Source organism: Chiloscyllium punctatum, chromosome 16 (genome assembly GCF_047496795.1).
Source record: "Chiloscyllium punctatum isolate Juve2018m chromosome 16, sChiPun1.3, whole genome shotgun sequence".
Taxonomy (NCBI): Eukaryota; Metazoa; Chordata; class Chondrichthyes; order Orectolobiformes; family Hemiscylliidae; genus Chiloscyllium; species Chiloscyllium punctatum.
Window position 1 is genome coordinate 8,420,952 of NC_092754.1, and position 60,948 is coordinate 8,481,899.

A 60,948-nucleotide genomic window follows, 5' to 3' on the forward strand; every position below is an offset into this window, starting at 1 on the left:
TCTTTATAGACAACTGAACAGGAGCTAAAGAAACCAAATTTAACCAGTTAGCTAATTAATGCTCAGCTCTGTCAGCAGATTGGCAACTGAGGAGTTGGAAAAGGATGACACAAAGCCATTCATGAAGAAAGGATCTTGGCTCAAAAATGTCATGAGGTAAAATGGATTTTGATGAAGGTAGGGAACAGCAAGTCAGAAAATGCCATAAGGGATTCTGGTACATTATTCTTTGGAATTCGCGTCACAGCTACATAGGCTGTTGGAATGGTGGGTTTGAGTTATCAATATAAGCTGACACATTGTCACTGGAGAATAGAAAATTGAGGGGTGACTTTATAGAGGTTTATAAAATCATGAGGAGCATAGACAAGGTGAATAACAAAGGTCTTTTCCCTAAGGTGGGGGAGATCAAAACTGGGGGGCATATTTTTAACCTGAGCAGCAAAGGATCTTAAAAAAAAGGTTTTGAGGGACAACTTGTTTATACAGAGATTGGTTACTGTGTGGAATGAACTACCACAGGAAGTGGTGGATACAAGTACAGTTCTAAAGTTTATAAGACATTTAGATAAGTGCATGAATAGGAAAGGTTTGGAAGGATATGGGCCAAGCGCAGGCAGGTGGGACTAGTTTAGTTTGGGAACATGGTCAGTATGGGCTGGTTGGACTGAAAGGTCTGTTTCCGTGCTGTAATACTCTATGACTGTATTAAGCAAATCATTGAAACATGTAATATAGGCATTGTAACAATTGTGAGTATTTTAATCTTCACATAAACTCAACCAATCAAATAGTAAGATGCTCCAGAACACGAGTCTATAAAATGTTTTTTCAATAGTTTCCTGGAGCAATACATTGTGGAACTAACTAAGGATAAAAGGAATTTAGATCTGCCTCTGATAGCGATACAGGATTAAATAATAAGCTCACAGTAAATGATCCATTGGGAACTAAAGGTCATAATACAATTGATTTTGTGTTACATTTGAAACTGACACTAACAGAAGTCATAACTTTTAACAAAACTAGTTGCATAGTTATGATGGGAAACTTGCTCTGATTGATGGATAAATAGACTGAAAGCTGAGGCAATAAATAAACAATGGAAAACTTTTATATAAACAAACAAAATGCTCAATAAAAGCACATTTAATTCCAAAACAAAAACTCAGTGATCCATTCCTTGCTTCAGAAGTTAATAGTATCAGATTAAAAGAGGGGCCTATAACATTGCAAACAATAGCAGCATGTTGAAGGATCGTTTCAGTGCTTTGAAACCAGAGAGGCATATGAAAATATTGATTTTTTTTAAAAAAGTTAAAAATATATTGAGAGTAAATAAACCAGAAATATTTTTTAAAAAACTCATTATAACAGTAAATAAGATAAAAAGGAACAGTCATTAAAATAAGCATTGGTCTCTTAGAAGCAAAATACATTATTATGTGTAATGAAGAAATGGTGGAGGCAAAATTTTTTGTTTAGTCTTCAAGTTATGTCAAAATAGGGGACAATTTATGTAATAACAAGAGTGATGATATTAATAGTTGGGTGAGTGCAGCTCCAGCTCGGGAATCTTGACACCATCCAGGACAAAGCAGCCACTTAATTGGCACCATGTTCACTGATATTCAGTAGCAGCTGTGTTTACTATCGACAAAATGCACTGTAGAAACCCACCAAAGTTTCTTCTGCAGTATTTTCTAAATGCACAATCGGAAAAACTGATCAGCCAGCACACTCCTGGTCCCACTGGTACCAGTTAACAAAAGGTTTGCTGTATATGGCCGTTCCTTCAGTGTCGCTGAGCCAAAGTCCTGGAATTCCCTCCCTAACAGCATTGTGGGCCTACCTACTGCACATGGACTGCAGTGTTTCATGAACGCAGCTCCCATCACCACCTCAAGGGCAACTAGGGACGGGCAATAAACACTGGTCCAGCCAATGACTCCCATGGATGATTAAAGGAAAGGCTTGCTGGGGAATCAAGAGCATACAGACACGGCCTATTGGCATAGCCTGAGGATAATATATTGATCATTTAGAGCTGAAGGGGCAGAGACTTTTAATTACAAGGGTTGTGAATCTCCAAACCTCTCTCCCCCAGAGGGCTGTGCATGGTCAGTTGTTGACTATATTTAAAGTTGGAATGGGCAAAGTTTTGATCTCTCAGGATCAGGCATATAGGGAGTGAGAAGGAAAGTTGCATTGGAACCTGGAATCAGCCATAATCGTGTTAAATGGTGAAGCAAACTTGAGGGGCAGTTACTCTGTTTCTGCTCCTACCTCTCGCCATCAGAATGCACTGCAAATTGGGAGCAGAACATGGGACTGTAGTTGCAGGTAAGTCATAGTCACCACCTCAAGTTTCAGAAATTAACCATTACTTTGAACATGGTGGAGTTTTCACTGAAGGATGTAGTAACGTTAATACCATGAAACAAACACACACAGACAAAACCTTGACTAGATCTTCCACAGCTTTGGCTGAGGTTTCTACAGAATGAGCATAATGCTCACTGGTTTCAGGAAAGCTCATCGACTCATACAGCATGGAAACAGGCCCTTCGGTCCAACTCATCCAGGCTGACCAAGTTTCCCAAACTGAGCTAGTCTCACTTGCCAGCATTTGGCCCATATCCCTCTAAGCCTTTCCTATTCATGTATTTGTCAAAATGTCTTTTAAATGTTGTGACTGTACCTGCATCTACCACCCTCTGTGTGAAAACATTGCCCCTCAGGCCCTTTTAAAATCTTTCTCCTCTCACTTTAAACCTATGCCCTCCAGTTTTGAACTTTCCTCACCCTAGAGAAAATACCTTTGCTATTCATCTTATCTATACCCACCCCCATGCTTTTATAAACCTCTGTAAGGTCACCCCTCAACCTCCTACAGTCCAGTGAACAAAGGTCCCAGCCTATCCAGCCCCTCATTATAACTCAAACCTTCCAGTCCCAGCCAAATCCTGATAAGTCTTTTCTGAACCCTCTCCAATTTAAGAATATCCTTCTTGTAGCAAGATGACCAGAACTATATACCGTCCTCCAGAAGAGACCTCACTAATGTCCTGTACAACCACAACATGACATTCCAACTCCTATACTCATGGTCTGAGCAATGAAGGCAAGTGTGCTAAACACCTTCACCACCCTGTCTGCCTGTGATGTAAATTTCAAAGAACTGTGTAAGTGAACTCCCCGGTCTCTCCATTTGACAACACTATCCAAGGTCCTACGATTAACTCTATAAGTCCTGCTCTTGTTTGTTTTACCAAAATGCAATAACTAGCATTGATCTAAATTAAACTCCCTCTGCCACTCCTCAGCCCATTGGCCCAATTGATCAAGATCCCTTTGTAATCTTAGAGATCTTTCTTCACCGTCCACTCTGGCATAAAGTCTGGTGTCATCTGAAAACGTACTAACCACGCCTCCTAAATTCCCATTCAGCTCTTTGGGTTTAATTGGGATCTTTCACGGTGAAGAACAATGTCCCAAATCCCCCTGGAAACAAAACCTTCCCCTATAATAAAGAATCTTTTGAGCTCACTGCTTATTTTCGACAATCCAATCAAAGACATTTCCCCTTTTCCAGCTGATGTTCCAGGATTTCCTGAGAAAGGGCAGTGTTTTGTTATTCTGGAGTCACATGAGGACCAGTACTTGGAAGTTTGTCCAACAGGAGTACAGGAAATTGCATAGGAACATCTAAGCTGAATGGAAACAACAAAGTGAAACATAGCCTTCCGAAAAGCTGGAGCTGTTTCTTCTTTGTTGTTCACCCCTCCCCCTGAAATATTTTCAGCATAACATATACAGATCAAACCAGCGACGATAAATGGAATCTCTAATAATGAAATGAGATCTAGGGGCTGGTGGAGCAAAGGTGGAGATTAATGCAAAACTGGTTATGTTCTGGGGATCAGCATTTCACAGTGCCTCTCAGGAGTTGGCAGGGGGAGCATTGAGATTATCTAAATTTTTATCAATAGTTCGTTCCTATGGTTACATCTTGGCTTCAGGTGATTGTGTAGCAGGTGGCCCCTTGCTTATCATTGGCTTGTGAGTCTGTTTGTCAGAGTCATTGCCAGGATTCTCACATTATTCCTGAGCAGTTTGGTTTTAGTGCCAGCTGATCGCTGTGGCCATGGTTTTATTCTGAACGTTTTCAATTGTGCAGCATTGCATACTGGGTGTACACTGTTGAAGAATGTGGTGCTGGAAAAGCACAGCCACTCAGGCAGCATCTGAGGAGCTGGAGAATCAATGTTTTGAGCAGAAGAGCTTATGCCCGAAATGTCGATTCTCCTGCTCCTCGGATGCTGCCTGACCTGCTGTGCTTTTCCAGCACCACACTCTCCAACTCTGATCTCTAGCATCTGCAGTCCTCACTTTCTCCTGGGTGTATATTGGTTGAGTCACATATCGGTAAAATCGCCAAAATCCCAGAGGACCACAGGGCTACTCTCTCATTAGAAAGAGACAACTTGTGGTGGTTTTACCTGACGGCAACCGTAGCTGAAGAAAAGAGTGAAGTTATGAAGGTGGGACATTTGTAGTAACCTCAGCAGATGTGGGAATTGAATCCACAGTGTTAGCCTCACAAACCAGCCAACTGCATTGGATAGATTGATGTAATATATTAACTTTCTCATCCCTTTTTCCATTCTGTTATCCATAATCTCACTGATTTAACATACCACAAATGAACCAAAGAAGGAGGAATCTAACTGCCCTACAGCCATTCAATTGTTCAGGCAACATTAATCTGGGCTGAGGTGCACTATTTTTCAGGTCTGACATTGAACAGAGTCTCCAAAGTGATGGGTGGATGTAACCGATTGCGGGGCGATATTTAAAGAAGACCAGTATCTCCAGTATCACTAGAATGGATTTTCTGGGTCATTTGCCTCATTGTGATTCTGGGATCTTGCTGTGTGCCAATTAACTGCTGCACTTCACCACCATACAGCAATGCCTACACTTCCAGAGCAGTGCTTCTCTGGCACTCTATTATACCTCGATTATCCTGAGGACATGAAAACTGAGATATAAACTCAACTCTTTCCTTCAGAAACTAATGTTATTTCAGATGAGGATATGTTCCCAGCCATGAAACTTGTAGGACCACCTTACTTCAGCATTAAAGTGATTATTTTAAGGCTTAAATTGGAGGCCAAAAACAAGTGACCTACTTTTGGTTATTTTGGGTATATGCACTTTACATTTATTGTTCTTGTTCATTACACTAAATAGTTTTTTTGTTACAATTACCGTACACTTATTTATCAGGAATTAACCCTGTCTTTACAAACTTTCTATTATGCTGCAGATTTTGCTAAGCTTAAACAATGTCCCCATCAGGATTTAAAGCAGAATTGACTGACCTAATAGAGCCCCCTCACTAATCGCACCCCCTCCCACCTGACACTTCCTTCTGAACAGGATGATCCTCCCTGGCCTGTCAGCTTTAGCTTTAAGGATTGTGCAAACCTTGCATTCGTAAAGGATCTGGTTAAAGTCTGCATCTGTTGGAGGAGCTATGCTGCATGAAACTGCGCTGTGGGCCTTGATTATAGCTGTGTTCTTTTTTTAAAAAAACCCATCAATTTTTCCATCAAGTCTTTAAGAGCTTATGTAAAATAGCAAATTGTGCCCTGTGAGTATCATTATTTATGACAGTCTTGAAAGTGGTAATATTTCCTTTCAACCCTGGTATTTACCTGCCAACTGACAGTTTCCTCCATATGATACATTTTTCAATGTGACTTTAGTTATCAGGATGTTTCTTCCAAATATGAACAATTCTTTTGTTACCATTCAGTTCTTTTCTTTTATTTATAATTGTCAGGTTGAGATATTTTTGGAAATAAATGATGTTTGATTTGACACAGTCCTTTAACTATCAAAATTTCCGCACAAATCTTACTTTTGAAGTACATTGACTGAGATAAGTATCTTGTAGTGTTTATATATTTTTATTTACCAAATGTTTTCAAGGGGATGGGTTGAGTTCAATTCTGGTCTCCCTGTTATACGAAAGATGTTGTTAAACTTGAAGGGTTCAAGAAGGATTTACAAGGATGTTGTCAGGGCTTGAGGGTGTGAGCTGCAGGGAGAGACTGAACAGGCTGGAACTGTTTTCCCTGGAGCGTCGGAGGCTGAGGGGTGACCTTATAGAGGTTTGTAAAATCATGAGGGGCATGTATAGGATAAATAGACAAGGTCTTTTTCCTGGGGTGGGGGAGTCCAGAACTAGAGGGCATAGGTCTAAGGTGAGAGGGGAAAGATATAAAAGGGACGTAAGGGGCAACTTCTTCACACTGAGGGCAGTGCGTGTGTGGAATGATCTGCCAGAAGTGATAGGTATATGAATAGGAAGGGTTTAGAGGGATATGGGTCGGGATATCTGGGCAGCACGGACGAGTTAGACTGAAGCGCCTGTTTCCATGCTGTACATCTCTATGACTCGAAGTTGTATATGAAATCAGGTCAAGATCAGCCACAATCTCACTGAATGACGGAATAAGCTCAAGGGATTTCATGGGCTTACTCTCATCCCTACCTCTCTGCAGTGAAGTCATTGCCCTGTCAATGAGGCACTGAGGACTGGTTAAGCAATTCATCCATAATGCATGAAACTGATGCTGCTGGACTGGGAAGATGTCATTCCCAAGAATGCAATGCGGCTTTAGAGGGAAGTTCCAACTGGATCCAGGGATCTTTTCGGAAAGCACTGATGTGGAAATATGATGGGACTGCTTTTCATCGACCTTGAGGATCATTGTTCATTGGTTTGGGATCTTACAACCATTTTTTTCTCACAGAATGCATTTTTAGAATCTTAACTGTCTTTTAAGGTTTTGCATGTCTCTGGATGTACAAAATAGGGGATCCGAGATGGTAAGTGGTTAAATGCTAATCAGTTAACTTTGATGTTTGTTTCCTTACAAAAGGGAAAGGTAGTAATTTATTAGCTTGTCTAGGCGATCAAAGGAAATGTCCCAAAGTCGTTGTATGCTACTGGGAAACCCTTTGATCTTGGTAACTGAAGAGAGATGAAAAGGAAGAGTCTAGCTTTTGGAGCAGAGGGTGCTGTGCTGACAGATGGACTATAAAAGTTCGGAGAAGAAACAACTACAAAGTTTAGCATTAGAAAATTAGCTTTGAGTCGAATGACATGGCCCCTTGAAATGGAGTAGGATAGCGGATTCATCATTTTAATGGAATCACTTGACAAAAAGTTGTATGAATTATCCTAAGTGACTCCAATCTCAGCTGTTATTCTGTGTGTTCACCTGATAGGCAATGAAACAGATTCATATCAACATTTCCCTCCATAACTCTTCCATCTTGCAAGGCATTGAAGAAAATTGCAAAACGCAGGAGTAGCTGGTCCAGGTGGACATCTTGTGATGCAGTGGGTAGTGTACCAGCCTCTACACCAGAAGCTCCAGGTTTGTGTCTCTCCCCAGGATGTGAGGATTAGGGAAGGTGCAATCATAACTCAGTCAGATAAGTAGTAAGAATACGAGAGCTGTCTGGAAGGTGGAGTCTCTGCCATCATTATCTATAACCCCAGATTGCAATGTTCACATAAAAGTGCACAACAGCATGTGCCCCTGATAAACTATTCACACTACCATCTGGTTCAGGTCACAAGGGAGTGCTATTGTTATGTCCCAAGGTTATGAAATCATAGAATTAGTTACTGGAGGTCTTGTAGTAGTGTCCCTAGTCTTAGTATCTTAGAGTCCCTACAGTATGGAAGCAGGCCCTTTGGCCCATCAAATCCACACCCACCCTTTGAGGAGCATCCCACCAAACCACATTATCCCTTCCTATCTCCATAACCCTGCATTTTCCACAACTAATCCACCTGGCCTGCACACTACAGGCAATTTGCCATGGCCAGGCCACCTAACCTGCACATCTTTGAACTGTGGGAGGAAACAAGAGCACCTGGAGGAAACTCATGCAGACCCGGGGTGAATGTGCAAACTCCACACAGCTAGTTGCCTGAGGCTGGAATCGAACCCAGGTCCCTGGCACCATGAGACAGCTGTGCTAGCCACTGTGCCACCCTTGGGCCAGATGTTTGGTTTCAAGTCCCACCTGCCCTGGAGGTGTATCAGAGCACGTCCAGTGTTATCAAATTAATTCAAAGTAATTCGAATATGATACAGGACAATGAAAATTAATATCCATCAGGCAGAATGGACAGTTGAGGGACTGACAGACACTACTCATCATAAAGATCTACTTTCCAAAACCACATTTGATTTTGGTGAGAACAAAACATGATAAACATTGAGTTTGACACACCCTGGATGAAATGACCAAATCCTGCTCCTACATTTATAACGATAATTCATGGGACTGGGATGTTGTTGCTTGGTTCATCATTATTGCCCATCCCTAACTGCTCTTGAGAATCTGGCAGTGAACTGGAGTTTAATAGCCCTTGCAGGTATCTTACATGATTTCCCAGAAACAGTAGTACTGGAACAGGACAAGACTAGTGTGCTATGGGATTTGAGGTCATTAGATTAAACTGCTCCTGACACCAGTAACACCAGTTGTTATGGCAGTAATATTGGTTCAGGATCCAGGACTCATGTTGGGGCCAGCAACATAATCAATGTACTGTTCTGGTAAACTGGGGAATTAGATGTACTTATTTTGAAATCTTTGACTTTTGTAAGGACCAGAGAGCTATTTGAACTTGACTTGCAGTGCACTACTCCAGCATGTTGAGACAGTAGATCCTGCAATGGAGTTTTGTTTTGCTGTTCACTATCTGTGTTGGAGTGTAGTAGACAGTGTAGGTAACCCTTCTATTTAATGTGTGAATTCTGTGTCATGAGGTAACTGGCTCAGGAAATCGTCGTCTGTAAATCCAGTGCTGTCCTTGCCTGATGTTTACGTGTGCACTCACAGGTTCCTTATCATGGCTGAAAGATTGGGGCTGTTTTACTGTCATGCCTTGAAAAGCACATTCATATATGTTTGTTCTCTCCTGGTAGAATGTCTCAACAAACCATGGAAAATAAGAGACTTTTATTTTGGAGAAAAGAAATAGTTTTTATAACAAAAACAGAAATTTGTGGAAGAGCTCCGCAGGTCTGTCAGCACCTGTGGAGAGAAATCGGAGTTAACGTTTCGGGTCCAGTGACCCTTCCTTATAACTCAGACCCTTCCCAAATCACAGTTCTGGGGAAAGGAGGTGCTGCCAGACCTGCTGAGTTTTTCCAGCAATTTCTGCTTTTGTGTCAGATTTCCAGCAGTTTTTGGGGTTTTTTTTGGAATAGGATGTTTTCTTTTACAGGTTTTGATGGTCATTTGCATGTGAGCTGTGCAATGTTCAAAGCAAACATTTTAATGCAGTCAGTTATTCTGCAGATTCACTATTAGGGAAAATCACAGAATTATTACAATGCAGAAGGAGGCCTTTTCGTCTATCGTGCCTGTACTGACTCTATTGTCTAATGCCAATTCCTGCCTTTTTCCCTGGACACTGTCATTATCCAGGAAAACCATTCAATTGAATGGTTGTACCTGCTTCCACCGCATTTCCAGGCAGTCCATTCCATACCCTAACAACTCACTATGTGAAAATGTTTTTTCTCACATCTCCCTTGTTTTGTTTGCACATCATTTAAATCTATGTTCTCTCCTTTTTATGAGCAGGAACACCTTCACCCAGAGTCAAAAAGTGTAGCGATGGAAAAGCACAGCAGGTCAGGCAGCATCCAAGGAGGAGGAGAGTCAGTGTTTCGGACATAAGCCCTTCATCAGGAATGTCATCTTCACCCCCTCTACTCCGTCCAGCCCACTCACTACTTTGAAAACCACACTCCTTTCAGCCGCCTTCCCTCCAGGGAGAATAGTTCAAAACCGAATTTAAAATCAACTTGCCACAGGGTGGAAGTTAATTCATGCAGCAGAGAACTGGGTTAGAATGTTCCTTTTGAATTAACTGAGCACAGGTGGAAAAATATAAGAAATAGGAACATCAAATCAGCTGCACCATTCAATAACATCCGTGCTCAAGCGCACCTTCCTGTCCATTGAGCCAGTACATCACATGATAAAGGTTCCTGGGATCACTGACGTCTCTTTCAATGTAAGCTGTCACACTCAGAACAATAATATTCCTTGGTTCACTCAGTCATCTTGCTCTCTAAGACCCTCTAGTGGGGAAAGGCAATTGAACATTGGAAACCATGATACAATGTCCCCTTGTATGACAATTCACTCAATCAATCCAGGTTGCTATGAAAACATGCATTGCAGTCCAGGATAGTGACAGGAACATCAGTAGGCCATTCAGCCCCTTAAGCCTGTTCTGCCATTCAATTAGATCATGACTGATCTGTGGCTTAACTCCACTTACCTGCCTTTGGCCCACATCTTTTGCTTAGCAAAAATTTATTTGTCTCAGATTTAAAATTAATGACTGGTCCAGCATCCACTGCTGTTTGTGGAAGACGGTTCCAAACATTTCGCACACTTGTGATGGTCGAAGTTCCAATGACCTTTCCATCAGATGGCTGTCTAGGAATCTCCCCCACTCCCAAAGCCAGGTTTTGGTGTGTGCTGGAAAGATTTACCAGGTTATCCTTTTGGGCTGGATTGTGGATGGACCCACCCTGTCTGTCACGCCTCAGAGTACACCTTGAACCTAGAGGTTCTGATTGAGGAGCGGAACCCTCCTCCACAAACGGCAGTGGATGCTGGATCAGTTGTTAATTTTAAATCTGAGACAGATAACTTTTTGCTAAGAAACATAGAAGCAGGAGGCGGCCATTCGGCCCTTCAAGCCTGCCCCGTCATTCGTCACCATCATGGCTGGTCATCCAACTCAATAGCCTAATCCTGCTTTCTCCCCATAACCTTTGATCCCATTCACCCCAAGTGCTATATCTGGCCACCTCTTGAATACATTCAATGTTTTGGCATTAACTCCTTCTTGTGGTAATGAATTCCACAGGCTCATCGCTCTTTGGGTGAAGAAATATCTCCTCATCTCCATCCTAAATGGTTGACCCCGAATCCTCAGACTGTGACCCCCTGGTTCTAGACACACCCACCATAATCCTCCCTGCATCTACCCTGTCTAGTCCTGTTACAATTGTATAAGTCTCTATGAGATCACCCCTCACTTGTATGAACTCCAGCGAAAACAATCCTAACCTAGTCAATCTCTCCTCATCCGTCAGTTCCCCCCATCCCTGTAATCAGCCTGGGTAACCTTCACTGCACTCCCTCGAGAGCAAGAGCATCTTTCCTCAGAAACGGAGACCAAAACTGGACACAATATTCTAGATGTGGCCTCACCAAGGTCCTGTATAATTGCAGTAACACATGTCTGCTCCTGTACTCAAAACCTCTCACAATGAAGGCCAATACACCTACATGCTTACCTTCAGCAACTGGTGCACAGGATACCCAGGTCGCACTGCGCACTTCCCTCTCCCAATTTATAGCCATTCAGGTAGTAACCACAAGACCTCCTGAACTGGGCAGGTACTGCCAGATATTAATCTGAAGAGATCGCACTTAATAGTGTATTAACTAATTGTCAGCATGGATTAGTGGGGATTCTGAAGTTCCACTTACATCTGACAAAATCCAACTTGAAAAATAATGTAACTACATAACTAAGCTACAGACTATTAAATTTATAGAAACATAGACAATAGGAGCAAAGTAGGCCATTTGAGCCTACCCTGCCATTTAATATCATCATACCTGATCACCCAACTCAGCCCCCGTCCCCACTTTCTCCCCATACTCTTTGATCTGTTTAGACCTAAGACTTTTATTTAACTCCTTCTTGAAAACATTCAATATTTTGACCTCAATTGCTTTCTGTGGCAGAGAATTCCATTGGTTCCGCCACTCTCTGGGTGAAGAAATGTCTCCTCATCTCAGTCCAGAATGGCCTACCCTGTATCCTTCGGCTGTGGGTACCCGGTTCTGGACTCTGCGGTCACCAGGAACATCCTTCTCACCTATACCCTGTCTAGTCCTGTTGGAAGAATAGATTCCAGAATACAAAAGGTTTAGGTTAGAACTTGGATAAAGTTAGGGAACACGGCATACAGGTAAGATATCAGACTGGACCAAATTGTTGAGGGCAGTATCCGACCCACTGGCCAGTACTACACAGTCGAGATGATGCGAAGAGTATGCTGGAGGTCTGTATTAGAGCTAGTGTTGATACAATACCCCATAGGTCCGGGATATACGATTGAAAAGTGATCAGGAGTATTCTTGAGGTTACTTGGATGTCCCATAGCTATGTTAATATTCTGAATGCAGAATCCAGTTTTAGTGTTCTAACACTGTAATCGGATAATATTTGCTGGATAATCCTGAGTCGTTGAACAATTGAGCTGACAACCAATTTAGGCTTGTCAGTTGGATTTAGAATGTGGTACATTTCCATGTATTGGAAGTTATGCTAGTTTTAAATATGGGGTGTTATTCTTTACAGACAGAAAGAATGTTTACATAACTGCCTGTTTCAACTTAACAGAATAAATGGCAGACATTCACTGGTTCATTTCTTAGGGCAATGCTCGGACCAATTATAGTCATCTGCCTATTTTAAAATTTAAATAAGCCTGGTAGTTAACTGTCAATCAGCATCAATAAGTACATTCCTCATAGCAGCACCACTTCTCGCTTTACGTTAATTTTTCTTGCAAATTGTCTTGATGAGTGCAAGATGATAAGCTTCAACAAAATATGTTATATTTCAATGATTCTCAAGTTTGACAAATTACAAGAGAGTGAGTGTGTTGAGTTAGTTAGATTTTAAGTTAGATTTTAAAGTAAGGGGAGCTGGAGATTGCTGAGTAGAGAAATGCCACTGACGAATACAAAAATCTTGCATTGCAGCTTAATAAGAAATGGGAACAGGAATAGGGCATTTGACCATTAAGTAGGATCATGGATAATCCGACACTCCTCAATTCCACCTTCCTGCCCTTCCCCCATAATCTCTGATTCCCATACTGATCGAGAATCTATCTATCACAGTTTTAAATAGCTGTAACTCAAACCCAGTCTATAAACTGTGAAACCAGGTTGGGTTAGGAGTCAAGACTTTGGAGTCACAAGGTCTGAAACCACAATGGCTGTTTGTCTTGTTCATTCACAAAATGTGGGAGTCACCTGCTGGACCTGCATTTATTGCCCAGAAGTCAGTTAACAGTTAACCCCATTGACGTGTTCTGTAATCACGGGTAGGCCAAGACCAGGTAAGGACAGCAGCTACAGTCTTAAAGAATGTCAGACTATTAATTAGAACTGATCTCTGACTGTCATTAAGCCCCAGTGAATATCTACACTTTTTACAGTTGGTGGGCAACGGACTTTTTTTCATACGTTTGCTTGTTGGAAGTGGGAGAAAGTGAGGACTGCAGATGCTGGAGATCAGAATCAGAAAGTGTGGTGCTGGAGAAGCACAGCAGGTCTGGCAGCATCCGAGAAGCAGGAGAGTCCTGGATGCTGCCTTGTTGCAAGTGGCCAATCTGACCAGCATTTATTGCCCATCCCTAACTGCTCTTGAACCGAATGATTTGCTGGGTCATTTTAGAGGACAGTTGAGCATCACGTGTAGGTGAGGATGGCAGGTATTCTCCCTTGAAGGACTTTAGTAGGCCAGATGCGTTTTTTCCAACAATCAGTAGATTTTTAATTCCAAATTTCTTTTTAAATCTATTTCAAGTTCCACCATCTGCCATGGTGGGGGTCAAACCCGGGTTCCCTGATCATTAGCTGAAGTTCTGGATTAATAGTCTAGTAATAGTATCCTTACGCCATCGCCTCCCTTTGTCTATTTTGCGTATGTCTAATTTCTGCTGCAAAAAAAATTCAACTCTAAAAGGGCGGATTTTTTTTAGAAATGCTGCCTTTTCATTAACTACTGCAACACTGAGCTGCCTGCTACCCCACCCTATCCTGATCAAAAAATAAATCCTGCCACTGCTATCCACCACGTTCAGCAACAGAATCCCACACCCCCACCCCACCTCACTCCCAATTGCTCTCATAACACCAAATATTCAGTCTGGACTCAGGCCTTAAAATCGACTCATACCAGGAGAAAGGTTTGGGAAGTTTGACTCATCGAAAGAATGATGAACAATGATTTTGATAAGGAGTAAAGGAACTAGAATTAACATGAGGACTGCTGCCTCACAATGCCGGGATACGGGTTCAATTCTAGCCTTGGGCAACTGTCTGTTTGGAGTTGCCATGTTCTCCCTGTGTCAGAGTGGGTTTCCTCTGGGTGGTCCAGTTTACTCCCACAGTCCAAAGATGTTCAGGCTAGGTGTACTGGCCATGCTAAATTGCAATAGTGTGCAGGCTAGGTGGATTAACCATGGGGAAATGCAGGGTGAGGGGGTGGGTCTGGATGGGATGCTCTTCGGATGATTGGTGTGGACTCAAGTAGCCTGTTTCCACACTGCAGGGATTCTATGATATTACATTGAGAAGTTTGGAGTGACAACTTGTCACTTACAACGCTGGTCATGCACCAACAAGTTATAAAAAAGGCAAGTCAAAGTTTGGAATGCGTAGTTCATGCATTATGCTGAGGTTTCATCACTGGATATAGTGTCACCCCCACTGAGAAACAGCACAGACACACTGAGGATGGCATTCTTAAAACAATGAGTTTCATTTAATTTACTTACCATAATTAAAAAAGTAAATGATTGAGAGAAAATGAAGCTAAAATATTAATATTAATAAAGCATAAATTCAAACCACATAGAATTACATAGAAAAAAGTGGTACAGAAACGGACCATTCACCTTCTCCTTTCCATGTTAACGTTTCAGTCCGACTTGAGTCTCCTCTCTTTATTTCTCATCTAAATGCATCATCATCACCCTCTATTCTGTCCTTTCCTCCATCACTTGTCCAGCTTCCCCCTAAATATATCAATACTAGTCACTTCAACCACTCTCTGTGGAAGTGGGTTAAACATTCTCACTATTCTTTGGGTGAAGACATTTTTTTTACTGAATTCCCCATTGGATTTCTCAGTGACCATCTGACGGCATACACTGAGGTTCTTATCCATTCTCTCTAGCCACTTTATCAAAATCGTTCAAAGTTTCAAAGATCTATATTACCACCTTTGAATTGATTTATTATTGTCATGTATACTTAGGTACAGTGAAAGGTTTTGGTTTTGCATGCAGTACAGGCAGGTTATACCATACGAAGTTCTTGGGGTAATTGAACAGAGCAAGGAATACAATGTTACAGCAGCAGAGAAGGTGCACAAAAAGCAAGATCAACATTAGATTTGAAATTTGAGGGGTCCATCCAGCAGTCTAATAACAACAGGGAAGAAGTCGTTCTTGAACCTGTTGGTACACGTGTTTATGCTTTCATATCTTCTGCCTGACTGAAGAGGTTGGAAGAGATTATAACTGCGGTAGGAGGGGTCTTTGATGATGTTGGCTGCCTGTCTGAGGCAGTGAGAAGTGTAGATGGAGTCAATGGATGGAAGGTTGGTTTGTGTGATGGATTGGGCTACAGTTACAACTCTCTGTAGTTTCTTACAGTCTTGGGCAGAGCAGTTGCCATACCAAGCTGTGATGCATCTGGATAGAGTACTTGCTGTGGTGTATCTGTAAAAATTGATTTGGAGATGCCGGTGTTGGACTGGGGTGTACAAAGTTAAAAATCACACAACACCAGGTTATAGTCCAACAGGTTCCAATTCAACCTGTTGGACTATAACCTGGTGTTGTGTGATTTTTAACTCTGTAAAAATTGGTAAGAGTCTTTATGGACAAGGCAAATTTCCTTAGCCTCCCGAGGAAGTAGAGGAGTTGTTGTGCCTTCTCACTCAGCTTTCCTCTGGTCAGAGAGATGTGACACAGCCTGCCATCCTTTCCCTGAGGTGTATCCCCACACATTCCTGGTATCATGCTGACGGCACTTTAAATGTGGCCTAAGCAAGTTTCAACATAATGTTGTGACCATGGTGAGAAGGAGTGAGGTGATTGGCTCTCTTCCCCAACTTTGAATTGAAAACATTAGTTATGATTAAACAAGATGTATTTGCCAATTCAGTGTATTTAGGATGATAAAGAACTAGCCAGACAGGTTTTCTTAGGTGTGACAAACACAGAGATTGCTGGAGAAGCTGAGTTCTAAAGACAAGTCATACCAAACAGTGATGCAGTGCTCTGAAAGCTCGTGCTTCCAAATAAACCTGTTGGACTATAACCCGGTATTGTGTGATTTTTAACTTTCTTCTGTGATTGAGTACAATAAATATTTACATTGCTGTAAGGTAGGAAGAAAGCTATTTACGCATACCCAGGAATTAATTGTTGAGTGGTTATGGAACCTGCATCTCAGTCCTAATTTAGTGGGACATGAACTACATAGGAAAGCAATTCCAAAGGCTCCATGTCTGGTTCCAGCCAATGAATTGAAAATTAAGGAACAAAAAGAGAAATTGCTGAGGAAACTCAGCAACTCCAGCAGTATCTGAGGAGAGAAAGCGGAGTCTAGTGACCCTTCCTCTGAATTAGTAGTGGCTAGGAAATTTATGCTGAAGGCAGGCGTCTGGGGCAAAGGAGTAAGTGAAAATTAGGATTTGACATGAGCATGTCTCCCCAATAACAGGTTCAGCAAAGCTTCTCTACTTTGCAATTCTGTTCCTCTTAACAATAAAGCCTTGTACTTGGATAACAATGTTTGCTCAATGTTTTTGAGATACAGTGGTGCAATGATATATATATATATATATATATATATACATGAATTTGAGGTGTGGTTGGTGACTGAGCAGGGTAAATGGAATTTGGACTCCTTATTGGGATGTTGGACTGTCCAAGTCAGCTGTTGGGCTGGGTGAATCTGATATTAGACTGGGTAAATAGGACTTTGGTCTGGGTGAACCAACTGAATCAGTGTAACTGCTGGAAATGCCAACTAATGTAGCAACTTACATAAAACGCATTTTATAACATAAGACTGTAATCCAGAAAAACAGCAGGCAGCTCTGAAACTATAGATGACTTAGTGAAAACATAATCCAGGCCTCAAGGTTAAGTGTTGTTTTCTTATGGATGGAAATCTGAAGGGAGCTGGTTTAAAATGACCCAAAATGCATCTAATTGTAGACCTTGAAAACCACCAGAGAGTGCGAAGATCTCAATTCCATCTGTGTGAGCTGGATTTAAACCAGGCTGAGAATTAACTATCTCAACTTGCCTCATTTCCCCCTCAGAGGATTGTGGTTGATATATGCCTTCCAGAGTGGATCTTGTCCATGTCCTGTCTGCTGTATGTCAGCCCAGAAGTGCTCACTGAGTATTTCAAATCCACAACACAACTGTTCCGGGAAGAGAGGGATTTTGAGTTACCTCGCCAGCTTTACATGAATTGTAATAACGTGTATCACTCTCCTCTTTTATCACCAGCTGCAACAAATTTATTCAGGAATGTGGGAAATGAGGAGCGAGTCAAAAATTCCCATCAGTACTGCTGTTCATTTCGAATTAAGTTGTCATGCACTCCTCCTTAAGAGCAACTCAAAAAAATGTGCAAAACAGGAGAGATTACTGGCAGATCCTATCTGTAAAGGGAGTGTACTACCTGGGACGTTAAAAAAGAAATATGCTTGCTAACTAGAAGAAGCCACTTGATCTGCATTCACCATAAACAGCTGCATCCAGTTGCCAGTTACTGAACATTGACTTACACAATGCAACCTTTCAGATCAAACTAAACTGTATTCCATTATCTCATATCCGAACAGCAGCACTCAGCCAGACAAGACTGTTTTGTGAGAATGGTTTTTCTCTCCAGAGTTAAATTTTGCACACGGTTTTATTTTACTATATAAAATGTAAGGTTTCACTAGGCAAGGTGCCACAGTCATTAAAATGTATTGGCCCAGATCATTGCCAATGGCTCTGCTTTTAATGAATCTTACTCATGGTGGAATATACTTTGGTATGGTGCCTGAAACATGCTGAACCATACATTGTCATGGGACAGAAGGAGGGAGAGAACGCATCCTATATTCATCTCTGTTGTACAATGTCCACACAGGGCGATTTAAGAGTTACATTCAAAGCTTTATTTCATTTTGGCTTGTAGGCTGAATCTGTCTCTATTTTTGAGTTGTGATTTTAAAAAAAACTCCCTTCCTTTTTTTCCTGCATCATTTTCCTTCCAGCTGTCTTCAGCCCACACACTGCTGCTGCTCAGAGGGGCTGGCTGTCTTGTTCTCTCTCTTTGTGCCAATGCTGTTGTGAAGGAGCCAACCAGAGGCTCAGAGTTGTCTCTGAGGTCCCTGCGAGGAAGTGTTTGGCTCCTGCTGAAAGCCTCATCACAAAGAGCGAACGTGCATCTCATTGCTCTGTGTGTCGGGCCCATTGCAAACTGCTTCAATTGGAAACAAATCTAGTTCTCACCATTTTCCCCAAAGTTACTTTCAAAATTCATTGCTGATATTTATTGCACAATACTGGTTGCTTGAAGGGGACAGATAAGAGTCAACCATATTGATGTCAGACTGGAGTTACACACAAGCCAGATGAGGTAAGGTTAGGATGGTAGGTGACTTTCTTTTGCTAAATGACATCAGGTATTAACAACCTTCTAATTTCCAAACCTTTTTTTTTGCAAATGAATTAAAGTTCTCAAACTGGCTTGCTGGGATTTGAATGCATGTTGTTTGGATTTCTGTTCTAGGCCCTTTTCCTTATTGGATTATAGGTTTGACAGATGCTCCCCAACCTTGGCACCCTGTTGATATCGGCAGTCCTTTATGCTGGTGATCATCCTTGAACAACATCTGGCCCTGAAGCAGTGCAATAAGGAAAGTTTGTAAATTATCAATAATATGTCAGCACATCTATAATTTTAAAAAATGTTTAAAAAGGAAATTTGAGGGTCCACACAATTGTGAAGAGCTCAGTTCTAACTTCCTTGGATGATGGTGTGGACTGGTTGGACTGAAAGGTCTGTTTCCATGCTGTATAATTCTATAGAGAAGGTGGTGGATACAAGTACAGTTACAGCATTTAAAACATGTTAGGATAAGTTTATGATTAGGAAAGGTTTGGAGGGATATGCACTAAGTACAGTTAGTGGGATTAATTTACTTTTGGAACATGTTGGATCAAAAGTTTTGTTTCCATGCTGTAGGACTCTATGATTCTACAGATAAGAATCACTGGTGATCTGGTGACACCTGACCTGGAAGCAGTACCACTGGAGGGAAATTGTGTGTTTCACAGCCAGACACAAAGGACATCTACAGACACAAGCCAGCTGAGCAGTGGGAGAACAAAGAAGGTTTGTGTGTGTGTGCGCACACATGTGCATTTGCATGTGTTTCATTGCAATACAATAAAATCGTCAACAAAAGAGTGGGAGCAGGGTTTGTAAGTTGAACAGTGTTACCATTCCTGAGGTTTATTAAAGGGATCATATAGTGGGGTCTCTGGGGAATCTGCAGCTTCACGCCTAGCTGAAGAGATTCTGCAGCAGTATGTTGTTTGGTTGGTGATCACCTCCGGGACCCTGGATGGAATATCATTGCTGGCAAATGTGATTCAACAACTGAATTAATTGAATGGGAAATGAGAGAACCTTTGTAGTAGAGATTGGGTTATAGTCTTTGGGACTGCAGGAGGAACCACGCATTTTTGTGGAGTAATGTAAGTGTTTAATTTTATGCAAACTACTAAAATAGAAATTCACATTTTATTTGAATATAATTTACCCATTAATTCATGTGTCACTTGCAATCATTCTGATTCATGTTGGAATATATTGAAAAGACACAAAAAAGTGAGATCTCGCTGTTGTTTCATCTTTTGGGGAGGTGGGGGATCATTTGATAAATTTGCCTTGTGTGGTCCATTGGGATTGTACTAACATTCTAAATTTTAATCATGCAGCACCTTTTCAGTTTCTCCAGTCACTCACTCTGTTAACCAAGGCATCAATCAATGGATTTTCCTGCAGTAACTAGCTATACCATTATAGGAACAGTTGAATACATTTCACAGATAGCTCATTGAATAATAGCTTTGCTCAGTTGGGAGTAATCTTTTGCTTCTTGATGATATTCCTGTCTCTGAGTCAGAGGATTATGGGATCAAGACCCAGAAAAGCACATAGTCTACGTAATATTTTCGACCCAGGTTCCAACTTTCAACAGGATATTAAACCAACATCTGTCAGATTGGACAAATGTCAAAAAAATCAAAAGAATTTATTTCTGAGTACTGGCCAATATAGTGTTTTGTTGATATAATTCGCACAATGTGTCAGAATATTGGATATGGACCTTGGTTGGATGAAAACTCCGACATTAGTTTTCCAATCCACAACAACAAAAGTATTTGGTTGAGGTTGCAGGAGGACAGAAAGGGAGGAAAAGGAAGGAACAGCAAGACCACTCAAAACAATTCCACCAGTCTTCCCTTCCACTTTTGTGAAGATAAAAGAAATATCTCGGACATTAAGAGGAGAAAATAAAACTAGGAGCAACTATTTGGCCCTAGGTGCCAACTCTGCAATCCAACACAGATCTATTAATAATTTTTTCAACTGTTATGTTATGTCATGGATGGAAATGAACAACCTCTCTGGCCCTGAAGAAAGTAATTATACAAGCGCGCAATTCTATTCCCTCAGAAAAAGGTAGCATTTCAGATTTTGAACTTTTCTTTCACGGTTTTGCTCTATTTCCCTGAATTTCACATGTATCTTCTCACCTTTATTCGTGTCACTCTACAATGGTTTCAATGCTAGGAGAAAGTGAGGACTGCAGATACGGGACAGTCAGTTGAAAAGTGTGGTGCTGCAAAAGCACAGCAGGTCAGGCAGCATCTGAGGAACAGGAGAATCAACATTTCAGGCAGGACCCTTCATCGTGAGTCCTGATGAAGGGCTTATGCCCAAAATGTCAACTCTCCTGCTCCTCGGATGTTGCTTGACCTGCTGTGCTTTTCCAGCACCACACCTTTCAACAATGGTTTCAAGGCAAATTGTATTTTCTTCTTTGTAACCTCCTGGTTTTCACTCTGTAAGGGTTATTCAGTGTGATTGGTTGAGAAGCCTCCTTGCTGGTTGCTGTTTCACAGGTATCACAGATCCTCTCTGGAGGTCTGTGAATAGCCTGTCACAAGTTTACTTATAGAACCTTTTGCTATATTTATAGCAAAATCTATGCAGGTATACAATTAATGACCGATGGTACAGAACCAATATGTTTATATAAAAAAAGACCATAAGAAATAGAATTTGGAGGAGGCCATTCAGCCCATCAAGACTGCTCTGCCATTCAATAGGATCATGGTTGGTCCAACACATTTCTCACATCCACTTTCCTGCCCTTTCCCCATCTTGATTGCCCTACTGATCAAGAATCTATCTATCTCAGCCTTAAATATACACAACGGTTCTGCCCCCACAGCACTCTGTGACAAACAAAGAGTTCCGAAGACTCAATCTTCTGAGAGAAGAAATTCCTCCTCCTTTTAGGCTTAAATTGGTGCCCCTTTATATTCTTTATATGCCCTCTGGTCCTAGACATGAATTCAAAGGTTTTTGTCTTGTACATATCAAGATGGAAGGACAAGAACCGCAACTTTAGAAAGGAAACAAACTTTTATACTGTATGAGAAGCAAGTGCTGGAGATGCCTCAAGAATGTTTAGGAGAGCGATTGGTTCTGAATAACTATCCCTTCCTCAACAATCTGTCACAGACTATCTGATCACTACCATGTTGCCATTTTTGAATGAAAGAAAGGTTTGGATTTATATGGCACTGTTTACAACCTACAGAGAGCTCAAATGTTTTGATGTGTAGTCACTACTGCTTCTATTGGAACAATGACAGCCAGGATGTGTACAGTAAGCTCCCAAAATCAGCAATGTGCCCATGGCCAGATTATCTGTTTTTGGTGTGATCATTAAATCTCAGCCATGACATCAGGAATAATTCTGCTACTGTTCTTCCATTAGACAACAAGGTGTTTCTTTACATCTACCTGAGCAATCTCATGAGGCCTCACTTTCTTTTATCTGAAAGATGGCACTGAAGACAGAGCAGTACTTGCTCGGTACAGCATCAGAGAGTCAAGTTGAATCTTTCTCCTCAGGCTTTGTGCACAATGTCTAGCAGCAGTCACGCACCTCCCCCTTAAATTCTTAAACAGTCTGTGTGCATATGCAGCAACTATTGCTGTCAAAATCCTAGATCTCCCTCCCTTGTAGCATTCTGGGTCACTGACAGCAAAAGGACTGCAACGCTTCCAGAGGACAGTTCATCCCCATTTTCTCAAGGACAATTAGGAACGGGCAATACATTGTCATCAACACCCACATCCCATCAAAAACATTTCCCAAAGCTCTGGACTGGGGCTTGAATCCAGAATCTCATGGCTCACAGCAAAGGTGCAACCATCTGATCCACAGTTGACACAATAGGCCCACTTTCACAATGTAACTGTCTCTACATTACAACAATGACAGGAGTTCTCAAGGGAAGGGTCTGTGTCATCCTGAGGTGTTAGCAGGAGCTATACAAATTCAAGTCTTTCCCTTGACAGCATATGTGTTCCGAGTTGAGCAATCCATTTTTAGTCCTGATTTCAGGATTGAAAGCATCGTGATGCTCCTGACTTTCATGCATAAAGATGCCCTTTTCTCTTGATTGTTCCTCTATTTGGAAGATGCTTGTCTTTACTTCATTGCCACACATCATAAATCTTACATTGTATGATTGTAAGTACCCAGGCAAACAGATTACCAACTACCCCCCCTCTCTTCAACCACCTTGATCCAATTAATCACTTCTGAGCATAGATTGCCTCTTTCTGTTCTGACCTTTTTAGTTCCAGACTAACATATGTTTTCCTTACTCTCTCAATGTTCAGCTCCTCCTATATCTTTCCTTCAATTAACCAGCTAACTAGCTACCGATGGTTGTCAATCTTAATGAGTTAAAACTTCCTGCAATTTTGCCTTTCTTTTATAAAACCCCCCGAAAGCATGACAGTCACATTCCTTCAATGTAATTTACTCTGTTCCTTGTATACGATCACCTGATATTCTCCCTATACAGCATAACTTTATCTTTAACTTTTATGAGCCATAATATGTTACACTGACATGCAATAGTTTTCTAAAGCCAGCTACCTCTGCACACATAAAAACAGTAATAAATTCTCTCTCCAGAATTTATTATTTTTTAAAACATCCCATTCAGTACTTGTTGTTAAAGAAATAGCTATTTATTTTTCCTTGATGACATATTTCACACATTGTGCCTGAGTGCATAGACTTGTATTAAAGCAGGGAAGGTTTTTAAGAATTTTTCAGATATCCCCCGGGAAAGTGCTGTTCATTAATATCTTGTTTTTTTCATGACTATCTTGCACTTCCTTGTGACAAATGTCTTCAGCTTGCTTTTCTTTTTTTTCCAAGAGCTTCCTTCTTCACTTAGCAATGTTGCTGGACCGTAGTACAAGAAGACTCCAGTGTAGTGTGGCCAACCAGTCCAAGGCACAAGATTACAGCTTGAGTAATTTTGGAGAAGCTAGTTGTGTTAGTGATCATTATCCTGGTTCTGTGGGAAAGGCTTGTGCAATAGGCAATTGTTCTAATCTCGTACAGCCTTTCACCCTTTGCACTGCCGCACTCCAACTCTGAGCTGAATTCCAAAGGGGAGATGAGAGATACTGCCCTTAAAACCAAGGCCATATTTAACTGAGTGTACCATTAAGGAATCAATAGGTTTCGGGGGCAAACTCTCCACTGGTTGGAGTCATACCAGGCACATAGGGAGATGATTGTGGTTGTTGGAGGTCAGTCATCTCAGCTCCAGGACACCTCTGCTAGAGTTCCTCAGGTCCAACCATCTTCAGCTGCTTTAACAATGACATTCCTTCCATCTTAAGGTCAGAAATGGAGATGTTTGTCAATGATTGCACAATGTTCAGAACCTTTGACAACTTCTCAGATACTGCAGTGGTTCATGTTCAAATGCACCAAGACCTGGACAATATCCAGGCTTAGGCTGACAAGTGGCAGGTAACATTCACTCCACACAAATACCAGGCAATTATCATCTCCAATAAGAGAGAATCTAACAACCACCCGACAATCAATATCATAACCATCACTGAATCCCTCACTATCAACATCCTGGGTATACCATTGACCAGAAACTGAACTGGGCTCACCACACAAATACAAGTGGCTACAAAAGCAGGTCAGAGACTAGGAATACTACAGTGAATAACTCACCTCCTGACTGCCAAAAACCTGCCCAATCATCTACAAAGTATAAGTCAGGAGTGGGATGGAATACTCCCCAGATACCTGGTTGAGCACAGCTCCAACAAGTTGTCACCATCCAGGACAAAGCAATCGTTTCATTGACACCATAGCCACAAACATCCACTCCTTCCACCACTGACACTCAATAGCAGCAATACGTGCCATCTACAAGATGCATCATAGACATTCATCAAAACTCCTTAGACAGCACCTTCCAAACCCATGACCACTTATATCTAGAAGGACATGGGTAGCAGAAACATGAGATCATCACCATGACAAGATCCTAAGGGACATTAATGAACCATATAGGTCTTTATGGAAATGGTTACCATTAGGCTGGCCTTAATTATTGGGCAACCTCCTGCTGCTTGGATGCTGTCTGACCTGCTGTGCTTTTTCCAGCACCACTCTAACCTAGACCTTATTATTGTATTCAAACTTCACAACCTCGAACAAACAAAACCCCTTCCACCTAATCACCCCTTAAAATTGACAGATTCCTATCCTCCTGGTCAGTCAGTAATAAACAGTGCATTGTGCACTGATAAACCACTGCAATGTATTTAAGTTAGTCTCAGTCAGCGAGATGGTACAAGCCCCCTTTGGATATCCTATCAAGTCTGTGCTCCAAATTCCCACCTGCTTTGTTTGTCTGTGTGAACAGAATGATTCCTGATTGAGTCCACTCGGTAAACCTACACAATTCATGACATTTCCACTAGTCGTTGCTTTCTCCAACCAAATAAATATTATCATTTTGCAGAACAGCTCGATGATAACTTTTTTCTTTCAGAACTGTGGCAACTGATCTTGGCTGCTAGAGGGCAGTATTACGTTTATCAGAGACCAAGAGTGAGTCTATTCATACGATCTGTTGTGATTAAGTAGATTAACTGCAATGCTATAATCTTAGGCAACATGTATCATTCAATCTCATTAAAGTAATTCTATCAACGGCAATTTTCCAAACACAATTTGGTAAGAACACATGGAAATTTAAAAGTGTTTTGACTCGTTGTCCTAACATGTCCAGCTGCATAAGCAAACACAATGTTATTTCTTTGTTTTATCCCCCGCCTTGTTCCTCTCTTTTCCTTATGTAGTCAGTTTTCCTCTGCAGTTGGGAGCAGTGCACTTACCCTGCCTGCTCTTCAAAACTATAGTGAGTTTCGGTCGGGGGTTTTGAACTCCTGACAGGCTGATCAATTCTGTGGTAATGTTTGCTGGGGCAAAATGAAGGATTAGGTCATTTTGAGCTGTTCTGTGGGACTTTTAATCTATATGCTTCACAAATGGTTCAGAAGGAAGTAATGTTTAATACCCATTGAGATTACTGTGCACTATTTTCAAACATAATTATTACTTTATTAAATTGTGGAGGGTGCAGGGTGAAACATGTATGATCACTAATGCATATATAAGAATTGGTGCTAGAGTAGGCCATACTGCCCTTCAATACCAGCTCTGCCATGACGGATTTAAATTTAATCTCATTTCCACATTCCTGTTGACTCCTGATAACCTTTCACCCTTTTACTTTTCAAGACTCCATTACCTCAGATTTTAAAATATTCAGATACTTCTTTCACTGCCTTCGGGGAAGGTTGGCTCAGCAGTTCATACCGCGGCCTCACAGCGCTAGGGACCTGGGTTTGATTCCACCCTTGGGTGACTGACTGTGTGGGGTTTGTGCATTCTTCCTGTGTCTGTGTAGATTTCCTCCAGGTGTTCTGGTTTCAGAGAAGTACAGGTTAAAGTTATTGACCATGCTCAATTGTCCATAGTCTCTAGGGCTATGTGGTTACCATGGGAAATGCAGAGCTATGGGGGGTGTTGGGGGTGGTCTGGATAGGATGCTCTATGGAAGGTTGGTGTGGAATGATTAGAGGGGTGCTGGAAAAGCGCAGCAGGTCAGGCAGCATCCGAGGAGCAAGAAAATCGACGTTTCGGGCAAAAGCCCTTCATCAGGAATGGAGCTGAATGCGCTGCTTCTGCACTGCGGGGATTCTATGAGGAGAGTTACAAAGGCTCTTTATCTCTGCCATAAATGGACACCCTCTCCCTAATTTTTAAACAGAAACTCCTAGTTCTAGATCGTCCCACCAAATGTTTCCACATACATCCCATCAAGTCCTATCAGGGTCTCATATGATTGTGAAATGATCTCAAAACAGTTCCATTTGAACACTTCCCCCATTCATGTCACTCACAAGGTCCCAGTAGAGTTATTTCTAAAACTTTCAGCAGTATGTAAATATCACTGGCAAGTTCTGGAATCCTCAGATATGGACTGGACACCACACTAATGCAAGTTGATGAATGAATATTCACTCATAACATCAATGCATGGTTGAGCTGAACCTTACTAGATACAGATTCAAGATTAGAGTGGTGCTGGAAAAGCACAACAGGTCAGGCAGCAACCGAAGAGCAGGAAAATTGACATTTCAGGCAGACTCCTTCATCAGGAACAAGGCTGGGAGCCTCTGGGGTGGAGAGATAAATAGGAGAGGGTGGGGCTGGGGAGAAAGTAGTTAAGAGTGCAATAGGTGGATGGAGATGGGGATAAAGGTGATAGGTCAGAGAGGAGGGTGGACCGGATAGGTGGGAAGGAAGATTGGCAGGTGGGACAGGTCATGAGGACGGTGCTGAGCTGGAAGGTTGGAACTGGGGTAAGGTGGGATAAGGGAAAATGAGGAAACTGGTGAAGTCCACATTGAAGCCCTGGGGTTGAAGTATTCTGAGGCGGAAGATGAGGCGTTCTTCCTCCATGCATCGGGTGGTGAGGGAGCGGCAGTGGAGGAAGCCCAGGACCTGCATGTCCTCGGCAGAGTGGGAGGGGGAGTTGAAATGTTCAGCCACAGGGCGGTGGGATTGATTGGTCCAGGTGTCCTGGAGATATTCCCTGAAGCGCTCTGTGAGAAAGCATCCAGTCTCCCCAATGTAAAGGAGACCACATCAGGAGCAACGGATACAATAAATGACGTGTGGAAGTGCAGATGAAACTTTGGATGTGGAAGGCTCCTTTGGGACCTTGGATGGAGGTGAGGTGGAAGGTGTGGGCACAGGTTTTGCAATTCCTGCAGTGGCCCTCTCCCTCTCCCATTTATCTCTCCACCCCGGAGGCTCACAGCATTATTCCTGATGAAGGGCTTCTGTTCGAAACGTTGATTTTCCTGCTCCTCAGATGCTGCCTGACCTGCTGTGTTTTTCCAGCACCACTGTAATCTTGACTATGATCTCCAGCATCTGCAGTCCTCACCTTCGCTTTACTAGATACATCTCAGGATGTTTGAAGAGACATTTGTTTGGTTAGGACTATATTGAGTGGAGTTTAGAAGAACGAAGGGTGAACTCACTGAAATTTATAAATAATTCCAGGAGGACAAGACAGAGTAAATGCAGGCAGAATGTTCCTGATGATAGAGGAGTTAAGAACCAGGGATCATAGTCCAAGGAGAAGTGATAGGCCATTTGGAACTGAGATGAGGTGGCTTTTCTTCACCCAGTGAGTGGTGAGCCTGTGGAACTCTCTCCTACATAAAGCAGTTGAGGCCAAAACATGAAATGCCTTTAAGAAAGTGATAGACATGGCTCTTAGGGCTAAAGGAATCAAAGGACATGAGGAGAAAGCAGGAACAGGAGACTGAGTTGGATGATCAGCCATGATCATGTTGATTGGTAGAGCAGGCTTGATGGGCCGAATGACCTATTCCTATTTTCTATATTTCTTTTTCACTCGGGTTCTGGTCCTGTGTGATTTATGCTACCTAACATGATGCAAGTTGGTTATGAACATAAACCTATCAATCCAATACTACAAGCAGCAGAGTCTGTCTCTTGATGGGAGCAGTTTTTGCCGTGGATCTGAGTATTTAACCTGAACAGTAACCTCAGTTTGGGGACAGATTAAAGCTATAGCTTCAAAGTGAGTCCATGCCAGAGTACTTACCTTCCTCAGTGTTTTCAGATATATTGTACAATGATAAATGCTATTCAGGGAAATCATGAATTTGGAAATATCATAAGTTGACTGGTTTGTTTTGAAGGAACATTGGGAAGTTCAACAGTATCTTGCTGACTATGATTTCTGTACTGTAATGTTTAACACAGTAAGAATGGAGGTCGTATGGTCTCCAGTTGTTACCTCCTGTTAATCCTTTTCTGTTTGTTTTTTCTCGTTCCTTGACTGGGACAACATCTACAAACTGAAACAGTTGAGAGCAGGATATTTTTCACCTTACACTTCTATAGTTGCCTTCTATTGAAGCAACGATAACTTACATTGCACAACTTTACTACCCAGGCAGTTATGAACATGTAGAGCAAACTCTACAGGGAGCTGGGTCGTCTGGGAAAACCAGAGGGAGAGGGGAATAGATAGTGGAGGGACAGCGTATTTAGAAGGTGACAGCTTCTGGGACCAGGCTAGGTTCATCTTTTCTGGTGTTGGTCTGTCAGGCTAATAGTTCAGTGTATCTCCAAGGGAATGTTGCAATGCCAGAGGTGTTTTTGCTGGATGTTTTGGTGTTTTTTCTCTTCTTAAAGACTGTTAGAAACTACAGAGAGTTGTGAACACAACCAGTCCATATGACATTCTGACCTTCCATTTATTGAGTCCACCCATACTTCCTGTTGCTTCAGGAAAGAAACGATCATAATCAAAGACCCCTCCCACTCCAGTTATAACCTCTTCCATCAGGTGGAAGATCTAAACATTTGTAAAAATGTACAAATAGATTCAAGAACAGCTTCTTCCCCACTGTCAATTAGACTTCTCAGATTTTAAATTTAATGTTAATCTTGCTCTGTGTGCACCTTCTCTGTAGCATAACATTATATTCCTCTCTGTTCTATTACCCCACTTTGTATGGCATGATCTGCCTGTACTGCAGACAAAACAAAACCTTTCACTGTACCTAAGTACACGTGACAATAACAAATCAAATCAAAAGATCAAAATGTGCTTCTATTTAAAAGATGAGTTTGTGGCCAATATTTGTTCCTCAACAAATATTCCCGTCAAGTACACCATTATTTGGTCACTATCTTGCTATGAGCACCTTGTTTGCTATAAATCCTACTTTATAATATTGACCGCATTTCAAAATAATACTTAATTCTCCATAAATAAAACTTTGGTAATGGGTTAGATGGAAATATTTGTAGTACTATTGGACTTCAGTAGGTCCAGGCTTGTGATTTGGAGACATGCGTTTAAATATCAGTAAGGTTTGTAGTCCAATTTATTCATTATTATTAATTAATGAATAAATCTGAAATTGAAAACCAGTGTCAGTGATGAAATTGACATAAATTGTTGTAAAAATCCAAAGTTTACGAATATCATTTATGAAAGGAAATCTACCATCCTCACCTGGTCTGGCCTACACGTAACTCCAGACACAAAGCAATGTGATTGGCTGTTAACTAACCCAAGTGGCTGAGTGGCCACTCAGTTTAAGGGTGATTAGGGATAGACAATAAGGGCAGGTGCCTACATCTAGATTGAGAAGTAGATCAGCTGCAACTTCATTTAACAGTGGAAAGGGCTTGAAGGGCTGAAGGGTCAATTTTCCTCATCTAAAAATTAGCCTCATCAAATAGATATTTTCTGAAAATGTTATTGAATGTCCAGGGGACACAGTTACGGGTGGCGCATTAGCTCAGTGGTTAGCTTTCTGTCTCACAATGCCCAGGGACCTGGGTTTGATTCCAGCTTCAGGTGACTGTGTGGAGTCTTCACGTTCTCCCCGTATCTGCGTGGGTTTTCTCTGGGTGCTCCAGTTTCCTCCCACAGTCTAAAGTTGTTCAGGTTAGATGGATTGTCCTTGATAAATTGCTCCTAGTGACCAGGGATGTGTAAATTAGGTGGATTAACCATGGGAAGTGCAAGGTTACAGAAATAGGTTAGGGGGTGAGTCTGGATGGGATGCTCTTTGGAAAGTCAGTTGGACTTGTTGGGTCAAATTGTCTGTTTCCATACTGCAGGTATTCCATGAAAAGAAATTGATCCCTGTGCGTAATTTCTCAATAAATCCTGCAGGGGTCAGTATTTAGTCACAACAGTGGCTGGTTCTGTTGCTATTGAGATCTCCCATAGGACAGTCTCATTATTTCAATAATCCATTTAATGAGTATCATTTCTTTCTTTTTGAATTAATGTTACAATTATTACCAATAAAGATTCTGTCAGTGAAATGTGTAAAGCAATATATAAGGTAGTATTTTACTATCACACATTCCCCAGAGCAGTTTGTCACTGAAATTGAAAAGCAGAATATTGCGGATGCTGGGAATAAAAAATTGTAAACAGAACATACTGAAAAAAAGACTCAGTAGTTCTGGCAGAGTCCGTACTGGATGAAACAGAGTTGATGAAGTTTTGTTAAAACTGATGAAACTTTGAACTATAATAAAACATTGTAATAATGAACAAGGGGTGATTTAGACAAAGTCAGTCTTGAGGTGGAAGTAGGAAAGAATTTTTTTTAAAATGTCTCATTGGCTGGGCTGGCATTTATTGCCTGTCCCTAGTTGCCCTTGGGAAAGTGGTTGTGAGCTGCCTTCTTGAATTGCTGGAGTCCACGTGCTGTAGGTTGACTCACAATGTCCTAAAGGAGGGAGCTCCAGGCTTTTGACCCAGCGATAATGAAGGAATGGTAACATATTTATAAGGTAAAAACAATGACTGCAGATGCTGGAAACCAGATTCTGGATTGGAATGGTGCTGAAAAAGCACAGCAGTTCAGGCAGCATCCGAGGAGCAGGAAAATCGACGTTTCAGGCAAAAGCCCTTCATCAGGAATATAGACAGAGTGCCTGAAGGGTGGAGAGATAAATGAGAGGGGGGTAGGGGTGGGGAGAAAGTAGCATAGAGTACAATAGGTGAATGGGGGTGGGAATGAAGGTGATAGGTCGGGGAGGAGGGTGGAGTGGATAGGTGGAAAGGAAGATAGGCAGGTAGGACAAGTCATGGGGACGGTGCTGAGCTGGAAGTTTGGAGCTGGGGTGAGGTGTATTCCTGATGAAGGACTTTTGCCTGAAACGTCGATTTTCCTGCTCCTCTGATGCTGCCTGAACTGCTGTGCTTTTCCAGCACCACTCTAATCCAGAACATATTTACAAGTCAAGTCTGTGAGTGGCTTGGAGGAGAAACTTGGAAGTGGTGGTGTTCCCATGTATTCTGTTGCATTTTGTTTTTATAAGAAATGGGTGACATGGTGGCTCAGTGGTTAGCACTGCTGCTTCACAGCATCAGGGTCCTAGGTTCAATTCCAGCCTCCAGTGACTGTCTGTGTGGAGTTTGCACAATCTCCCCGTGTCTGCGTGGGTTTCCTCCCACAGTACAAAGATGTGCAGGTCAGGTGAATTGGCCATGCTAAATTGCCCATAGTGTTAGGTGCACCACTCTCCTCATCTGTGCCTTGACGGGATTTGGGGAGACAGGTGAGTTACTCACTGCAGGATTCCTAGCCTCTGACCTGCTCTTGTAGCCACTGTGTTTATGTGGTGAGGAGAAAGTGAGGACTGCAGATGTTGGAGATCAGAATCAAAAAGTGTGATGCTGGAAAAGCACAGCCAATCAGGCAGCTCTGGAGGAGCAGGAGAATTGATGTTTCGAGCATAAGCTCTTCATCAGGGATGTTTATGTGGTGAGTCCAATTCAGTTTCTGCCCAATTGATATTTAGCATAAATAACTGCAGACTGGGATCCATCACATTACCCGTGACAATAAAAAAGAATTTCCTTTTCACCAGGAAACCCAAGGCCTCAAACCTCTGACTGGGTGATGCAGCCAGTTACATGTATTTCTTTCAATCGAGTCTGTTGTTTTCAGTACTCATAATGTGATCTTCTCTACTTTGGAAAAGGCATGTGCAGATTGAGTGGCTTCTTTGTACAGCACCTCCTGCTAGCGTGATCCTGAGCTTACAGGTGGTCTGTCATTGTGATGCTCCTCCTCACTCTCACATTAACATCCCCGTCCTTGACCTGCCACAACTTTCCAGGGAATCTCAAGACAAGCTTGAGGAATAACATGTCATTCTTTGATTAGGCATTTTGCAGCCTCGACATTTTCAGACCGCAAAGTCTGTTTCCGTTTCTTTACGTTTTTCGGTTTTCTCCTTCTTCTTGCTTTCAGTCAGCAGCACACTTTCCCAGGCATTTCTTCTGCTTCCTTTCTTGCCCCATTATCATGTCCTTTGACTCTGGAAGAAAAATTTCTGTCTGAATGATGTAGTGAGTAATCCACCTCCTGACTCCTCTGTCCACCATCTACAAGGCACAAGTCAGGAGTGTGATGGAATACTCCCCACTTGCCTGGATGGGTGCAGCTCCAACAGCACTCAAGAAGCTTGACACCATCCAGGACAAAGTAGCCCACTTGATTGGTACCATATCCATAAGCATCTATTCCCTCCATCATTGACACTCAGTAGCAACAAGAGGCCGAGAGAGGGAAGCTGGGATTGAAGACGGAGTTCCTGCCCTATTCTGGCCCTGCCATGCATGGAGATGATTTTTCTCCAGTTGGTTGTCCCCCCCCCCACCCTGGATTGAATTTTTGCTGGTGTTTTGGAGGTTGAATTTACTCACTCCTTTCCCTCCCCGATGTGTAGTTTGAGCATTGCTTCAGTGCTGGCAGTCAACAATACCGACTTACCTGGTTTTATCACATTGCTGTTCCCTCCAGTGTTAACATCACCTTCTGATTTTGCACATTTTCCATGTGGAAGCCTTGAGCCCAGCAAAGAAAGACAATGCTGACCGAGTGGGTTTAACAACAGTGGAGAAGATTTACGAAGATGGTTGTGACAGGTGAGAGATGCCCACCTGTGTGGTTGAAGGGTAAAGAGAAAAGAGAAGGTTTTTGGTCATTTTCACATGTACACCAAGAATAGCCAGCTCCACTCCACCATGGCCTCGTTCAACTCCTCTGCTGCTCTGAACGAATCATGTTGCTTATCTGATGTTTTCAAAAGTTAAATGTTGGTTGACCGAGCCTTGATTTTCGGTTCCCACTTAGAGCATTTTTCCCAATGAATTGACTCCATCCCTGTCCATGTCAACAAATCAAACCCATCCGTTTGCAAACTCAGTGTCAGATTTGATCCTGAGATGGGTTTCTGACCTTGTATTTGTACCGTCACTAAACGACCTCCAATTTCCAAACCTGTATCGTGACCCGACTTCACCCCAGTCTCAGCTCAGCTGCTGCTGACCCTCATCCATGACTCCACACCTTCAAAACTAGAATATCCCAATGATCTGCTGGTGCATCTCCCACTGTCTACCCCACTCACCTTGAAGTCATCTAAAAACTCTACAGCTCACGGCTTAATTTCCACCATGTCATGTTCATCTCTCACCTTTGTGCTTGCTGACCTCCACCGGTACCTAATAAAACATTGTCATTGTTATTGAATGCCTCCCTGACCTCTTTGTCCCTCCTAACTCTGTAATCTCCTCCAAATCCACTATCTTTTGAGATAGCAGCATTCGTCTAATACCGCCCTCTTGAGTATCCCTGATTTTAATTGCTTCCCTGCACGTGGCCATGCCTTCAGCTGCCAAGACCCCAGACTCTGCAGTTACTAAACTACAGCTCTCTGCCTCTGTCCCTTATGTTTCCCCTATTCTGTTTTTCATTCATTCATGGGATAGGGATGTCACTGACCAGGCCAACACTTATGAGCCAATACTAGTTACCCTGGACAAGTAGTGAGCTGCCTATTGAGCTACTTCCATCCTTAAGGAGGAATAGATTGCTATTCCGGAGGGAGTTCCAGGTTTTTGACTCAGTGATACTGAAGAAGCAGCAATATCAGAACGTAGGAATGAGAGTAGGGTATTCAGCCCCTGAGCCTGTTCCACCATTCAATGAGATCATGGCTGATCTGTAGCCTAACTCCATACACGTGCCTTTGGCCCATATAAGACCAGTCGACAGAGACCATAAAACATAGGAGCAGAAATTAGGCCATTCAGCCCATCAAGTCTGCTCTGCTATTCAATCATGGCTGATAAGTTTCTCAACACCATTCTCTCGCTTTCTCCCCGTATCTCTTGATCCACTTAACAACCAAGAACCTGCCTATCTCAATCTTAAATATACTCAAATATACTCCCTTAATACCTTTGCTTAACAAAGATTTATCTACCTCAAATTTGAAATGAACAGCTGATTTACTTCCGATTCAGGGTAGTGAGTGGCTTGGAGGGAAACTTTCAGGCGGTGGTGTTCCACACATTTCCTATCCTTGTCCTTCAAGATTTGGTGTCACTCTGTCCTTTACAGTGGTCTGTGAAGTACCTTGGGACATTTTGTTACTTTAAAGAGGCTCCATATAACTATAAGCTTTTGGACTTGACAGGGTTGATGTAGAAAGGTTGTTTTCTCTTGTGGGAGAGTCTCGGATTAGAGGGTATAATTTCAGAATAAAGTGTCGCACATTTAGTCAAAGGTGAGGAGATATTTCTTCTCCCAGAGGGATGCAGAGTTTGGTCGTTAAGTAATTCAAGGCAGTGATCGACAGATTTTTAATCCGTAAAGAGATCAACATTTTGGAGAAAAAGCAGGAAAATGAAGTTGAGGATTACACAGCGGCCATGATCTCATTGAATGGTGGCGCAGACTCGATGGGCTGAATGGCCTACTTCTGTCTCAGGTCTTATAGTCTTAAACAGAAGGAGAGTCAAGAATAATAGTGCAGAAGCTAAACCTTCAAGATATTTCTGGACAGAGAAGTTTTCCATTCAGTATACCTGAGAGAGGTAGGAAAATGTGGTAATTGTGAGGTTATTGGATGCAACAAAGGGAAATGGAGACAGTGTTACTATCATTGAATTGTGGCTAGAGCTCACTCCGATATATCTATTCAACACATCCCACCTGAGCAGCATTGTGAAGGATTGAATCAAGCTTGTTATAGACCTCTACAATCCAATTCTTGCAGTGTGGGATTGAAATATTGCTCTTCAAGAAAACATTCCAACAACAACAATGCTAGAGATAGGCTGGTTCATAAAACACACCTCCACCTTCCTCTCCTGTTCTTTACCCAAAAAAACAGGTCGACTCCATAACACCCATTCTGGATAGGACAGGGAGCAGGTCTTGAATCCACCCAGACCGGACCAGGGGTTGAACCTGGAGTCCCTGCTCTGGTTCACACTGGCTGTGTGAAGAGACGAATGATGACCATGAAACTGTTGCCAATTGTTGGGAAACAAAACCATCCGGTTCACTAATGGGAAGGAACTGCCATCCTTAGCTGGTCTGGCTTACATGTGACTCCAGACCCGCAGCAACGCAGTTGACCCTTAACTGACCTTTGAGCAATTAGGGATGGGCAATAAATGCCTCGGCAATGACACTCTCATCATGTCAATGAGTAAAAAATAAAAACCTACAAGTTTTTTTCTCTCAGATGGAGGCTGTTGTGCTGTAGCATTTCACACTGTTCTGGCTGATCAGGAGATCCTCTTATTCTTACTGCCTGCCATAGGCTTCCTGAATCATCAGATCCCAGGATTGGGTTTGAACCTTCTAGCTCAGAGGTAGAGTTGATACCTCCTGTGTCTCAATTGAGGGAGTGCCCAGTCAACTGCGGTTCGGTGGGATGGACTCTTACCTTTGTGCTGAAAGGTTGCAGTTTAGACCCTGTCCCAGAGACTTGGCTGTGTGTCCAGGACTAGTGGTGCCCTATCTTTCAGACGTGATGCTTAGCTGAGGCCCTGTCTGGCCTCTCATGTGGACATAGTAATGACATGGCATTATTTCGAAGATGAATGGGGAGGGTGGGGGGGTGGTCTTTCCCTTGTTTCCTGGTCAATATTTAACTTTCAGACAACATTATGAAATCAGATTAGATGGTCATTGAGTTCCTTGCTGTCTGTAATTTTTGCTGTTGCTTTTCCTACATTCCAAGAGCAGCTCAACACACAATATTTTCACTTGGTATAAAATACTTTGGGATAATCTCAAGCACTGAGGGTCACAATCCAAGGATACAAGGGTAGACCATTTAGGGCTGAGATGAGGAGAAACCTCTTCACCCAGAAAGTGGTGAGACTATGGACTTCTCAGCCAAGGGAGGTGGTTGAGGCTAAAGCAATGAGTGTTTCTAAAATAGAGTTAGATGTAGTGCTCAGGGCTAAAGAGATCAAAGGGTATGGGAAGAAAGCAGAAACAGAGGACTGAGCTGGGTGATCGTATTGAATTATGGATGAGTCTCAAAGGCCTACTCTTGTTCCTATTTTCTACGTTTCTATGAAATTGTGACCAGCGCTACATAAATGCGAATACTTCCTTACCTTTCAGTGATTCAAACTTGCGACAAAATATGAATCAGTGTGTGGAAGAGGACAAAAAAATACCCGTCTGCAGGCATCAAAGAGGCATTGACACATTAACGAGACATTTCCCAATCCCAAACAGATGCTGAAATCATCATAACCCCCACACAAGCAGATGGTGGCACCCACCTTATTGAAACTGTGTTGGCCTTGAATAGGCAAAGCTATTTCTTCAGGCTGCAGAAAGAAAGCAAGAGACACACACGCACATTATGTTTGCCATGTGAGAGTTCCTCCTTCTCACCTCGCATTCCTGTCTAATCTTATCCCAATTTATAGTGCAGATTTATTGCTGTGTCAGATTACATGAGGGCAGTACCTCATAGAGTCAGGATGTTGTACTGTCAACATTCTAATCCAATTCTGCAGTGGGAGTGATGGATAGCCACAGTCACCCACACCCACCTCCTTTGTCAAGACAGGAGTGAATGAAAACTCCCCGGCCAAGTCCAAATAAAAATGCTGCATTTGGATGAAAACCATCTGTGTAATAAAAATCTCCCAACGTGTTAACTGTTTCACTGCTGGTGAAAACTCAGGGGCTTAAAACCTAAAATCCTAATTGTAAAGCACAATTATTTGCAAATAGAAAATTGTAACTTTTCTTGAATAACTTTTGTAGTAAAATGAATGAAACTCAAATTTAGAAGCAAGTCGATCAAAATTAGAAGTCAAATTTTTAAAAAATCAAAAGCTTTTGGGAGGGGCAGTGTGATGCTCCACGAACTGCGGGACTTGGCCATGCTGTCTCTCCCTGAACAACAGCTGCAGCAGTTTTTATAATCTGGATGATGTGTACAACAAAAGCCCACACAAGGCGGTTTCTTGTGAGTTCTGCATGCAGGGATCGCAGGTTCTGGGAATGGCGTGCAATGACGTTGTATTCTCTAAGTATATCTTCTTTAGTTAATTTCTGTCTTCAGTCCCCCCTTGAGGTCCAAGACATGCAGGAGCATGACAAACTGACCACCTATGTCCAGTAATCATCAGCGGGGACAGAAAGGGGTGACTCCCAGGTGACTCAACGTGGAGGCTAGCACCCGGCATAATTCTCGCTGTCAAAACTTTACAATATGAGTTAAGGACAGCCATAACAATGCAACAAGCGATGGCAATAATAATGAACATGATGAACGCATGTAAAAGGTACGAGGCCCAAGATCCACCTTGTAGCCATCCTAGCCATCCTGGGGGATTATAATCATGAAACTGTTTCCCTTCCTGTTGGATCTTATCAGCCTCTAGGCAGATGTGATCCGCTATATTGTCTGAGGTCTCTGGAGTGTATGTGCCGCACTCGGGGCCAATAACCAGCACAGCTGCCACCTTGTGCCACTAGCAAATAGCCAAGGGCCAAACGGTTCTGTAACGCAACAGTACGGGTGGCAATGACCTCAGCCAACACCTCTGAGATGGCCGTGCTAACTGCTGCAGAGCCATCGGCAGCCTCATTAGCCAGCCTTCCCAACGTTGAGGCCATATTGATCAGTTCCCCAGCAGCCTTAGCCCTCCCATAGGCGGGGAAGGTGATCATAAAGAATCGCTCAGTCTCATTGATGGATCGTTTGCATCGAAGTTGGTGTGTGTTGGGATGAAGGTGGAGGGAACTGTAATGGCGAACAAAAGGGACCACATAAGCAACGTAGCAAGATCCAGACCAATTTGGAGGGAGCTGAAAATGTGTTGCTGGAAAAGCGCAGAAGGTCAGGCAGCATCCAAGGAGCAGGAGAATCGACGTTTCGGGCATGAGACCTTCTTCAGGAATGAGGAGGGTGTGCCAAGCAGGCTAAGATAAAATGTACGGAGGAGGGACTTGGGGGAGGGGCATTGGAAATGCGATAGGTGGAAGGAGGTTAAGGTGAGGGTGATAGGCCGGAGTGGGGTGGGGGCGGAGAGGTCAGGAAGAAGATTGCAGGTTAGGAAGGCGGTGATGAGTTCGTGGATTGGGACTGAGACAAGGTGGGGGGAGGGGAAATGAGGAAACTGGAGAAATCTGAGTCCATCCCTTGTGGTTGGAGAGTTCCTAGGCGGAAGATGAGGCACTCTTCCTCCAGCCATCGTGTTGCTATGGTCTGGCGATGGAGGAGTCCAAGGACCTGCATGTCCTTGGTGGAGTGGGAGGGGGAGTTGAAGTGTTGAGCCACGGGGTGGTTGGATTGGTTGGTCCGGGTGTCCCAGAGGTGTTCTCTGAAATGTTCCGCAAGTAGGCGGCCTGTCTCCCCAATATAGAGGAGGCCACATCGGGTGCAGCGGATGCAGTAAATGATGTGTGTGGAGGTGCAGGTGAATTTGTGGCGGATATGGAAGTATCCCTTGGGGCCTTGGAGGGAAGTAAGGGGGGAGGTGTGGGTGCAAGTTTTGCATTTCTTGCGGTTACAGGGGAAGGTGCTGGGAGTTGAGGTTGGGTTGGTGGGGGGTGTGGACCTGACAAGGGAGTCACGGAGGGAGTGGTCTTTTTGGAACGCTGATAGGGGAGGGGAGGGAAATATATCCCTGGTGGTGGGGTCCGTTTGGAGGTGGCGGAAATGACGACAGATGATATGATGTATATGGAGGTTGGTGGGGTGGTAGGTGAGGACCAATGGGGTTCTGTCCTGGTGGCAATTGGAGGGGCGGGGCTCAAGGGCGGAGGAGCGGGAAGTGGAGGAGATGCGGTGGAGGGCATCGTCGATCATATCTGAGGGGAAATTGGGGTCTTTGAAGAAGGAGGCCATCTGGGTTGTTCAGTATTGGAACTGGCCCTCCTGGGAGCAGATGCGGCGAAGACGAGGGAATTGGGAATATGGGATGGCGTTTTTACAGGGGGCAGGGTGGGAGGAGGTGTAGTCTAGGTAGCTGTGGGAGTTGGCCATTTTATAGTAAATGCCCGTGTTGATTCGGTCGCCCGAGATAGAAATGGAGAGGTCTAGGAAGGGGAGGGAGGAGTCTGAGACGGTCCAGGTAAATTTGAGGTCGGGGTGGAAGGTGTTGGTAAAGTGGATGAACTGTTCAACCTCCTCGTGGGAATACGAGGCAGCGCTGATACAGTCATTGATGTAGCGGAGGAAAAGGTGGGGGATGGTGCCAGTGTAGCTGCGGAAGATGGACTGTTCCACATATCCTACGAAGAGGCAGGCATAGCTGGGACCCATGCAGGTGCCCATGGCTACTCCTTTGGCTTGGACTCCTCCATCGCCAGGCCATAGCAACATGGCAGCTGGAGGAAGAGCGCCTCATCTTCCGCCTAGGAACCCTCCAACCACAAGGGATGAACTCAGGTTTCTCCAGTTTCCTCATTTCCCCTCTCCCCACCTTGTCTCAGTCCCAACCCTCAAACTCAGCACCACCTTCCTAACCTGCAATCTTCTTCCTGACCTCTCCACCCCCACCCCCACTCTGGCCTATCACCCTCACCATAACCTCCTTCCACCTATCGCATTTCCAATGCCCCTCCCCCAAGTCCCTCCTCCCTACCTTTTATCTTAGCCTGCTTGGCACACTCTCCTCATTCCTGAAGAAGGGCTCATGCCCGAAACGTCGATTCTCCTGCTCCTTGGATGCTGCCTGACCTGCTGCGCTTTTCCAGCAACACATTTTTCAGCTCTGATCTCCAGCATCTGCAGTCCTCACTTTCTCCTCGAATTTGGAGGGAGCCAAGGGTAGGCCTTGAGACCATAGACAAAATAAATGCCATTGTAAGTCATGAAATAATCAGTCTGAATTGCAGTCTAAATGGTTTTGAACGGTTTACCTGTAGTCATGTTGACAACCTCAAGGCTCAGAATATTTCCAGAAAGTAATGTCGGTGGCCAGACGGAGTAAGGAGCAGGGAACGGGAACATTCACTGGTCCCGGCATTCCACCCTGATGTGTGATTCCATTTAAAACAAATAATCTCCGGGGGGTGTTCCTTCACCTGTGGTGTTTGTGAGGGACAGAGCCAGGGGTATATATGGAAGGTTGTAGTGAAGCTGGAACCAACGTTTATCGTTTTGAATGTTCTAACCCGCGGTCTCCCAGGTGACTTCATCATTGGCAGCATAAATGGTTTGGTCAGGGCCTCGCATGAATGACTCGGGAGATTCTCTGTCAGACCTAGCCCCTTCCAAATGGATAATTGTGAGGATTGGTCCTGGTCCAACCACCATTCCGCCGTTTCTGATTTACTAAACGGAATGGGTCTCAGGGGAATCCCCCCACGAGAGTGTGCAGGGATTCGACTACAAACTCAGCATTTAGAGATGTTATTCTGCTCTAAGTGCAGATAGGACATATATAGGTTAGTATTGACATGTAACCTGCGCTTACTCAAGTGAACGGTACCTAGGTCGGCACAATTCCTTCGGTGCTCCCCGCCCCCAGTGGCTACTAGGCAAAGGGCGAAGGGAAAAATAAGCAAGCGTCCCGGAGCTTACCAAACAGAGTTATACAATGGGTCCAAAGGCTATACCGCCCACACACAACAGCCTACGCTCTTGATGTGTTTGCAACAACCACGCGCACACAAACAATGTCAGCAGGGCCTCGAGATGAGTCAGTCTGAAAAGAAAGCAGAGGGTGAGGATCATCGACCAGTGCCTGTATATTTCTTCAGTTGTGACCAGAGTTTCCAGATCCCCTTCCCTCGCATTGTCAATACAAGCACACATGTCACTGCTAATGATAACCTCATAGGGACCATTCCACTTCGGGGCGAAGCCTGGTTTAGCAGGTAGAGTCTTGACCATAACCTTACTACCCACTGATGGGACCTCCAGACAATCCTCTGCTCATCCCACCCCTCCTGTTTGTCCCTAACTGTCTTCCTCATCTCCTTCAGCTGGGCGCTCAGTTTGAGAACATAGCGATGTATACTATCGCGGAGAGGGCCAACATCGGAACTCGTCGAGATGATAGACTCAGGCAGTTGCGTTGCCCGACCTGTCATCAACTCATAAGGGGTCAAACCAGTCGACTGGCTTGTGGTGGACCAGAGTCACATGAGTATGGCAAGCAGGACCTCAATCCAGCGTTTGTCAGAGTCCTGCATGGCCTTAGCAATGGAGGTTTTAAGAGTTCTGTTCATTCGCTCCACCATGATAGAACTTTGTGGATGGTAGGTATGTGAAATTTCTGCTTAATGTCCAACAGCTGACATGTGGTTTTTCCAACTCATCCAGTAAAATGGGCCCCCTGGTCAGAGTCAATCTGGGACTGCAGCCCATCCCATCCCACTGGGAATCCTCTCCTCAGCTAAACTCCTTGTCACAGTGTTAGCTGACCAGTTCCGGGTAGGCCTCAACCCACCTGGTGAATTGGTCAATAATCATAAGGCAATATATCTTCCCCTGGGATTTTATGGGACATCCCATAAAATCTATCTGGACATGCTCCCAGGGCCCCTTTGGGCGTGACTGGTGGCCCATTCTAATTTTAATGGGCCTGACTGGGTTGTGCTGGGTACATGTCACACAGTGGTGACAGAATCGAGCTATATCTCTGCCCATGCCCTTCCACCACTATTCCTTCCCGATGCTGGTCATCATAGCGTCATGCCCCACATGGGAAATGCCACGGTGTAATTGCATAAGAGTACGTTGGATGCATATAGGGGCTAGGACCTTGTCATTCAATCTCCAGACACCTTTCTCGTCTGGCGTGGCCCCCTGCTCCTTCCACCTGGCGCATTCACCCTCAGAGGTGTCAGCGTGAATTTGGCCAATGCTTATGGTGGGGCCATCCTCAGCAATGGTGACAGACAGGATGGATGTCTTCTGTCTCTCGAACTGATTGAGCAGCTTTGTAAGCAGCCTGGTTCCCCTTAAAAATGTGCCACTCGGGATTCTGTTTATTTGGTTCCCTCTGATGGGCGTTGACCATTAACACTGCAGCCTCTGATGGGAGCTCACTGATCCAGTAAGGTCTTTGTTATCTGCCCATTCTTGACAGGGTGCCCCCTGTGGTGACAAATCCCCGTCTTCCCCAAACAGTCATGTAATTGTGGACAATCCCGAACGCATATCTACTATCAGTGTAAATGTTAACTCTCTTCCCTGTTGCCTCTATGAAGGCTTGGGTGAGGGCCACTAACTCCACCACCTAGGTTGACAGGCCTCCCTCTATTGTCCCCGCTTGGACATCTCATAGTTCCATATTCACTGCTGCCCATCCCGTTCATGACAAACTACATATTTCTGCGAGTCATTTCATCTAGTACATCCTTTATTCCAGTCTCCTCTACTTCATCGTCCACATTCCCACACACATGTGGCTCACCATCGCCTAACATCCCTTCTGTTGGGTTTTCCCAGGTATCTAGTACAACGGTAATGGATTTAGTTGCTGGCAAAAGGACAGCTTCCCATTTTGGTCTTCTCATGTAAGAAACCGTGGGTAATTTTCCCATATTAAACATTTCTAGAAGGGTGTGTTTGGCATGCAAAACTATATTCCCTGTCATCACAATAGGTTCGCTGATGCTCAATGCCCACGTGGCACAGTTTAAAGCAGCTATACATCTGGGCAAGCCATTCACTGCAGGAACCCTCAGCCATACAGTAGTACCCTGTAGGTCGCTGTTTATCGCCATGAAGCTGGGTTACTACTGCCAAGTAAAAGACTTTCTCTTTGTTGCAGTAAATGTGGACTTCTTTACTAGCATCTGGTAATCCCAGTCCTGATGCTGACATTAACTCTGTTTTCAGTTTTGTATAGGAGTCGTCTTGCTTCGGTCCCGAGTCACCAAGATCCGTTACAGGTTTCCCCCCTTTTACCAATCATTGTATAGGCTCGACAATTTTGGCAAATTCAGGGATAAACTTACTGCAATAATTAAACAAACCCAAGACCTTTCTCACACCACGGACTGTCACAGGCCATGACATCTGTTGTATAGCTATCTTCCTGTCTGCAGGCATTTCTTTCGTACTTTGGGAAATTAAATGTCCCAAGTAAAGAACTCTAGTTTTCCTAATTTGGGCTTTCTTCGGGCTGGCTTTTAGCCCTCTGTCCTGCAAGTGCTTCAGGACTAAGTATAGCACCTCCTAAAGTTTTGGTTTGGACTCAGAAGCCAGGAGGATGTCACCAACATATTGGAGTATCATCCTGCCATGGGGCAGGTCGATCTCCCTGAGTACCTCACTTATTACATGGCTGGATTATTATGGAATCCCTAGGAAGTCTGGTCCAGGTATACTGTTTATCTCCAACAGTAAATGCAAACTTATTTTGGGAGTCACGATGGAGGTGGATAGACCAGAATCCATCCAGTAAAGATTTTGTGGGTCAGGGAGAGCCCATTTAAGATTGTGGATGGACTGGCTACTATAGGGTGTAAGTTAGAAGTGACCCTGTTTAGGGCCGTATAATCAATTGTGAACAGTAACTTCTGTCAATGTGACAATGATCGGCAATGTGGGGGAGTTAGCAGTGCTTGTAGTGTCTTGGTGAATTCCCCTCTCCACTAATCCTTTCACAACTTCCATAAGTGCCCCTCTGGCTTCAGGTTTATGGGGTATTGGTGTTACGGCTTGTGTCCTGGACCCTCCACGACTACAGGGTTGATTTTAATCAAGCCTGTATCTAATTTAGTATCTAATATCTCTGCCCATGCCCCTGGGATGGAGGCGCAAATGGCCCCAAAGCCATTATCTTCGAGCTGCCAATCACACCCCACACAGGAGGCGACTTGGACAGTGCTCATGTGGCTCACATAAGTCCCCATTCTTTCCTTTTTCCCATCAGGACAGCGCCAGAATAATTCACCTTCCCACAGTCTACAAGGACTTTGTACTCCTTCATTAAATCATTTCCCATAACAGTTCCTTCATTATTTTTACATACATAAAATCACATCAGGATATAGAGGTTTCTACGAGAGTGGTCTCACTCAAGGACACAGGGGTTTGTTGTCCATTAATTCCCTTCACATTAATCATTTTGTTAGTTGTGCGCAGGGGTAGGTCACTAATAGATATATGGAGGCTCCTGTGTCCACTAGCATCTCACACTGTCTGCCCCCTACCAGTGCAGACATGTAAATCCTTCCCTCGTTATTACCCATGCCCATGGGGGCTGCCGAAAATCAGTCCGGTGTATTCTGAGTGTTTCTTGGTTTGCTGTGTTTTTCCCAACATGTGTCTTCAGAGTGGTCCCTTTGGCCACAGTACACAAGTGGGCTTCCGGTTGTTCTGTTTCCTCCCTCTGCAATCCTGGACGAAGTGCCCCGCTTTGTCACAATTGTGACACGTGGGTCTGGATTTTGTTTTTGTGACGGTGCCTAGGTTTTCCTGCTTTACGCGCTTGGGGTGAGGGTTTCCTCCTGAATGCCTGTTGCCCATTCTACCAGGGCGTCACAGCCTTGGAGAATGACACCACCCTGTGTTTAGGACGGACTGGTGCACAGCAGACAACCCATCCTTGAAAGCCTGAATGAATGGCCGGTCAGAGTGTTCTCTCTGGGGAATCCCTGAGCATTCTTGATAGACCCTAAAGAGTCGTTCCCCACATTCAGAGGCGCCCTCCCCCTTCTGTTGTTTGGTGTTTGTTATTTTTGCCCAATTGGTGGGCGGTTTCCCCAAAACGCGCTGGATTTTGGCCTTAAATCTGCCAAAGGACTCCTGCTGATCCTTTACATCTGCTTTAATAGGGGTACCCTGGGTCCATCCGTCTCTCCTATAATCTTGACTTGGTTGCTGTGTGGCACCGGCTAAGTCAGACCTGTCAGATACGAGATGCCACTTGTCCTGGGGGCATGCAGCCTGGATCAGTTGGTGGATATCCCTTAAATGTAAGTGGTGGCCCACCCTAATTCAGCCCAAACCTTTGTGTTATGACTACAGGGCTGTAAGCGACCCAGGGAAGCTACGAGGCATGTATTTTACATTACTGTAAGCTCCTTTCCCACTGCGAGTTACCAGGTCGAGTCAATTTCCTCGGAATGTCATCCGACGGTTCAGAGGATGTGAACGGGCCCTCCCGGGCAATATTAGGTTGCAATTATCCCCACTGACTATCCTCCAGGAACTGATTTCTCTTTTCCAGTTCCTTTTCCAGACCGACCTTTCCTTCCAGATTCATCCCTCCCACTGACCAACCAGTGCCTGCTACCTGTGCCTACCTACCACTACCTCACCATTCCACTACTTTCCCCACCCCAGAAGCCCTCTCTCTTTTTCTGTAGCTTCCCCTACCCCCACATCCAGTCCCGAAGAAGGGTTAATATCTGAAACATTGACTTCTCCACCTCCTGGTGCTGCCTGGCTTGCTGTGTTCTTCCAGCCTCCTGTTTGTCTACTTTGGATTCCGGCATCTGCAGTTTTTTTTTGTCTCTAAGCTATTAATTTTACTTTTTTTTAAAAAAATGCAATTCAAGTTCTAACCAGCAGCTATGTTGGGATTCAAACCCATGACCTCAGAACATTAGTCTGGGATTCTCTAATACCCAACTAGTGACATTCCTACTCTGCTACTGGCTCATCACCCTCTGCCCCCTCAACCCCCACCATCACTGTCACTTCATCTGTAATGAAATGTAACGGGCTGTGAATGATGGTGGATTTGAAATAGAGAATGGAGAAACTCTGGACTCATGTCAGAATAAGGGCCGAGGAATGGGGTTACATCAGGATTCAATAACCAGGGCCTCGGGCTCTTGAAGGGGTGGGAGTGGGGCCTCTGTGCTTGGGTGGATACCAAGGCCCAGGGAGTGAGGACCTTGACCAGGGACAACACGGGCCCTGGCCCTGCCTATGTTAAGAATGGGAAGTTCAGAATGACTTCAGGAGTCATTCTGACATGCTCCAAACAGATATGAAAGTGTTTGTTAGAAACATTTTCTAGTGCTTATATTTATATTGAGCCAGACTATTCAAAAATGTATTATTGAGTAACTCAGAAGTAAGAATTCTACCACTGTACTAAGAGTGAACAATGTTTGAAATATGCTGGCTGTATGTTATAACTGTCTGAGAGCATGAAGTCTTGCATTTGAGCACAAAAATTGTGATCATAATCTTGTGCAAAACTGAGAGAGCGTGCTACCTTCCAAGGTGAGATCTTTTGGTTAAGACAGGGCTTCCCAAAGTGGAGCTCAGGGAACCCAAGTCAAGGATGCAAGCTAAAGCATTGGTGTTGAGATTGAGGGAGCAATGGCCACTGTGTTACAATAGTTTTAAAAGCAGCACCTTCATTATAACAGGCTCCTGCTCTCACAGCAGGGTATACCATCCCCCTGCTCCCCCCCCCCCCCCTCCCCCCCAGCCTTTCCCCACCTCACAGTTGTTACTGAAGGGTCGTGCCAAATTTTAAGCCTTGAAGTGAGGTCACAGTGGGAAAAAGTTTGGGAAGGACTCGGTTAAGATTGCAAACCAAGGTCTCTGAGGCGTACATAAAAGACCACATGGCAACAATTTCAAAGAAGAGAAGGGAGTTTGCTTCAATATCTTTGCCAATATTTACCCTTCAATCAACATCATTGAAACAGTTTATCTGGATGCTATTTTATTACTGTTTGTCCAAGTTTGCAATGAACAAACTGGTTGCTGCCTTCCCTATAATACAACATTACCCTTCAAAATTGCTCAACTGCTTATAACCTAAGGATATGAAAGGTGCTATGTAAAAACAATACAGTGCTGCATAGAGTGATTGAAATTCCCTCCCTCCCAATTCTCAAACTTTTTGAGTTAAAGTTCAACTCAGAATCTAGCGTTCCATTTGAATTCCATACTTCCTTGTTGAAAATAACATCATAAAGACAAAAGGCAGTTTAATGCTCAACTTTGATGGTCTTTCATGGGATGTGGCCTTTGCTGGCTGACTAACCAGGACAGGTCTGGAATGACTGAGTCTGCAGGAACCAAAGGCATGGATGAAGTGCTCAGCTGCAAACGTGCAGAAACAGCAGAGGAGGAGAGAGGATGACTGAGAGGCTGGAGGTTCAACTCGAGATCAAATAGAGTGCCAAAGTTCCAAGTGTTTACTGCCCATGCCTAATTAACCTTGAACTGAGGATAGCTCAGAGTCAACCTCGCTGGTCTGGAGACACACGTAGGCCAGACTGGGTAAAGCCTACATATTTCCTTCCTTAGAGGACATTAGTGAACCAGATGGGTTTTTACAACAATCATGGTAACCATCACTAAGACTACCTTTTAATTAGAGATTTAACAATTGAATTTAATTTTCATTTCCCCAGCGAATTAGCCTGGGTCTATGGCCATCTACTCCAATGACATGACCCATTTAACTAACCAGCATAGTCCTGATGGACAATATTAGAGGAGTACATTACTTTTCTTATTAAGAGAGCGTGCATTGTAATGTAAAGATTATCCTGGAAATCTTAGTCAATCTATCTAATCATATACGCAAGCAATGACTGACAATAGTGACTGGTGTGAAAATCAAAGTAGGGAGAGATCTGTCAGTGTCCTAGGAACAGTTTGGATCCCTTATCTAAGGAGTGATAGACTGGCACTGGAGGCAGTCCAGAGAAGATACTGGGTATAAAGGGATTGTCACACATAGGGAGATTGATGAGGTTGAGTCTGAACTCATTGGAATTCAGAAGAATGAGAGATGACCTTATTGAAACATATAAGATTTTTAGGAAGCTTGACAGGGTAGACCCTTCGAGGTTATTTCCCCCTGTGCAGGAGTCTAGGATCAGAGGGCATAATCTCAGAAAAAGCGGTCACCCGATTAAGACGGAAATAATGAGGAATTTCTTTTCTCAAAGCATTGTCAATCTCTAGAATTCTTTATCGCAGGGGGCTGTGAGAGACAAATTTATCATGATATCAAGGGTTATGGGGAAAAGGTGGGAGTCTTAGAGCAGGGAAACAGACCCTTCAGTCCAACCAGTCCATGCCGACCATAATCCCAAACTAAACTAGTCCCACCTGCCTGCACTTGGCCCATATCCCACCAAACATTTCTTATTCGTACCTATCCAGATGTCTTTTCAACATTGTAACTGTACCTGCATTCATCACTACCTCTTGAAGTTCATTCCACACATGAACCACACTCTGTGTAAAAATAAATTGCCCCTCGTCTTTTTGAAACCTTTCTCCTCTCACCTTAGAAATATGCTCCTTAGACTTGAAATACCCCATCTTAGAGAAAAGACACCTGCCATTCACCTTATTTATACCCTTCTTGATTTTATAAACCTCTATAAGGTTACCCCTAAACCTCCTATGCTCCAATGAAAAAAAAGTTGAAGTTTATCAGATCAGCTATGATCTCACTGGATAGCAGCCCAGACTCAATGGGCTGAATGACCTACGCCTGTTCCTGTGTGTTATGGTCTTACCAATTCCCTGGCAGAGTGCTTTTCAATTCTATTATTCTAATTCTCTTTGACCACTGTTATTCAGCATGTAGTAGCAAACACTTTTACTATTAACCTCCTGACAGCAGCTTCTTCTGTGTCTGTTGTTTACACAATTTCTTTTGACCCTCTGTTATTTATGATGCTCTTATATGATTTGGAATAGGGATCCTCAGGGAGTTTTAACCAATTTGCAGATGACACTGAGCTATGCAGGCAGCTGGACAGCATGGTGTTAATTGATAAGAGATTAATAAGACTTTAGACATTAAAAGTATCAAAGGATATGGGAAGAAAGCAGAAATATGGCCTTGAGATGGATGATCAGCCATGATCATATTGAACGGTAGAATTGACTCAAAGGGCTGAGTGGCCTACTTCTCTCCTAGTCTCTATGTTTCTATGATTGACAATATTCCGAGGGATCTAAGTGCATTATGTACATTGGTCAAGGTATATATATGTACTCTCTTATATGTATTAGTGACCTTAATGTGGACTATATGTCAAACTGAACAACGATAACCACTAAAATTGTTATACCTTCTATTCCAAACTCTCCTTACTTAGTTATTACTCTAAGTAACAGTTATTTTGATAGACCTGATGTTCTTGTTGGGGAACTGGAAGAAAACCACTTTCATTCAGATTACTCTATAACCCTCAATGGTTATTGTATACAGTCACCCCCTTGGTGTTTGAATCTAATAACAATGCAGATCACCATGGTGAGGAACTGAGTCTATTGATTTGCAATCACACCATGCTATGTTGAATAATATGCCATCAACTAAGATCACGGTGCTGGGGTTGAATTGATAGATTGGCTATTTTGGCACATTGGGCTATTCATTTCTTTCCTTCCACTTAATTTCCAAATATTCCTCAGGATTTGGAGGTCTGCTCACATTTCCTTAGATTGCAAAAAGTCATAACTATGTAGAGTGTAGTAAATTCAGTTTAGTTTCTTCAAGTCCAGAAACCTCATTAAGTATACACCACGGTCCTTGCAGTAGCATATTAACATGCAAAGACTGGGGAAATGGGACAAGATGAGTTATTCTTGCAGAGAGCTAGAATGCATGTGATGGGCCAAGTGATCTCCTTTTGTGGTGTAGCAATTCTCTGATTCCATGGGAAATTTCATTCTGATTGGTATTGATTGAGGGACCATTGTTGGGCAGAAGACTAAGAGAACTCCCTATCATTTCAAATTATGTCACTGAATGCTCGGAGACTGAAGTGGAGTGGGCACGCCCAGTGTACTGGGGGCTTGAGTGGATTGGGCATGGTCAGTGGGGTGGAGGGTCCAAACAGACTGGGCATGGTCTGTAGGGTGGAGGTTCAAGCAGAGTGGACATGGTCAGTGGGCTGGACGGTCCGAGCGGAGTGGACACAGCCAGTCGGGTGGAGGTTCGAGCAGAGTGGGTATGGTCAGTGGGCTGGACAGTCCGAGCAGAGTGGGTATGGTCAGTGGGCTGGACAGTCCGAGCGGAGTGGGCACAGCCAGTCGGGTGGAGGTTCCAGCAGAGTGGTCATGGTCAGTGTGCTGGAGGTTCGAGTGGTGTGAGCATGGCCATTGGGGTGGAGGTTCGAGCAGAGTGGGCATGGTCAGTGGGTTGGAGGGTCCAAACAGAGTGGACATGGTCAATGGGGTGGAGGTTCAAGCGGTGTGGGCATGGTCAATGGGGTGGAGGTTCAAGCGGTGTGGGCATGGTCAATGGGGTGGAGGTTCAAGCGGTGTGGGCATGGTCAATGGGGTGGAGATTCAAGCGGTGTGGGCATGGTCAATGGGGTGGAGGTTCAAGCCGTGTGGGCATGGTCAATGTGGTGGAGGTTCGAGCAGAGTGGAGACGGTGGTTGGATCTGTTGTGTTTTCAATATATCATAGGGATGACACTAGTTTCTAAGTGTGCATCAGGTTTACACACAGATAATTTAGCATGGCCAATCCACCTAACCTGCACATCTTGGACTGTGGGAGGAAACCAGAACACCCAGAGGAAATCCACACAGACACAGGGAGAATGTGCAAACCTAACACAGACTGTCACCCAAGACTGAGATTGAACCCCAGGTCACTAGAGTTGTGAGGCAGCAGTGCTAACCAATGAGTCACCATGCCACTCAGTACTCCAAAATAGTGCAACCCCACGTCTATGATAGGGTGGAGAACAATAGCGATTAAAGACAAGAATTGGCAACACAGGACTAAAGGGAGTGGTGACAGGATAGGTAAAAAAGACAAAGGATACATGCAGCTGGAGGAGAAGAGACAGAGCTATCCGATAGATTAACAAATATCAGTTATTTACATTGGAAACCGGGGCAGATTGATGAAAACAGTTTGATGAAAGGTCATCAATATGAAATACCTGAAACGTTTTTCTCCACAAAGTTTGATCTTCTGAGCATTTCCTACACTTATTGTTTTGATTGCTGAATAATCTATGAAATCCTTTAGAGAAGCTTCAGTTTACTACTTTTCTCCTCATTGTGTTAACGATAAAGTTGCCATTGTCCCATTCTCTCAATCTAATGAGAGAGATAACCTGAGAGTCATACACATTTATAGCAGACCCTTCAGTCCAACCTATCACATGCTGACCAGATATCCTACATTAATCTAGTCCCATTTGCCAGCTTTTGGCCCATTTCCCTCTATCCCTCTCTTCATGTACTCATCCATTTGCCTTTTAAATGTTATTATTGTACCAGCTTCCACCACTTCCACTGGCAGCTTATTCCATACATGCACTGCGGTCTGCGTGAAAAAGTTAACCCTTAGGTCCCTTTCAAATCTTTCCCCTCTCACCTTAAACCTATGCCATCTGGTTTTGGGCTCCCCTACCCAAAAGACTTTGGCAATTCACTCTTTCCATGTCCCTCATGATTTTATAAACTTCTAGAGATTCTTCAACTTCAAATGAAAATAGCTCCAGCCTTTTCAGCCTCTCCCTACAACTCAAACTGTTAGTGTCCCTGAACAGCTGTCCAGCCAATTGAGCCCCATCCTTTCAGACCACAGGTAGAAAAAACAAGAGATGACAGATTAAGGTCACTGTGCCTCAGATGAGGGGAAATTGAGAAGGACAATCCCTTAAGGTAACCTCAGCCAGTGTGAGAACTGAGGAAGAACGCCTCATTTTCCGTCTCGGAACACTTCAACCCCAGGGCATCAATGTGAACTTCACCAGTTTCCTCATTTCCCCTCCCCCCACCTTACCCCAGTTCCAACCTGCCAGCTCAGCACCACCCTCATGACCTGTCCTACCTGCCAACGCCAATCTTCCTTCCCACCCTCCTCTCTGATCTATCACCTTCATTCCCCCCCCCCCCCCCCACCCATTGTACTCTTTGCTACCTACTCCCCAGCCCCATCCCCTCCCATTTATGTCTCCACCCTGGAGGCTCCCTGCCTTCAATTCCCAATGAAGGGCTTTTGCTTGAAGTGTCGATTTTCCTGCTCCTCGGATGCTGCCTGACCTGCTGTGCTTTTCCAGCACCACTCTAATCTAGGTCTGATTTCCAGCATCTGCAGTCCTCACTTTTGTCAAGCTGTGGCCACAAGCCTGCATCACAAACCAGCCATCCAAGCTAACAAACCCCACCCTCCAAGCATGCTCCTTCCACTGGAAGATATGCTTGTAGACCTCAGAAACTTTAGAAATTGTCAAATTGCTGCAGCGTGAGGTTTCCCCTGGTGGGGTCGCTGTTACACTTCGTGTGTGACATGTCAAGTACTTAGCAAACTCCTTTGTTGAACAGAAACCCCATATACACATTAACAGGGAGTGATCTGTCAGATCCTTCGAATCTCTGGGATTATTAGTAGTTATGTTTTTTGATAAGGCTCACTTATCAAAAATGCTACCCTTCAATTTCCGCATTTAACGTAAAGAAACTACTAACAACGTTTGGCTGGTATAAACCACATCTGTGACAATTCCCAGTCTGTTTAAGAACGCTGGACCCCCTGGTGAGGGATTGATAACTGGACTTTTTTTTTAAAAAGATTTTTAATGCTCCATCCCGTCTGTTATATTCATAAAAGAAACAAAGCAAGAGTTTGCGAAAGTTACCTTGCTTACTTCATTTCTGGAGTCTACAGACATTTTTTTTGATAGGGGATTGCAAAAGCCTTAAAATCTATTAATCTGTTTTTCTTTGTTTAATAAAAGACTGGAGATGGAGGAAATTGATGCCAGTTTGCAAATGCAACATCCAGTTTAACGTCTTAGTTTAATCACCAGTGCACATATAAAGATGCAGATTGTTCTCAGACGCCTATATCTCGTCTTTAGGGGATTTTGTAACTGACTCAGAGGTGGGGAATGACTGCTCCTCAGGCTGAAGGTTTTCTCTAACCCTTCTGCAAAACGACCATTGAAACCACAGAGGGAAATGCGTCATGGTGTTAATTGTTATCAGATGGTAAACGGAGAATACACTCGTCAGAGGGGGAAAAAAATATAGGACTTCGCTTTAAGGTTTCACAGAAGCCGCTTGTTATTTTGTTTGCGGCTGGATCGATCTGTGACCTCCTCGGTGACAGCCAGATACTGGAAGCCTGGCGTAAAAGTCATGTTTCTCTGGCAACACAGCTCGGTAAACCCCGCTGACAATGACACGAAAAAACGCCCTGTGCTCACATCCAAATGAAACGAAAGAAATTCGTATCTGTACCCAATTTACTCCTGCTGCCTCCCCTCCTTTCTCCCTGATGGAACTGGGTAGATAGATGTTTAAAAAAAAACATTTTGTGCACAGGACAGACCCCTCCGATTCTCCCAAATGCTAGAAAGGTCTGACACAACCTCACATGACTCCTCAGCCTTCCACACTTCAAATCGCCCTAGCTGTCGACACAACACTACCTCAACTGGGGGTCTGTTGACTGGTCTGCAACACAGAACGATGCCAACAGCCCGGATTTAATTCTTGCACCAGCTGAGGTTGCCACGAAAGTGCAAAAACAGAAGGTCTGGCAGCATCTATTGGAGGGAAAGCAGAGTTAGCGTTTGAAGTCCAATGACCCTTCTTTAGAAGCACCAGTCTTCTCAAACTCACCCTTCATCTGAAAACCTATTGGCAGTGTCCCTCTCTCTAACCAGGGAGTAGAACTATAGAACCTTTACCTTGTCTGCCCCTGCTCCACACGCCTTCTTCCCCTGCCCCAACTCCTTATATACATCCAACTAAAGCTCAATGCTCTGCACTTCTGTTCATTATATATATATATATTATATATATACACCCCCATTGAGCACATTGCTCACATTGGACCTATCTATACCCCATGACAGGTCAGGAATATCTCAACAACATCATTCAGGGCTCTGTTTTTTCCCCTCCAATGAATCAGGAAAATATATTTGTTGGAGGTGTCAAACAGAATTCGTGAATTTGTTATGTGAAGGTAGTGAACTTTTCAAAAGTAATATGATTCCCAGTTGAAAACTTATTTTTAAGTATTAAAATGAAAATGTGTGGCTAGCCCTTATTTACAAAGACTAGTTGCATTAATTATTATAGTTTAGTAAGCATACTTTAGTGAGATTCATTAGACTGCGGTTCAGTCTTCGTAAAAATACATTGCATTCCGGAATTCAATGCTGGGACAAACTCATTAAGATGAGTCCCAGATTTTTGAAGAAATTGGTTTACCCAATGTGTTAGTCTTGGTTCAGTAATAACGCATTTGCCTGTAATCCGTGAGTTTGAATGTTCAAATATCTCTCCAACACACCAGTACATGACCGAAGGAGTGCTGCAATGTCAGCGGTGCTCTTTTTGTGTTGAGACAATAAGTTTGGGCCTTATTTGTCCCTCACAGATGGATATAATAGATCCTGTGGTATTGTTCATGTTAGATCAGGGAAGCTCTCCATAGTACCTGGCTCAATATTTATCCCTCATGCAGCATCATTGAAACAGATTATTTGCTTTGGTTGCTGCTTTTGAGATCTTCCTGTTCAAATTATTTGTGTCATTTTCCACATGGCAACACTATATCCAGGTTAAGTACATCATTGACTTTAAAGCACTTTGGGACATCTTGAGGTTGTGAAAGATGCTATAGAAATGCACATTCTTTTAGTTTTTTGCCAGAACTCATTACCATTCTTTTAGCAAATGTTTGCAATTTGGTGTCTCTTTAAACAACAGTGTTATCAATAACACAGGGCATTCTTTTGGAAATGAGACTGTATGGCGAAAAGTAAAATTATAGTCAGAAAATCCCAGAGGAAGTAACCAAAGAGATTGATGAGGGAAGAGGCACAGAAGTTGTTTACTTGGATTTTAGTGAAACCTTGAAGGTTCCATATGATAGACTAAATAGTAAAGATAAGTCACATGGGATTCAGAGTGAGCTTGCCAATTGGATAGAGACAGAGAGTGGTGGTGGAGGGTTGTTTTTCATACTGGAGGCCTGTGACTAGCAGTGTTCCACATGGATCAGTACTGGGTTCACTTTTGTTTGTTATTTATGTAAATATGACAGTATAGGATGCATGGCTAGTAACTTTGCAGATGACAGCAAAATTGGTGGTATAGTGGATAATAATGAAAAAGGTAACAAAGAGATCTTGATCAATTGGGTTGATGAGCTGAGGAGTGGCAGCTGGAGTTTAATTTGGATAAATGCGAGGTCTTGCATTTTGGTAAACTAAACAAGGGCAAGACTTATACAATCAATGGTAGGGCTCTGGGTAGTGTTGTAGAACAGAGACCTAGGGCTCAGGTGCATAATGCTTTGAAATTCACATTACTGGTAGACAGGGTGGTTAAAAAGGCATTTAGCACACTTGCCTTCATTGCTCAGACATTTGGGTACAGGAGTTGGGAAGTCATATTGAGGCTATACAGAACATTGGTGAGATCTCTTCTGGAGTGTGTCTGCAGTTCTGGTCGTACTGTTTTAGGAAGAATACTATTAAGCTGGAGAGGGTTAGCAGGAATTTGCCAGGATTGAAGGGTTTGAATTATGGGGATAAGCTAGATATGCTGAGATTTTTTTCACTTGAGTGGAGGTGGTTAAGGGGTGACCTTATAGATGTTTATAAAATCGTGAGGGAGGTAGATGAGGTGAGCAGCAAAGGTCTTTTCCCTAAGGTGGGGGAGGGGTGGTTCGAAGCTAGGGGCATATTTTTAAGGTGAGAGGAGAAAGATTTAAAAAGCACCTGAGGGGCAACCTTTTTACACAGAGAGTGATTATTGTGTGGAATGAACTGCCACAGGAAGTGATGGATGCAAATACAGTTGCTACATTTAAAAGACATTTGGATAAGTACATGCATAAGAAAGGTTTGGAGGAATAGCAGCCAAACATAGACAGGTGGGACTAGTTTTGTTTGGGAAAATAGTTGGCGTAGACTGAAGGGCCTGTTTCCATGCCATGTGACTCTATGACCCATTGAGGCTGGGTTCTCTATGATGCCCATGTAAGCTTCTAGATATATTTTGAACATCTCAAGTACTTGTGTCCTGAGCATTGTACCTGCCTATTATTCCAAATATTTATTCTCCTCAGTAAATGTATTCTTTCTGACAGGAGCTTTGAAGGTACTTTTTACTCTCAAATCTTCCTCAGTTCTGTTTGTACTTTTGCAATTTATTTGAAAGTAATTTTCTGGGTGTAAAATTTTATGCATACCAATATATGTTATAAAGATGACTTATGCATATGGCTGAGGTTCCTGCCTGGATTTTCTGGACAGTAAAGTTTGAGTTTCTAATATATCTTCTTTTGTACTTGCAGCGATGAAACTTGAAAGCAATCTCTCAGTTTCAATCCTACTGTTGTATCATATGTGTTATATCACCTCTAAAGGTTCCTTCCTGCTTTCTACCTCTTCATTTATACATTTCCCTTCAATTATATCACCTTGGGTGCCTAGGGTTAGCTTCCTTGTGTATGTTGACAATACTCAGGACTATCCCCCTGCCTTATTCGTTAAGTCCCAGGCTGGCACTGCCCTGTCTGATTGCTTATCTCACATTAAGATCTGAAAGAAACAGAGAACTTACAATTATATAGCCCTTTGCCAGATCGTTTCATGCCTCATCACTTCATTACTTTCCAAGCTGCTTCACAGCCAATAAAGAAATCCAGATTGTTATGAAAATGTGTTATCTGAAACATTAATTTAGAATATAATTGACTGGACATACCTTGAACTCTTTGCAAAAAAAAAACCTTGCAAATCAAAGGAGACTGGCAGCAGCAGGGAGCTCAAACAGGAAAGAGCACCAGCTGCTGGAATGGAGATTCTGGGTGAAATCCTGTCAGGACCTGAACCATGTGGGCTATGTTGTGAAATGTGATGAAATTACAAGGGAAGATCTGCGAGACCTATCTTAACTTCAGAAGCTACTCACTGTATCTTTTAAGTAAATTGTAGGGATCGAGGCGAGATTCTCCCTAGGCAGTAGCATGTTGTCTATGCTTGTTAACTACCTTATTAACTTCGGATCTCATCTCATTAATTTGCAGCTTGCTATCATACCATCTGTCACAAGAAAACTAGATGCTAGAAATCTTCAACGTGGAGGTCAGAATGGAGATCAGGGTACCTGGCAACTTCGGCTCACTCCAAAGGATCTCCATGTTGGACATCAATATCTCAAGGCACGCTCCAAGGGAACCAACCACACACACACACCATGTCCACAGACACTTGCATCTGAGATGTGCCAACATTTGTGAACCATCAGGCATGTCTCTGATCCACTTATAGGACTTCTGACCTCAGGCTGCCCTGGTAACTCTCATTGTAGCACTGCAGCAAGGACATTTTGTGCTCAGGGACACACTCCCAGCTCAGGGACTGGACCAAGCTGCATCTCCAAGTTCTTTGATTGCTTTCGTAGAGCTCACACACTCTGAGCCTATCTGGTTACTCACAGCATCCCTGCTATGTCTCTGCGACACCTTGCCTCTCAGCCAGGTTCACTGTACACCTGTGTTGTCTTGCTGCTTAGCACAGACACAACAAGGAAGCTTGTTTTAGCCGTTAACAGTGTTCAGTCAAGTCAAGGGAGATAATCTTGGCTCAGGGGTGCAGGCACAGTAATCAAGGGCAGCCTCCAAGACCAGGCCAGAGGTTTAGACATGGTCAGTCAGCCCCTTGGGATGGTCAGAGTCAGGATGTTCTCCACAGAAAGGTGTGAGAAGGCGAACGTTGGGCTCCCACCACTTGTTTTGACTCTTTTTACCCTTTTGTTTACCCCCTTGAATAAGAGAGAGGCAGGTAATAAGCAAAATGGCTTAAAAACAAAAAATGCTGGAGAAATTCAGCAAGTCTGACAGCATCTGTAGAGAGAATAACAGAATTAATGTTTCAAGCCCGATATGGCTTCTTCAGACTTTTCTAGAAACATGTAATTCAATATTCAGGATTCATAGAGTGTCTACAGTGTGGAAGCAGGCCATTCAACCCATTGCGTCTGCGCCAACCTTCCAAGAGACCAACCAGACCCAACCCCTTAACCTGCATTTCCCAATTTCCCACAGCTAATCCACCTAGCCTGCACATCTGTGGACACTACAGTCAATTTAGAATGGCCAATTCACCTAACCGGCACATCTTTGGACTGTGTGTGTTTGGGGGTGGTGGGGTGGGGAACCTGCACAATCTCAGAGAGAATGTGCAAACTCCCCACGAGCGGTCATCTGAGGGCAGATTTGAACTTGGGTCCCTGGCGCTGTGAGGCAGCAGTACTAACCACTTAGCCACTATGCCACCATGGAAGAGAATTGTTTAATCTTTTCAGTTCCAGGACCTCTCCCTAATCTATTTTAATGGGCCTCTAATCTCATGGCTATATCTCAATTCAAATGGACTAAATCCAATAGATTCATTTGGGGAATCTCTGGTGACAAATATTAAGGAATATAATCCTTTGTCCCAGTCCTGTTCCTAATTGCAACAGTGGTCCTTAATCATGATTTTGTGATTTCTGATGGTATCTCAAAAACTCCATGTGTTTGTAGATGATACACAGTTGAATTCAATTCTTTTATCTCCAAGCTGATGTATAGACATAAAGTTCGAACTCTGGTCAGATAGTATTTCAACTGGTAGTCCATAATGAGTAAAACAGCTGTTAACCTTTCCACTCTGATCTTAGGTGTAAAGATCCTCAAAGAAATAGTGTCTGGAAATTGGGTTGTCGTATACCTATCCCTAACGGGAAAGGACATACTGATTAAAAAAAACTCCAAAATAACAGTGGATGCTGGAAATTCAAAGCAAAAACAGAATTTGTTGTAAAACCTCAGTAGGTTTGGCAGCATTTATGAAGAGAAATCAGAGTGACCCTTCTCAGTGCCCCTGTTCAGTCATTGGACCCAAGGACATACTAATGTCCCAGTTTTGTTTTTTGGTAATCATCCTACAGCCTATCACTAACTGACTAAACGGTTCTTCAAAAAACTGGTATGGGTATCAAAGGTGCCTGTCTAATTACTTGTTGACGGTTTCCTACTACTTGACATATATGACATGTTTTACAGAACTGCACTACCTTCTTATGAAGTCGTGGCCATGTAAGATACCTGTCTAACAAAGCTTGAAATGGCCATTCCCCTACATGTCCTGCCCTAGTAATTTCATGTTCTAATGAAATATTTCCTCACGATATTTGGGTGGTAACATTATTTGATGAACAAGCATATATTCTTTGTACACAGGCTTGTGAGGGTGTCTCTACTTGCTTGTCATAAATCAATTTTTAATATAATAACATGCTGGAACGCCTTCAGTCTCAGCTTCACTGAGAGCTGTCTGTACCAATTTAATTAACTTTTCCTGAGATTCAATTAATGAAGACATACCCCTTCTATTGAAATATCCTCATTCTTGACTACAGTTTTGGTTATTCTAACATCTGTTTACTATATTTCCTTGGTTTCTGGTGATAGGATTTGTTTAGCCATTGCCCTGGTTATGACACGTGGTGGATAAATACCCCAACCCTATTCTTTCAATTGTTACTTTTTCCACCTCTTTAACTTCACTCAGACTTTCCATGATTACAGGCAAAGCGATAACTTTCACTCCAGTAAAATCAAACCCCAAGAGTAAATCCATGCTGTCCACAGGTAATACCTTAATTGGTCCAATTATAACTGTTTCAGATAAAAATCACATTTCAATTGGACTTTACACAATGGAACTGGGATGTATTATTCAGCTATTTTACCAACTCTTTGGCTTTCCAATGAACTTTCTGGAGGGAAAATTAAATGCTTCTCCCACAAACAGTTTGCATCACTGCTGTATTCTTTAGTATAGTTATGGGCGTTGCTGTCTCATTTGAAGAAAGCCATGTTATCTTTCCTTAAGACAATTACTTTTTATATCTCTCATCCGACTTCTTGTGCTCTCACTGCAGTATTCGCCTCCTGTTGCTTACTTATAGTTATAACTAAAATTTGATCCATGGAATTTTCCTTTTGTGAACAATTCTTATGAACTCCAATAAGTCCCATGCAACTGCCATCATTCTGAATGAATGTGTCCCACCTTATTACAATAGGAACACGTTGGTATTTACCTCAATCATCAGTACTTTCCTTTCTGATCTGAGGATGAGATCTTGGGACACTCCTAGCTCTCCATTTTCTTTTACCCTGGTTACGTGCCTTCTGTTCACCCACCCATTTCCTATCACTTCTGAATTTATGCGGGTGACAGAAATAGGTTACTTTTATGGACCAGCTCATTAAGTGTCAGCCATTCCTGCTGCCTGACTACTGGTTGTAATATTTCGGTTCTCAACATGGGTTCTTATCATGCAAGGTAGTAAGTTTTAAAATTCCTGTAAGAGATTAATCTCCATAATGACTTCATAAGCAGATCCAACACCTAATGCTGTCATAATTATTTTACTTAACTCTGTCAAATTCATTGTAGGTTTGTC

At 43.2% G+C, this 60,948-nt stretch overlaps 2 long non-coding RNA genes across 2 annotated transcripts; one reads left to right on the top strand and one right to left on the bottom strand.

The window, feature by feature from the left end:
* The first annotated feature begins 6,629 nt into the window (after positions 1-6,629).
* LOC140486942 (uncharacterized) lies at positions 6,630-60,710 on the top strand. Its single transcript, XR_011962677.1, has 3 exons — positions 6,630-6,903; positions 19,207-19,356; positions 57,518-60,710. It is a non-coding gene; the product is annotated as an uncharacterized lncRNA (long non-coding RNA).
* LOC140486941 (uncharacterized) lies at positions 31,462-37,125 on the bottom strand. Its single transcript, XR_011962676.1, has 3 exons — positions 36,855-37,125; positions 33,031-33,200; positions 31,462-32,575 (listed from the first exon to the last, which is right to left on the bottom strand). It is a non-coding gene; the product is annotated as an uncharacterized lncRNA (long non-coding RNA).
* Positions 60,711-60,948: the final 238 nt, after the last annotated feature.